This window comes from Phascolarctos cinereus, unplaced genomic scaffold (genome assembly GCF_003287225.1).
Source record: "Phascolarctos cinereus isolate Bilbo 61053 unplaced genomic scaffold, phaCin_HiC Scaffold_726;HRSCAF=1367, whole genome shotgun sequence".
NCBI classification, from domain to species: domain Eukaryota; kingdom Metazoa; phylum Chordata; class Mammalia; order Diprotodontia; family Phascolarctidae; genus Phascolarctos; species Phascolarctos cinereus.
This window is the reverse complement of record NW_027556098.1, coordinates 416,700,579-416,753,243: the sequence shown is the minus strand read 5'-3', so window position 1 is coordinate 416,753,243 and position 52,665 is coordinate 416,700,579. Positions and strand designations below refer to the sequence as shown.

The 52,665-nt window shown below is 42.7% G+C and overlaps 1 protein-coding gene across 1 annotated transcript; it reads right to left on the bottom strand.

The window, feature by feature from the left end:
- Positions 1 to 337: 337 nt before the first annotated feature.
- Positions 338 to 52,165, bottom strand: LOC110219997 (uncharacterized). The gene is given in 11 exon segments (XM_021003837.2): positions 338 to 2,671; positions 2,674 to 3,618; positions 7,766 to 7,861; positions 9,536 to 9,662; positions 15,292 to 15,381; positions 20,470 to 20,876; positions 32,315 to 33,868; positions 46,071 to 46,166; positions 46,749 to 46,875; positions 51,031 to 51,122; positions 52,091 to 52,165. Coding segments are annotated over 10 exon segments (4,221 nt in total). The 5' UTR covers positions 51,064 to 51,122; positions 52,091 to 52,165; the 3' UTR covers positions 338 to 1,925.
- Between the last annotated feature and the right edge of the window lie 500 nt (positions 52,166 to 52,665).

The window sequence follows — 52,665 nt, the reverse complement described above, 5'->3', positions numbered from 1 at the left end:
AGTGTGCATTCAGCCTCTGCATGAAAACCTCAAAAGAAGGGAAGGCCACTAACTCTCACTGAAGTCCATTCCAGTTGGGATTGTTCTAATTGTCAGTAAATTTTTCCTCACACAACTCAGAAGCACACGAAGAGCTGATGTCATTCTCCTTCCTTCTCTGGTGATTTTCCTCCTTTCCTCCAGCCAAAGACCCATTTACTTAAGAGTTTTAGAGTTTAAAGGGACCTCAGCTTCATCTACTCCAATCCATACCTGAAGGAAACCCTTACTGTCACATAACAAATGGTCATTCTGCCTCTACCTGAAATACTCTAAGGAAGAACTCACAACTACTGAGGCAATTCATTACAGTTTATTCTGTTTTAGGACAGCTCTAATGATTCAGAAGTGTTTCCTGCATCTTTACAACTTCTACCCATTCCTGTTGTTTCTGGCCTCTGGGGTTGGCAAAACAGGTGATGTTTAGCTTAGGGAAAATAAGACAATGGGAGGCAGGAGTGAGGGGTGGTGCAATGGATAAATTGCAGAGGCAGATTTCGACTGAATGTAAAGTAAAATATCTTCTTAATTACCACAAAAAGGTGGAATTATTGCCTCAAGAGATACTGGGCTCTCCCTCACCAAAGGTCTTCAAGCAAAGGTTGGTAAGGTGTCACAGAAGGGACTCATGATCAGGTATTTGGTCACTAAGCTGAAACTAACTCAGATTCTATGACAGAGTAAATTCCCCAATATTCCTTAAGGGATGATCTGTTGCTGAAGTCATTCTCTATTTCATTATACTTATAGGGTTCCCCTCCAACATTAATTTTCTGGTGGTCTAAGGATTGAGTTGTTTGTAAATGCTTTCCCATATTCATTCTATCGATACTGATTTTACCCAGTATTTCCTATACTTTTCTATTCCATTCAGTAGAATGTAAGCTCCTAGAAGTCTGAGACTGTTTCCTTTTTTAGCATTGTATTTCCAATGCCTAGCAGTGCCCTGAACACAGAAGCTTTATAAATATATGTTGAATGAACCCTTAAGGATGAACAGTTACTGAAGATTTTCCAAAATTTCTTTATAATGAAAGAATTTTTCTCCAGCAGGAGTTATCTTACTTGCACTGGAGTTTCTCTTAATTTATGGAGGTTTTCCCACATTCATTGTGTTCGAAGGGTTTTCTTCAGTGTGGAGTCTCCAATGCTAAGATCCAATACAATAAGCATTTATTAATCACCTACTATGTACAAGGATACAATGACAAAGTAAAAGATAGTTCCTGCCCTCAGAGCTCACATGCTATTGGGGGGAATCACAGTATATTAAGAGAAAAATACACAGATAGATAAATCCACCCATCCACCCACCCACCCATCCATCCAATTATCTGAGAGAGAGAATTTGAGGCAATCTCTACCAACTATGGAGAGCAGAAAAGGTTTTACATAGACATACACTAAGCCTTGAAGGACACCAAGGATTTTAAGAGGGAGAAAAGCAAATGTGTTTCAAGAATTGGTGATGGCCTGTGAAAAGGCAAGGTAGGGGTGTGTGTGTGTGTGTGTGTATACAGGAGGGATGGGTGCTGAAATTCAGAATTTAGGAAGCAGCAAGCAGGCTAGTTTGGAAGGTAGGTAGAAGCCAGATTCTTTTTTTTTCCCCTTTTTGGTGAGGCGATCGGGGTTAAGTAACTTGCCCAAGGTCACACAGCTAGTAAGTGTTAAGTGTCTGAGGCTGGATTTGAACTCAGGTCCTCCTGACTCCAAGGCCAGAGCTCTATTCATTGTGCCACCTAGCTGCCCCTTGGAAGCTAGATTCTTAAGAATGAAAAGCTGGTGCTTTGGGCCTTTGCACATTTATTACATTCCATGGGATCCTCTGCTGTATCATGTCTTCAAATAAATTATAAGGCTTATGGCATAGGTTAAGGCTATTCCCATTAATCATGATTTTCTATTTTCTCTCCAGCATGAACTCTTTCATGTTTCCTTAGAGAAGAGCTGGTTCGAAAGGTCTTCCCACATTCGTTACATTCAAAGGGCTTCTCTCCCGTATGAATTCTTTTATGTACACTAAGGTTTCCTTTTTGTATGAAGGCTTTTCCACACTCAAGACATGTAAAGGGTTTTTCTCCAGTATGAAGTCTTTGATGCTTCCTAAGGGATGAGCTTTGGTTGAAGGCTTTCCCACATTCACTGCATTCAAAGGGTTTCTCTCCAGTATGAATTCTCTTATGTTCAGTAAGTCTTCCTTTTTCTATGAAGGCTTTCCCACATTCATTGCACACAAAAGGTTTCTCTCCAGTATGAGTTCTGTGATGTTTCCTAAGAGATGAGCTTTTGCAGAAGGTCTTCCCACATTCATTACATTCAAAAGGTTTCTCTCCAGTATGTATTCTTTTATGTACACTAAGGTTTCCTTTTTCTATGAAGGCTTTCCCACACTCATTGCAAGTAAAGGGTTTCTCTCCAGTATGAATTCTCTGATGCCCCCTAAGCGATGAGCTTTTGCTGAAGGCTTTCCCACATTCATCACAAGCAAAAGGTTTCTCTCCAGTGTGAATTCTCTTATGTTCAGTAAGTCTTCCTCTCTCTACAAAGGCTTTGCCACATTCATTGCAAACAAAGGGTTTCTCTCCAGTATGAATTTTCTCGTGTCCTTTAAGTGATGAGCTATTGCTAAAGAATTCCCACATTCATTACATTTGAATTGTTTCTCTTCGGTATAAAGTTTCCATTGCTCTTTAAGGGATGCACTGAAGGCCTTTCCACAATCTTTACATTCAAAGGGCTTCTCTCCTGCATGAATTATCTGATATTCAGTAAGTTTTCCTTTCTCTATGAAGAGTTTCCCACACTCATTACATGCAAAGGGTTTCCTTCTAGCATGAATTTTCTGATGTCTGCTCAATGATGAGTTTTGCCTGAAGGTTTTCCCACATTCATCACATGCAAAGGGTTTCTCTCCTGTATGAATTCTCTGATGTCTCTTCAATGATGAGCTTTTGCTGAAGTATTTCCCACATGCATTACATTCAAAGGATTTCTCTCCTTTGCGAATTCTCTTAAGAACAGGTTTTCCCCACTGTATGCAGTCTTTTCTAAACTCATTGTGTACAAAAGGTTTTGCCCCACTGTAAGTTTTCTGATGTCCTCTGACGGATGGCTTTTTGCTCAAGGCTTTTCCACTTTCATTCCATTCACATGTTTTTTCTCCTATAAGTTTTTTATGATATTGAATAAGGTCAGAGTGGAAGCTAAAAGACTTCTTAGGTTTGCCGAACTTCCAATGTTTCTTACCTGAGGAGGTTTTAGGACATTTAAGAATGCTTGAATACTGTTTAGAGCTTTTTCCATGGACACCAGATTTAAAGAGACCATTTTCTGTTGTAGTTCTCTCTTGTGAAACAAGGACTGACCCCAGGCTGAACTTTTGCCCAAACACATTACATTCATGGATGACTGTCACTGGTTTGGATTTCCTCTCCTGCTTGTCTTTCTCCTTTCTGACATCATATTTCCAGCCTTCTCCCAAATTGCAATTCCAAGGATCATCCTTTGTAAGTCTCAAAAAACTATCCTTGTCTGGAAGAGCCTCCTTGGATTCACTCTTCATCTCCTGATTAACAGAACCTGAAGAAAACAAACCAAAAAAAAAAAGCTCAATATTTACTGTTTCCTGTTGGGAAGAAAAAAAAATCTGCTTTTTGTAATTTTTGGCCTGTCTCCTCCATAAAGGACTAATGAGCAAAAATATATATAGAAAATTGTTAAGGGTTTGGAAACCACATCATGCTAAGACATAGCAAATCTGTTCCTCACAGAGAAGTGATTGGGTAAAAGTGCAGAATGACACATACACTTTCTGACATGGCCAATGAGCAAATTTATTTTCTTGACTATACGTATTTCTCATAAGAATTTTGGTTTTCTTTTTTCATTTTGGGTCTAGGAGAGGTACATAGGTTGGAGGAAGTATTTATTCCAAAAACAGAAAGAAAAAAGAAAACAGGGTCATTGAAGCAATTTTTAAATGAACAGAAGAGAACAGAAAGAAGGCCAGAAGGAAACACAGACAAGTGGGACAGCTTTGAAAATTACAAGTTAAATGTGTTAAATACATTATATGTAAACATAAAAGGACAATTTCATGCACAGTCCTCTTCTTTTATTCTATCTTGTATATGGAAATGCTCATTTTATTTGGTTTGCCAAGTTCCGAATAAAAAGAATAAAGTAAAAATAAAAAACCTGGAAACTGTAAGGTTGAAGAAGAGGGGACTTGGGCAGAAGCATAGCAGCCATCCACAACAATCTAAAATTCTGTCTTGGGGATTAAATATTCAGTGCTACTCTAGTGGACAAGTCTGGAACCAACCCATTAGAAGCTGCAGGTAGTTGGATGTTTAACTCATGACCCCAGAAGAATATGTGAATAATTAGCTTCAAAAAATGAACTGTCCTTTTTACAAAATAGTGATAATTTCATCTGTGGAAGTATATGAGAAGAAAATGGGTAACTCCATGATAGGGATAATGTAAGGCAGATCTCTGTAGAACCTTTCGGGTCCTTTTTAACATCGAGATCTTGTTATTAATTCTTCTTATTCATTAGAAAGTCACTTGTGAAATGTAAAAGAACGAAACAAAACATTTAAGAGATGTGTATGGGGAAAGAGGAGACACAGCTTAGAAGAAAGGAATATGGCATGTATAGAGGATATTAGGAAAGAGCAAAACAGGAGTAGAGTTTTGGAATGTCATTTTGGAGGGGTTTCATTGGAAGCCTTGAAAATAAAGTTTACTAGGGGCAGCTAGGTGGAGCAGTAGATAGGGCACCGGCCCTGGATTCAGGAGGACTGGAGTTCAAATCCGGCTTCAGATACATAACACTAGCTGTGTGACCCTAAGCAAGTCACTTAACCCCATTGCCTAGCCAAAAAAAAAAAGTTTACTCATTTAGACTTGATACATGGAGCAATAATAATAATTTATTATACCCTTTCAAGGAAGGTTCTTAAGGGAAAAGATCTTTTATGTACAGCAGTCTAGCATTTCAGAGACTGAAGTGCGAGACACCAAGAATCTGTTCAAGTCACCCAAGTATGACATGATAAGGACATAGACTGGGTTAACACAGGAACAGAGAATAAGTGAATCTAAGAGACATTAAAGAAAAAACCAAAAGGACTTAGTCACAGTTGTAATCTAGAAAAAAAAACTTTAAAAAAATTTTTAAAGAAAAAAGTAAAACCTCTTTTTTTGGACTAGTCTTTATTCAAGAAGCTGTCCGTTCCCTAGCCATGCCCCTTCTGCTCAGTGGCCTATTTTTGCACTAATCTTTCTCTGGATGTCTATCTCCTCCTGCCCCACTAATAACAAAGCAGCCTGTGCACACCCCACTTTAAAACACCCGAGCTGCTCTAATCATGAAGCTGTCATGGCCTAAGGAGCTGTCCTGAAGCACAAACCAAGCAGTCCCCGTGAGAACCTGAGGTAGCCATGCACCAAGTTCTAGGAGCATCTTCCCTCAAAAGCGTCATAAACTCCCACCTTCTGCCACAGCCCAAAGCCTCTGGTGATGTCCCTAACTGTAACCCTTTGCAGGCCCACTTTTAGGATGTCAGTCCAGCCCAGGTCGGGGTAGGAGAAGGGTCAGTAAGGCTGCCTCCTTGTTACCCTTTCTCTCTCAAGTTCACCTGGATGTCTTCAGGTTAGCCACGTGGCTTTCTCTTAAAGATGCCAAACAAAAGGCATATTTGTATTGTTTGTTACCTCAGCCATTTCTTCTCCAAAATCCATTTACCCCTAGAAATAGACCCTGACACAGTAGCAGGTGCTACTACTTTCAGCTTTTGCTTCCTCTTCTGCAAATTTCGTTTATTCCTGGTACCCAAAAGATGATGACACTAACTAATGGGATACAGCTGTGAGAGCTGGCCTAACATGCAGTTCCCTCAGACCTAAGTTTCACTTTTCTAAAAATCCCTGAGTTGAGTTTCCCCTTTCTCAAAAAAAATCCACGTCAGCACCAGCAGTTACTGGTCGCTCCACTTCCTGGCACACGCACACATCCAGTTCCCAAATATGGGTATGTTTGCTTCTACTGGGTATTAATTGCCGCGCGTTTAGATTGTATGCCTTGAGTACCCAGCCAATGGGGAGAAGAGGTAAGACAGCTGGAGGGGGCATGCGTTAGGGCTATAAAACTTCGCTTCTCACGGCCAGCCGGCGCACTCCCTGGCTGCTGCTGCCTGAGCGACAAGCGCTGTGCCCTTTCTCATGAGAAAGAATAAAGACCTTTTCTGATCTCTGATTCAAACTCCAAACTCTTGATTTCGGTGGTTGCTGTCCCACACACAGGGAACAAAGGAAGTTACTGCCTTGGAAAAATCCTGGATCAAATGTCAGAAATGAGAGAGTTGGTGAGGATGGATTTTGGGGAGAGAGACAATTAATCTGTTTTAGATAATGCCATATTTGGGGTAAACCTTGATCATCCAAGTGGACATTTTGAAGGCAGACCTAAATGTAGAACTGGAAGGCCAGTGAGAGGTCAAGTGGTCAAATTCATACATATCGATGTGAATTTGGAAAATAACACTACAGAAGGAATAGTTAAGGGCTTGAGAATGATCTATCTAAAGGAACGTGTGAGTGAGTGTGGGGGGGAGGAGAACAAGCATTTATTAAGCCCCTACTATGTGACTCTAGGTAAGTCATTTAACCTCTGTCTGCCTTAGCTTCCTCATCTCTAAAATAAGAATAATAATAGTAGCTGCCTCCCAGGGTTGTTGTGAGGATCAAATGGGATAATAATTGTAAAGCGCTTAGCAGGGTGCCTGGCTCATAGTAGGGGCTTTATAAATACTTGTTCTCTTCCCCTTAGCCCCTTGAATTTCAGGAGAAGAAAGACAGACAACACAATGTCATGGGAAAAAATCCCAAGATCTGGACTCAGAAAATCTGTGTTCAAGTCTCACTTCTGCCAACCAAAAGTGTTTCTTTGTAAAAATACACATCGGGGGCAGCGAGGTGGTACAGTGCATAGAGCTCTGGCCTTGGAATCAGGAGGGCCTGAGTTCAAATCCAACCTCAGACATTTGACACTTATTAGCTGTGTGACCCTGAGCAAGTCACTTAAGCCCAATTGCCTCACCAACAAAAAAAAGACAAAAAAAGAAAAAAAGAAAAATATACATCAGACATTAGAAAAAAAAGTAAAGAAGCCTGCAACTGGAAAGAGATTAAAAACAATGCCCTGAAAACAACAGGCATTTAATAAATGACCATTAAACTGCATTAAACAGGAAAAAATTATAAGAGTGGGCAGGCAAGGATGGGAAGCAGAGTCCAGATGAAAGTGCTAATTAATTGGAGAGAAGAGACAGTTATTCTGAGACTGCAGTGAAATATGAGGGAGGTAGGGGGAGGAGACAGAGACAGAGAGATAGAGAGAAAGAGAGTGGGAGAGAAGTAGACGCCTGTGGTAACTTTCTCAAAACTATATCTTTAACTGCAAAAGGCAAAATACAGAGATTCCAAAGGAAACCAATTATATTAAAATACGATTATCAAGATTTTAAAAAACAAAAAACAAGTACACAGGCCCCAGGTTAAGAACTCCTGCACTGTACTATTGAAAAGCTTGTTCAAGGTTTGGGGGCTTTCAGAAGGACAGCTCCTTGGCCAGCACTTCAAAGGGGCTGTCCCATGACTAAGGAGGGGGGCTGCTGCTCAAAATGAATCCTGTCTGCCTGGCCGTCACTCACTCGCTCACCTGGACGAGTGCCTCTTGGGACTTCTCCCCCTGGCACCAGTGGCACTTCACCATTCTCCAACTGGGAGATCACATCGGATTGGAAAACCAGCAGACCTGGTCCCGGGGAAAGGAGAGAGACAGATATCACTAGGCAGTTTTCAGCGAATAACAGCCAGAACTTCTCCCACTTGTACAGTACTTCAAGGTTTGCCGAAGCCATCTGCTTTGCTGCTGCCCTAAGGAGCACAGAACCTTGCCATATGACTTGCAGCTGAAGCCTCCCATGTTCATCACCAGTCCCTTGAAAGGTCCTGTCTTGCTTTTCTGTTTGTAACCCCAAGTTTTGCACAGTGCTTTGCATGTAGTAACTGCTTCATAAAGACTTCAATGACTCATTCAGTACCTCACTCGACCCTCACAACCCTGTGAGCTAAGTACTATTAGGATCCTATTTTACAGATGGGGATACTGAGGCTTACAGAGATGAAGGGCCTTCCCAAGACCATATAGCTCGTAAACATGTGAGATGGAGTTAGAACCCAAGTCTTCTCTCAGAACAATAAGTACTTTATCTGCTATGCCACCCTAAGAAGCCACAGGACAGGTATAAAAGTTCTTTGAAAATCAGTTCATTTGCCCCACTCCCTGTATGAAAGGCTCCTTTTCTCCTTCTTCTTCACCAGCCTTTGATTTCATTGGTGCAGAGAGTTCCTAGTGAGGAACCTTTTTCACCAGTGCAGACTAACCTCTTCCCTACAACTCAGAGGCTTAGACCGAGGCCCAAGTCACTGAAGGATAAGTGACTTGCTCAGGGTCTCGCAGCCCAGGGGCAGCAAAGGGGCACTTGAAAAGCCAGGCCTTGTTGTCTCTGTCACATGGCCTCAAGGGTCCCTTCTTAATCTTGGAGTGTACCACCGAGGCCGTGGAGGGCACAGAAGGCATCGCCATCAAGGTGGTACAGAGAAGCTGGAGACTCACAGTTTAGAAAACAAAGACCTGTCACCTGGGAATGACTGGGGAGCTTAAACATTATTTCTCTTGATGCTAAAGCAAGGGTTTTTCACCCTGTTGAGGTGTCCTGGGCCCCTCTGTCTGGTGAAGCCTATGGATCCCCTGTCTAGAATCATGTTTTGAAATGCACTGAACAAAATACATAAGGAAACCAATTATATAGAAATACAATTATCTATCTCTCTAGCTATGTATACATGGGTTTTACAAATAAAGATAACTTCATGGTTAAGAATCGCAGCTTTAGACGATTTAGAAACCTCTCTCCTTCACTACTGGTGTTCTTAAATATTCCTGGAAACCGAGCCAGGCCCCATTGGAGGCAGGAGCAGTACTAATTTTTCCTTAAAAGGCTCTGAAGCCTTCCTTAAGACTGCTGGCCCAGGGCACTAAAGGTTCAAGCTGTGGCATCACTGCCTGGGTACAGCGCAGCCACAAGGAGCTCCACGGACCCTGGCGTCTGGCTGGCTGGTGGGTCACCATGGGTGAGTCAGACAATGGAGATTCTCTCTGCTGAATCAACCTGAAGCATCCTCAATGCCGCGCCTAGCTGAATACTGTGAATACCCTCGTCCTGCTATAGCTCGGTACGTGTCCTTTTGTTAACGGCAGAATGACCCAAACTACCTACCTGTCTACCACCTACCTGCCTAGCCCGAGTCAGGCCCAGCCCAGAACACCAGGCGATCACTTCAGAAACCCCGCAGCCTTTTATGAGTAACAACGCACACTGCCGCCACGGACAGCTGGAGATTCCCAGAGAAAAGCTGTCCTTACCCAAGGACACGAGGTTCTGATAGTTCTCCAGCATCACATCTCGGTACAGGTCTCTCTGAGCCGAGTCCAGACGCTTCCACTCCTCCCTTGTGAAGTCCACGGCCACATCTTGGAAAGTCACTGATTCCTGAAACAGCAAACACATTCCTGCTCACCACAGGAAACTCCTCCCACGGGCCACGGGGGACGAATGAAGCAGGCAGGACATAGAGGGATCTCATGGCACTGAGGGTATGAAGAGCCCATGTCCGTATTTACTGGCACTTACTTAGCATCACCTTGTGGCTGAAACCTCAGCACACAGGGTGCTTTAGTTATAAACCATCACCCAAAGCAAGCCCCAAGGGAATCACAAACTTCACTGTTAAACCACAGAGTTAGCAGAATCAATATATGGATCTCATACATACATAACCCTGACATCAATTATCTCACCAGAGATGTGATTTTCTAAACAGCTACAGGACAACAAACGCTCCCTGTGACTGCACCAAAGAGTCACTCAGCAGACAAGGAACAAACGGCGCACTAAGGAAGGGCGGCTCTCCCCAGTTCCTGTCACTAATGTGACCCTGATTTCTGGGCCACACCACTGCTTCCCTTCTTCAGGAATGCCCTCCCACTCTGCCTGCTGACTTCCCAGCTAAAACGCCAGCTTTTACAGGAAGCCTTTCCCAACCCCTTTTAATTCTAGTGCCTTCCCTCTGCTAATTATTTTTTATGTATAGCTATGTGTGTATATATGTGTATATATATATAAAACACACACATACACATATATGTACATATATGTATATGCACATACATGTACGCATATCTGTTTGCTTATTGTCTCCTTCATTAGTTTGTGAGCTCCGTAAAGGCAGGAATGGTCTTTTGCCTCTTTCAGTATCTCCTGCACTTAACACAATGCTTGCAGTAAAGTCAAAGAAAAGAACAATCTTACTCCATTAAAGGAGATTAAGAAAAATACTTCTTTTTTCAATAGACATGGAAGGCTGAGGGGGCAGAACTCTGGATAACATCCAAGGCAGAGAGGTATCAAACTTGTGGCCTCCTAAGCTGCTCCAATTGGGAAATGTTTAACAAAAGTGCAACATGGATGACGTTAATTTATGGTTTTCTAAGTCAAGACTCAGCATACAGTCATTTCTATTTGAGATTGACACCACTGGTCTAAGGTCATTATTTCAGCTGGACTTACTTAACCATTTCACTGGGTTACAAGGGAGTGTTTCACGCCTTGGGGCTGGATGAGAAGGTATTTATAAATGATTCATGCACATCAAAAGGCATCAGTAAGAGGGTATTTTTTTTTTAAATTGCATAAGCAGAGCCCCACAGGTAGGACAGTGTGGGGCACCTCTGAAGATAATGAGTCTAGTCTGGCTGAAGCATGTCAATGTGGAAGTAAGTGAAGTAAGTGCAGAAAGTTAAGATACTGCCAGAATGTGAAAGGAATGCCCCACTTAGTTTGAGCTTCACATAATGGGAAAGGGAGTCACTGGAGCAGAGGAGTGATGCGATCCGGTCAGTGCATCAAGAGGAAGGACAGACTGGAAGGAGGAATGGTGGGGAGGAGGAAGAGCCACAAGGACAGCTCAGCAATGGTGGATGAAGGCTGGCACCAGTGTGACCGCAGTGAGAATCTGCCCCATAGCCTGTAGAAGCCCCAGTGCCCTAAGGGAACACTTGCCTTTATCCTCAAACTTTCTCATCACTTCCTTCTACCTCTCTGCTGGGACAAAAAGATGTCCCTTAAATGCCCGGCCTCACATCCCCTACCTCTGAGGCCTCACTTCTCTTCCTTGCCCTATACCAGTAGAAGGGAAGGGGTTCTCCTGCCCCTTGCTCTCCATGACCATTTCCAGACCAGTGATCCACCGCTCTCTCCATTTCTTTCCATTTGAAAAGCATGCCAATCACTGAGCATGTGCTGTCTTCAGCCCAAGTACTGCCCTCTATCCTTTGCTATCATCTACCATTTCTACCTCCCCACATGAATTCAGCTTCTGATTCCTATTTCCACTGCCATCCTCACTGATGTGAACATCTCCACTGCAGGTACATGACTTGAAAATTCACTGGCATCTCTGACCATCACCTTCACCCCACAGCCAGTCGTCCATTGCCCGGCCATGGCCTGGGCCATGCCATCACATGACACCGCTTTGCCCTGCAATGTCTCAAACTTGAGAGCTGGGGCTCCCTCCTTGAAGTCCACTCTCTTGCTCTCCATCATTATCTGAAGATGCTCTCTGAAGCCTGACCCAGTACCTCTGATGACTCAACCCAAGCCGAAGCCCCAAAGGGATTCCAGAACTTTAAACAAAAACATGCCCTGCACGATTAAGAGCATGAAACATTTGAATTTGGTTGAGGGCAAAGTCCATTGTACTGAAAAAAGAATAAACACTGTATCCCCTTTTTAAACACTATGATTAACTAAGAAAGACTAGTAGAGGAAAGGTTAATTGAAAATATATATATAATGCTAGTGGTAGGGGGTCCATAGACGCAAAATATAGCATATAATGTCAGATTTTTTTCAATATATTTATCAATTCTGCTGAATTTTTTTCTCTCTTTATTTAAAAAAAATTATTTGTTATAGGAGCTGACTGTCTGGAAGGGACAAGAGAGTAGGATACAGGTCTGGAAATCCAGACAATGTACAAAGAAAACAGATCAATAAAATGTATTTTAAAATATTGCTGAATTTAAATGGAATCACTGCCACCATTTTAAAAACAGGATTTTATGGAACAGATTTAATGGCAGATCCCAATAATATGTTGCCAGGAAAACTCAATATTGAATACAGAATGGAAACATAATTAATGCAGAGATTTAAGCTGAAAGCTTGGTACACAGCCAATTAAAGCCGAGTGGTAATGGCAAGGGTGGCCGTGGCATCGGCCAAAGGTAAAATTCAAAGAGATCTGGAACAAACACTTTTAGTTAATCCACCTAATGTGTGGGGCCTCCAAGGACTCACACCTACAGAAGTAATTCTCACCAAAGCAAAAAGTTAAACAGGCAGCACAGTGTAAGGGGCCCTGCCGTGGAGAGATCACGGCAGGTGGAGGCAGCAGGCCTGGGTTTGAATGTGCTACTTAGGACCTGTGTGAGCCCATAGATCTCCAGACAGCGATCAGAGTGGTTAAGTGACCAGCTTCAGTTTCATCTGAAAATAAGCCCTGGGCTAAATGATTTTTTTTCTCACTCTTTCAATTTTACTTTAATTCCCATGAACAAATTCAAGAATTCAAAAGTAGTAGCAAGAAAGAAAACCGAAAGGAAAACCTAAACCACCCATCTAATTGTGGCTTAGACATAAAGGGTCATGAGTCTTGACAATCCCCACTCTAGCCAGGCCAGTCTCCACCCAAGTCCTCCTGGGGACACGTCAATCAGACGGTCAACAAGCATTTACTGAAGGCCCACTGCATGCCTGGCACTGTGTGAACCACTGGGGTTACAATGAAAGGCAAGAACCAGCTCCTGACTGCAAGGACCTCAGAAGGGAGAGAAGCTCTAAATAACTAGCTATGTACAAGACACATGCAGAGCTGCTGTCCGCTCATTTCAGTCATGTCCAACCCTTCATGGCCCCACTTGGGGTTTTCTTGGCAATTGGCCATTTCCTTCTGTAGCTCATTTCATAGATGAGAAACCGAGGCAAACAGGGTGAAGTGACCGGCTGAAAGTCACACAGCTAGGAAGTGTCTGAGGCCAGATTTCAACTCAGGAAGATGAGTCTTCCTGACTTCAGACCCAATGTTCCAGCCATGAAAAGGGAGAGAGGGAGACCAGAAGACGGAAAGAAGGACAAGTAATAGGAGGATGACTGCAGCAGCATGGCATGGCCCTATATGCATGCCCTCAGGAGTGCTTTAAAAAAAAACCACAGAATCAACTGAGGAGGGCAAGGACTACCCTGGACTCTAACAAGTGGGGCATTCTTTTGATACTCCCCCCGTCTGGGGTGGCGGGACAATAACGGATACGGAGAGAGGGCAGAACTATGCCACTTTCATTCTCTTTGGGGGGGGTGACTTAGAGTTTTCTTGGAATTAGAAAGAGTAGAACAACAATAGCTACTATAGTGCTGGAACCCAAAGCATTACGACACAAATCTGTTTTGCTTGACTATACTTTTGCTGTAAGAAAGAGCTTTTATTTGGGGGGAGAAGGGGAAGGGAAAGGAATAAGCATTTATATAGTGCCTAAGCATATTAACAGACATTATCTCATTTGATCCAACCCTGTGAGGTAGGTGATAAAATTATCCCCATTTTACAGTTGAGGAAACTGAGGCAAACATAAGTTAAATAATTTGCCCAGGACCACACAGCTAGTATCTGAGGCTGAATTTGAACTCAGCTCTTCCTGACTGCAGGTCCAGGCCTCTATCCAGTGTGCCACAAGAACACGGCCTACCAGAATCATCTCACTTCCTTTTTCAACAATTACAGGGCTGGTGATCAGGAGAGCAGGGTAGGTGTTCACCCACAGTGACATCTGCCATTCTACTAAGATACAAGCTCAGCATTTGATAACATCATCCATGCTATTCATTTGCAATCTCAGAGCACACAGTAACAGCGATATTGTAACAATAACCAGCTGTGGAAGACTTGGCTACTCTGATCAATACAATGATCGATGACAATTCCAAAGGGCTCATGATGAAAAATGCTGTCCATCTCCAGAGACAGACCTGATGGACTCTGAGAGAAGATGGAAGCAAATTTTTTTCACTTTTTTTCATTCTCCACATTTTTCTTACCTATTTTTTCCCTGACAACATGGCTAATCTTGACACATGTTTTGCATGACTTCACATGATAATGAGTTTCTTATTGCTTGCCTTTTCACTGGGTGGGATTGGCATTGGAAGGAGGGAGATGATTTTGGAACTCAAAATTTTAAAATGAACATAAAAAACAATAACAATAACAAAGAAATTGGGGCACGGCAAAAAACAAAAGCGTAATTTACTCTCTGACCTTTCTAGAGAGCCTGGGATTCCCTCAGCCTTCCTAGCCAGCATAGTACGCATGTGTATCTGCAGAGTTGGTTTGGGACTTCCAAAAGATATACACTTTTTGCTGAATATGAGTGGCTATCAGTACCACTTGGGGGGTCACAGTTATTTGTATCTGTTTTCTTTTATCTTTTTGTTTCTTTATTTTGTTCTTGTTTATCTATTTTTGTATTTGTAAGTGATATATAAGCAACGCATTAATAAACTATTATAAGAAAATAAAAGGAATAGCTGGAGCAACGTGGGCCATAATACATTTACATAGGACACTTAGAGAGATTTGGAACCGATTAAGTGTCTAGACCCAAAGAGAGGTCACTAACTAAGGGTTAGATGTCAGCTCAGAAAGAGGCCTCCACGACGGCACCTCAGAGATCTATGCCTAGGGCCCCGTGCTGTACAAAAACAGCCCCGGTGCCTGTGGGGCATTGGAAATGTTCCACAATTCACCCGCTTAAGTCTTGGTTTCTTCATGCGTTCGATAAAGGGACTGCACTACATAAGGCTTGAGACCATACCAGCTCTACTGTTCCCAAGACTGCCTGACCTCTAAATCCTCCATGAGAAGAGAACAGTCAGTCTTCTGGGGGTCAGGATCCCTGACTGGGCCACGGCTGACCAGAAAAGATCCAGGACAAAGGAAAGCAAAGTGTTCTCACTCTGAGAAAGAAGACGGCATCTTAGGAGAGAAGAAACCCTAACTCACCTGGGACCTGGCTGGCAGCAGAGAGGACGCCATTCCTTCCTCCTTTCTCTGTGCTCCTTTCTTGAAGGGCAGAGTCTTGAGAAAGCAGAGCTGTGGAATAAGAAAGAGGCCATAAAGGACAATTCTGCCTCAAAGCCCCCACACTGCTCAAGGCAGAATTCCCCGATGCCAGCAGAGCAGGAGCCCCCGGCTGCTGTGGAAGCAGTGGTGAAAGGGAGCCTTGTGAGCAGCCCCAAATCTGAGAAAGTGGTACCTAGTGCCGAAAAGACCGACTCCCGGCAGGCGCCGCGGGACACAGCTGTGGTCTGGGAACAAGGAAACACAGCCCGGCTCTCGTCACAGCCCTGCCTCCTATGCTGTGCAGCACTCCATACACAGCTCCCCCTTTCTGTGACTCAGTTCCATCTTCACTTAACAAAGAAAAAAGTGTTCATTCCTTCCCCAAATTCCCAGCATTCATAAGGAATCCATCTCCTGCTTTCTCTGGAGAAAGCCATGTCCCAGTCTAATCCACCACCTTTCCTATCACAGAGATCGTGTGGACTCACTGGTTCGTTCAACAAATGTCTATGAAATGCCGACTACGCCCCAGTTACCGAGCTAAGCTCTGGGCACACAGAGGTAAGGAGACGCTCCCTGCTCTTCTCACACTCTTCAGTGACGCTTCCACAGACAATTCAACACAAAACAAAGTAATTCCCAGGTGGAGTGCCCTGGCAACCTCGCGGCTCCAGTGGAGCCGGGGGCCCTGGCTTCTACTCTCCCTTGGCTTCCAAGCTGCCCCGGCTCCCTTTGCTTCCTGGAGCCTCAGTTTCTCCATCTGCTCTGCTAGTCCCACATACTTGTGAGGACAAAATGAAATCATGGAACTGAAAGCATTTTGGCAAGTGAAACCCCAAAAGGCACACATTTCAGATGGATGGCGAAGGCAGGCTGGAGGCCGTCTCTAGGAGACACAGGCCACAGCAATTTTCAACCCAAGATCTGGACTTTGGCTCAGTCAATCAACTAATACTACTTTGGTGCCAAATCCATGGGTGACATGAAGCCAATGATGAGTATGTACCAGGAGGTGCAAGAGGAAGGGCCTCTGTCTGCTCCGGAATCCTCTCTTCTCCTTTCCCACGGTCACCAGGTAGACTCCTCCTGCCTCCCACACTGTCACCCATACCGATAGTTTTCCCTTCTTTCCTTAAGCACTGAGGCCACGGCTTCCACATTTATACAGCCACCCCCTCCTCATTATTTCTTTGATGCTCTACCTTTACCCAAGTCCTGTCCTCAAGACTGGAGGATCAGAAGTCGCTCTAGCACCAACAGCCCCAGGATCTGCTCCTTTCCAGAAATTTCTGCCCTGAAATTCCAAGGAAAGGTCTCAGGATAGGAAGGTCATCATCTTGGATTGGCCCCTGCATCCCAGGCTTTAACAACTTCTCAATCCTGGAATCTGGGGGATCAAAGACACAGCCACTTTAGTTGGAACCTTCGCTCTGACTTTCACCTAGTGCCTAGGCAGGAGGCCAGCAGCTTCCTGGCAGCTCGGTGGCACAGCGCATAGAGCACCAAGCCTGGAGTCAGGAAGACCTGAGTTCAAATCTGGCCTCACTAGCTGGGTGAAACTAGGCAAGTCACTTCACCCTGTTTGCCTCAGTGTTCTCATCTATGAAATGAGGTGGAAAAGGAAATGACAAATCACTCTAGTATCTTTGCCAAGAAAACCCCAAATGGGGTCACGAAGAGTCGGACACGAGTCAACAGCAGCAGCAGCTTCCAACACATTCTGATCCAGGGCCCTGCTTACACAGCCAGGGTCCTGCCCACTCTAACAGCCCCTGATGAGTATCCTCAATTCACCAAGCACATAATGCAAACTTGCTGTGGGTTCAGCCTCGCAGTAGATACAAGAAGGATCAGAAAGAGCTCCAAAGCCATGTGTGTGTATATATGCACACACATACATACTTAATAATACATAATAAATAATACATATTTATATATTATATATTTACATAGATAATAAATAATAATAACTAGCATTATATAGCACTTTAAGACTTTCAAAGTGCTTTATAAACTTTTATAACCCCCTGGGAAGTAGATGCTATTATTATCCCCATTTTACATATGGAGAAACTGAGATAATCAGTGTCGGAGGCCACATTTGAACTCAGATCTGGTGCTCTCTGCAGTGCTCCACCTAGCTGTCTGAATGAGAAACACAGAGGTACTTCAATACTACAAGGAGATGTGACTCCTTTCAGTGGGAACAGTCCTTTCACAGATCCAGGTTACACGTCCCACTGGGGAGCCTCTGCATGAGTTGCAGTGGGCGAGAAGAAGCCACCTGGTGATGAGGCTTCTGAGACTGAGCTCTCCAAAATAACAGAGACCAGATGGAGGATCCCAGATGAGAAGCCGCTCCACCAATGCAGCTCGTATGTAGTCTCAGAGATCTGGCCGGGTGCGTGGCCAGGGTCACAGAGCCCACAGGCGTCAGACGCCAGGTGCAAAGCCAGGCCTTTTGGCTCCACGGCCAGCTCTGGAGCCACTGGGTCATGCTGCATGTCTACACAACCCATTTCTCCTAAAGCCCCACTACGGGGAAGGGGAGGGGAAGAGATTACACAGCCAATGGCCTGCAAAGCAGGACTGGAACTTCCCTGTTCTGAGGCCATCACGCTGCTTTTTCATCCTCTTTTTAAAATGAGGAAAATGAGGCCCAGAAATGTTAAGTGATTTGTCCAAGGTCACACAGATGCTATAAACAGGATCTTTCCTGACCTAGGTTCAGTACCCAGAATAATTCTGTGGACAGAGGTTTGGTTTTGGAGTCACAAAGTCCTGAGTTCAAATCAAACCTTGGACGTGTACTAGCTGTGTGACCCTGGGTGAGTCTACCTTTGCCTCTGTTTCCTCAACTGTAAAATGGGGATAATAATACCACCCACCTCACAGGGTTGTTTTAAGGCTCAAATAAGACAATATGTGTAAAGGGCTTTACAAACCTTTAAGCTACATAAATGCCAGGTGTTAGAGGCTATGGGATTGCATGAGTATGGCTACACTTTCTGCCTCTGTAAATCTGCTCTAAATCAGTGCTTGGCTTCAGAAAGAACAGTTCTCAAAAGAGGCAAACACCAACAACCAGAGAGGTCAGGGGAGGCTTCCTGTACGACGGAGTAACTGAGCTGTGACTTAAAGAAGGCTAGGGATCATAAGAGCATAAGATGAGGGAGGCATGCAAGGGCACAGCCTGTGCAAATGCATGGAGGCTGGAGCTGGAAATCACCCTTAGGTGAATCGTAAACAGTCCTAAAAAGGGAATAATGTGAAAGACTGTGGGGAAGGTCAGCTAGAGTGACAGCAGCTCTGGGGGAGGAGAGGGCTGAGATGGCAGAGGAAAAGAGAGGAGGGGAAGAAGGGACACAGGGAGGAAGGAGCGAGGGAGAGGGGGGGGAGTGAGGGAAGGGAAGGGAGGGAAGGGGGAGAGAGGGAAAGAGGGAGCAGGTAGGAAGGAGCGAGAGGGAGGAAGAAAGGGTGGAGGGAGGGAAGGAAGAGAGGGAGGGAAGGAAGGACACAGGGAGGAAGGAGCAAGAAGGAGGAAGGGAGGAGGAAAGGGGGAAGGGAGGGAAGGGAAGAGAGGGAAGGAGGAGAGGGGGAAAGAGGGAAGAGAGAAGAAGGAAGAAAAGAAAGAAGAGAGGGAGGGAAGGAGGGACACAGGGAGGAAGGGGGGGGGGAGGGAAGGGAGAGAGGGAAGGAAGGAAAGAAGGGAGGAAGCAAGGGAGGAAAGAAGGGAGGAAGGAAGTAAAGAAGGAAAAAAGGGATGGGAGAAGGAAGGAAGGAAGGAAAAAAGGAAGGAAGGTACAGGAAGAGGAAGGAAGGAAGGGGGAGGGGGAGAAGGGAAGGAAGGAAGGAAAGGAAAGAGAAGGAAGGAAGGAAGGAAAAGAGGGAGGAAGGGAGGGAGGGAGGAAGGGAGGGAGGGAGGAAGGAGGAAGAAAAGGAGGAAGGAAGGAAGGAAAGAAGGAAGGAAGGAAGGAAGGGAAAGGAAGGAGAGAAGGGAGGGAGCAAGGGAAGAGAGAAGAAAGGAAGAAAGGGAGGAAGGAAAGAGGGAGGGAAGAAGGAAGGGAGGGAGGGAGGAAGGAGGGAAGGAAGAAAAGAACAGGAGGAGGAAGGAAGGAAGGGACAGGAAGAGGAAAGAAGGAAAGACAAAAAGGATGGGAGGAGGAAAAAAGGAAGGAAGGAAAGGAAAGAGAAGGAAGGGAGAGAGGGAGGAAGGAAGAAAGTGAGGGAGGGAGGGAAGGAGGAAGAAAAGGAGGGAGGAAGGAAAGGAAAGGAAGGAGAGAAGGGAGGGAGCAAGGGAGGAGAGAAGAAAGGAAGGAAGGGAGGAAGGAAAGGAAAGAAGGGAGGAGGAAAGGAGGGAGGAGGGAAGAAAGAAGGGAGGAAGGGAGGGAGGGAGAAAGGAGGGAAGAAAGGAAAGAAGGAAGGAAGGAAGGAAGGAAAGAAAGGAAGGAAAGAACAGGAGGAGGAAGGAAGAAAGGGACAGGACGAGGAAGGAAGGAAGGAAAAAAGGGATGGGAGGAGGAAAAAAGGAAGGAAGGAAAGGAAAGAGAAGGAAGTAAGGATGGAAGGAAGGGAGAGAGGGAGGAAGGGAGGGAGGAAGGAAGGAAGAAGGAAGGAAAGAAAGGAAGGAAAGAACAGGAGGAGGAAGGAAGAAAGGAACAGGACGAGAAAGGAAGGAAGGAAAAAAGGGATGGGAGGAGGAAAAAAGGAAGGAAGGAAAGGAAAGAGAAGGAAGGAAGGGAGAGAGGGAGGAAGGGAGGGAGGAAGGAAAGGGGAGAGGGGAGAAGGAGGAGGGAGGGCAGGAGGAAGGAAGGAAGGAAGGAAGGAGGAAGGAAGGAAGGAAGGAAGGAAGGAAGGAAGGAAGGAAGGGAGGGAGGGTGAGAGGAAAGAGGGAGGAGGGAGGGAGCATCGCACCCGACCTGGACACCCTCCCCCGCCCGCGCAGAGGCCCCCCTCCGCACCTCTGACACACTCACGCGTGCACCCTCGGCGCGAGTCAGTGGGTGTCGCTGATGCTCTCGCAGAGGCCCCGCACCGTTAGCCGCGCGTGCGCACTGACTCCCTTCCCTCCCCCCTCCCTCCCCCTTCGAAATGCCCCACGAACAATAACCCCCAAACCCCCGACCCCACAAAGAGCGGCACCGAGGGCCCACAGAACCTCCGAACTACCACTCCCAGAATCCCTCGGATTCCCAGGCGAGCTAGGCCAGACGCGCCCTCGGGAGCCGAAGGGGCCGTGCGCACAACCTTGCGGCACACCAAGGAACTCTGGGAAATGGAGGCGCGCGGCTCGAAAGATTCCGGAACGGTCCTCGGCTGGGTAAAACTGCGCAGGCGCATTGCGCAGTCCTCAGGCACCCTGGGCTGAGTACCAGCCCGCAAACCTCCCGGTCTGAGGCGCTCAGAGAGCATGCGCGGGTGGAGCCTTGTATGCTCCTGGTGCCTCCTTCGGTCATAGGGGTCTGACCCCTGAGCCGTGCTCGGGCTGCCAAGCTTTGAGGAAATCCTTGCTGTGCCCTTGTGACCTAGGTTATTGATAATGCACGTAAATGGCCTGGTGAACCTTAAAGAATCGGTCTAAATCAGTGGTCAGCGGTGTTCTTTCCCCGCTCGGTGGGATCCCACCTTTTCTGCTGTCACTCACGGTGCCCTTAAGCGCCTGCTACTCGGCGGACCCTGCGCTGAGCCGAGGCTGCAAGGACACAGAGCGCCTGGCCCCGGCCCCCTTTTCTGGAGGGCTCTCCCCCCCCCTCTTCTGCATCTCTTAGCTTCCAGACTGGCCTCCTGCAAGACTCAGCTAAAATCCACAGAAAGCCTTTAAGGAGCCCTCTTTAAAAAAAACATTAAAATGTATTTTACTTTCGGGTCTCAATTCTCTCTTTCCCATCCCCTCCTCCCCACTTATTGAGAAAGCACAAAAACAAAACTTACAAATATGTATGCAGTACTCTTAATCCTAGTGCCTTCTATTGCTTATTTCCAATTTATTCTGCACTGATCTTGTTTGCACAGCTATGCTCATGATGTCTCCCTGATTAGACTGAGCTCCTTCAGAGCAGGGACTTTTGCCTTTGTATCCTGCTTTGTATAGTGATTGGCACATAGTAGGAGCTTAATAATGTTTGATTCACCGACAAAAAGGAATCCCAGTTAATAAATGCCGGTAGGATAACTGATTAACAATAGAGAGAAAAGTTTAGATCCACAACGATATTGTTGAATGTATTTGCTTATCTGTTGGACTAGCTTACTGCCAATTAAGCCTGTAAAGATTAAAACACGTTTTATTGCCCGAAAAGTGTCATGCACCCTCCCAGCAGTTAATAGGGGATGTGCATTCACATTCAGCTAGGGGCATTATACATTACGTGAAACAAAGGAATGAACAAATAATGCGGTTGCTCATTACAGTGCATGTGGTTGTACAAAGGAAATAAAATATGCTTGTTAAAAAGTATATATCATTGGCTACAGAAGGTAAATAAAGGATGTGTTCTTGTTGTCATAGTAGTATACTTAGTTTCACTAAATCAAAGGGAGCTATCTATCTAGATAAGGAAGGTATTCCAGAGAGTAAAGTTCTCCTTTCATGTTTTTAATTTCGTTTTGTTTTGGTAGCAGTTAGAGGGAAGGATGAATACATTGAAGCAAATCAACTGTTGTAGATGGGCCTACAGTTTGTGTAAGGGTCATACACAGCAAATCACTACAGAACAAAGTAGAGTCAGTTATGTTCCCCGAAAAAGCTGCTTTCAACAATACCATATATGATACCTTCTAGATAGTGAGAGCCCAGTTTAAGCCCCTCATCACCCAAAGAAGGCCAAAACCTGGCCCAGCCAGTGGAAGAGGATGATTTGAGCCGTTCTGGACTGACATACCAATAAGCCTTTGCAATGCTCTCTGAGTAAACCCTCCTGCTGTGTCAGCAATCACAAGATCGGATTAAACTTGCACAGACATCCTGAGTCAGGGGCACTTCCTTGCTTCATGGCTTTGTAGTCTGTGCAGCCTAACCCAAAAGAGAGCTCAGTTCTGACTGACGCTCCGCGTGCATGCATGCATGCCTGCTTGACAAAAATAAACACACATACAGCCTAATTCTGTTTGTCTTTCTTACACCAAACTCTGGAGGCTGACAATAGAGAAATGAATTCTACATAACGAATTTACGTGTGCATCATGTAGTTATACTTTAGGTTATGCATGTATCTCTTGGGTTCTAAATATAGACTGTAAGGTCCCTTGCCTCAACCAATGAGGATAAAGAGATTGAGGTAAACAAGTGGGGAGGGGGGTTTCTTGGAGTGGTCTGTCTATGGGAATATAACTGGCTGCTTGCTGTTGTATCTTGCCTCACTACTCCAGTCTGCCCTGGTTAGATGATGCCCAACTCTCACGTGAGACTTGCTAGAATAAAACTTCTGTTTCTACTGAGAGAAACCTCTGAATTTTTATTTGGGTAGGTGGTCTCTATCCCACTCATTTGCTAACATCAATAAAGCATTACAAAGCAACACAACTATGAGGTCCCATCTCCTGCTCATTAAAGTTGTTTTTTGGGCTTTTTTGTTTGTTTGTATGTTTATTGCAGTGTTGATAAGGCTGTGGGGGAAACCTAAATTCATTATCTACTGGTTTACTGTGGTCTTCATGGTTAGCATTCTGGAAATATTCAAATTACATGATACAAAACTGGTCATACATGTAGAACCAGTAATCCTACTACTAAGAATATATCCTTAGAAAATAATTTAAATTAGTGAGGAGAGGTGAGGAAGAGACATTTAGTAAAAGATCTATCAACTTATAAATTGCTAGAGCTGGAAACAAATTAATTTTATTTTATTAAACCAGCAAACAACACATAAGAAAACATGATATCTCAACTATCTAGTATTTAAAGTGATAAGAATGAATAAAATTTACTCTACATGAATATACCCCAAAAGTTCATCAATAACATGAATTCTATGATGTCTGATGAAAAACAAATTACCTCTGAAAAATTTTTCAGTGATCATTACATTCAAAGGGCTTTTTTCCATTTAAAAATTTTAATTTGTATTCCAAACTTTAATGCCAAAAAGAACATTTTCCTATTTATACACAGCACACAGAAAAGAATTATATAAGATACCATGAGTTTCCATTTCATCCTAATTTCCCTTTTTAAAAAAGTATATACTAGATGGGAATGTAAACCTGTCCCCAAACCCATTTCTTCGGGACTCTCTTATTTGTGGAGATGAATGCTGTGTCCTGTGGGAGTAGTGGGCAGAGCTGGCCAGGCAGAGAGTTCGAGCCTTCCCAAGTCCTGCTTTGGGACTGTCAGGGCACATACCAGTTCATCACGTTTCCAGTGGAGTCACTTCTGGCTTCCAACTTCAAGAGAAAAGATAGAACAGGCCAACTACACTTCAGGTTGCTGAAGAAAAGACTCTGGGAAGACATGAGAGGAACTGGCAGTCTCCATTACATCCTTGTTCCCAGCTTACTGCACCAGAGACTACAGGGAATCTCCCCTTAGGTGACATCTAGGTCTTTCTCTCTAGAGTGGGTGCGCTCTCTCTCTCTCTCCCAGTGAAAGAGAGCCTTCGTTCTGTATTGTTCAGTACATTCTCCTATGCATATCTTCTCTGATTTCTGTTTTGCTACTAATTTGGAGAAATGGGTTTCTTTGCTATGTGTATTTTTTAAATTTTTCTTTATACATATCCTTTCTCTCTCTCTCTCTCTCTCTCTCTCTCTCTCTCTCTCTCTCTCTCTCTCTCTCTCTCTCTCTCTCTCTCTCTCGGCTAGCCAATGGAGTTAACTGACTTGCCCAGGGTCACACAGTTAGTAAGTGTCAAGTGTCTGAGGCCAGATTTGAACTCAGGTCTTCCTGACTCCAGGGCCTTTTCTTTCATACATATATATATATATATATATATATATATATATATATATATATATATATATATATTATATATATATATATGCTATGTGTATTCTTTGTGGAAGTGGGATTTGATGGGAAAGGGGTCAAGCCTTGGATATAAATCTTGAAGTCTCCCTCCTCTCCAGAAATGACAAAACAATCAGATGTAAAAATGAACCCCATCTTGTCTCCTAGACTAACAGTATTTAAGGGAACAGTTCAATATGTGTCTAGCCAAATGCCCACCTCTCCAAGGACAGCAGTGAAGCTTCTGGTTCTAACTTCTTGCTTCCCCTCCTGGAACAAATTAGAGAAGGATGAGGGGAGAAGAGACTAGAAATGTCTATTTTGCTTCTCTTTGAGTCCCATGAAGGCTGCTCTTCATCATATATGGGGCCTTTCCCCCTCTATACCGTATTAATTCCAAAACTGTCCTGCTCATCTGTGCTTCCTTCTGAATTTCTTTCTATTCTCTTCTGTACATTTAAAAAGTTTTAGGATTAAAAAAAAAATCACTTGCTAACTCCTGCTTCCCCAATTAAGAGAGAGAAATCCTTGTAATAAATAAACATAGTCAAGCAAAATAAATCTAACCAGTGGCCACGTCCAAAAACTGTATGTCTCTTTCTGCACTTTGTGTCCATCACTTCTTTGTTAGGAAGTGGGTAACTTGCTTCATCATAGGTCCTCTGGAGAGAGATATGATCGTTGTTTTGATCAGAGTTTTTAAGTCTGTAAAAGTTGTTTTTCATTGCAATTGATATCTTTTGCTTTTTGGAAGATTGTATTCCATGATCTCCTCTCATTTTTAGTAGAAGCTGCTGCCTTTTCTGGGATCGTAGTGGTTTTTTCTTGGTGCTTGAACTGTTTTTCAATGCTTACAGTATGTTTTCTTTGATAGGAATGCTCTGGGTTTTGACTAGAATATTCCTGGGACCTTTCCTTTAATTGATTCTTTCTTTTAGGAAGTGATTGGTGGAGTTTCTCTTCGATTTGTCCTGTAGTTGTAGTGTATCTGGGCATTTTCATTTATGATTTAATGAAATATACTGTTTAGGCCTTTTTTTTAAAAAAAAAAAGTATGTTTTTCAGGGAGTTTAATGATTCTTAAATTATTTCTCCTCAACTTGTCAGATATTTTGCATTTTCTTCTAGTTTTTTAATCTTTTTCTTTTGTCCTAATATTTCTTGCTATCTCACAAAGTCATTGATTTCTGTTTAATCTAGTTTGGATTTCAAGTACTCTGATACTGAGTAAGTTTTAATACTTTTTGTTCTTAGCTATTTATTCTCCTTCCAACTCTTTCCTTTAGAGTTTTTATTCCATTTATTTTATCTCATTTCATTTCATTTAGGTATTCATGTAGTCTTTGTGAAAAATCCATTTTTTTCCCTTTAAGTTAATGCTTTTAGTTGTCATAGAGTTGTTGTGTAGTCAATTAATTGTGTCCACTTCTTTATGAGCCCATTTGGGATTTTCTTGGCAAAATTCTGGAGTGGTTTGCCATTTCCTTCTCCAACTCGTTTTGCTGATAAGGAAATGGGGTTAAATGACTTGCCCAGGGTCACACTGCTAGTGTCTGAGGCTGAAATTAAACTCAGGTCTTTCTGACTCCAGGCCTACTGCTCTATCTACTGCATCACCTCGCTGCCCTGCTAAACTAATGTAGGGATTAGATATTTAAAGCCCTGAAAGGGCTGACCCATTTTTCGTTCATCTAGTGAAACTGCTCCCTTTAATTTTGTCAGGGAAAGGTATTTGTATTTCATAATGGGATCATTCAGTATTAACTTCTTGTTAATACTTTAATACTTTGTTACCTTTGCTTTCTACTTTTTGTTTTCTATGCTATCCATCTATAGAGTAGATTTGGGGAACCAAATCCCCCCCTACCTTACAGGGAGATTGATGGACAGATACTTAACACACTACTATTGGCAAACCAGGGCAGCTAGGTGCTACAATGGATAGAACTCTTGGCTTAGAATCATGAAGACTCCTTTTCTCGAGTTCAAATCCGGCCTCAGACACAAACACTCACTAGCTGTGTGACCCTGGGTAAGTCACTTAACCCCAATTGCCTCACTAAAAAAAAGAAAAGAAGGAAAAAAAAAGGAAATGAAGGACAAACATTTATCAAACCAAACTTATCTACCCCAAACATATCTCCCTCCTGAATCTCCTCCTTTCTAGCCACAGCTAGTTAGTGTCAAGTGTCTGAGGTCGGACATTGCTCTGAAGAGAGTAAATCTCCCAGCTGCAAATCTGTCAGAAATGAACTTTGAACAATCCACTTGCCAATTGCCTTTGGACTTCTCCATCAGCCCCCCAGGCTGGGTACCTTCCCCTCCTCCCATCTGGAAAGCCTCCCCAGCCTTTTCAGCCACTCCCTTCAGATTGTAAGCTTCTTGAGACAGAGGCTGTCTTTCTTTTTATTTGCATTGCATCCCCAGCACTGAGCTCAGTGACTGGCATACAGTAGGTACTTAATAAATGTTTATTGACTTTATTATCTTTAAACCAGCGTGGTCTTGTTTATGCCACAACAGAGAGAAGGTTCTCCTTATAGACATAATGCCACCATATCCTTTTCTTCATTCCAGTGGCTATCACTTGGGAGTAGACACTCAGCAGCCCCTCTGGATGGAAGCATTTCTTCACAAGCCACACCAGAATTCACTTCCATTGGAAAATCTCATTGCCATCAGGATGGTTTGGGCCAATCCAGTCCTGGTCAGACCTGCCATGCTAAGGGGGTATTTGTGGTGAGGAAATAGATCCCAACTATGTAGAGGAAGGGAAATTTGCTATATAACCAAAGTGCTGATGGATTTAAGATGGAAGAAGGGGATAGACCAGCCCAGCAGACTCTTCTGGCAAGTCTGTGAGTGGGAGTGAAGAGGTGGGTTGATGCTTGAAGCAATGAACTGGGGGGACGAGGGACTAGAAAATACTGGTCCTACCCCCAGGAAGTCTACAGAGGAGCTGGGGGAAGCAAGAGGTCCAGTTAACACAGAACAGGTGACTGAGAAGTCACCTAGCTGAGTTCCAGATTCAACTTCATCTCTATGACAATCCTGTGAACAACACACATAGGTGATATGGAGCTGTAGTAGCAAGTATGGACCACAGGAATACTTGTGAACATGGTACTCCTTCTGCAAGATGACAGTACTAGCAATTGACTTCTATAGCCCGAGGATGTGTTTCCTGTGTTCTGAGTTCAAATCCTGCCCCAGACAGACACTGTGTGACCCTGGTAATCATTTAACCTCTTTCAACCTGTTTCTTCATCTATAAAGTGGATTATTGTGAAGAGAAAAAGAGATTACTTAAACCTTAAAGGACTATAAGTTAGCTATTATTATTAGCTATTATTGTACTATCATCATCACCATCATCATCATTATTCCTGTGCTTAAGGTGGGGCACACAATGCTGTAGCTGGGACCATAGTAATGGTCTGACTCTGAGGTGGGATGGGATGTCGTAGGTTTTGGCCAGACCCTGCTTCAAAACCTTCCCACCTCTACCCTCACAAACCCTGGTTGCTTACACAGAATCAGGTCAAGGAAGGAATTACCTGTGACAAATAAAATTGTAAAATACAGAGGGACAGAGTTGAGACATACTGTTTCAAGTCACAGATCGTGTCTGGACAACTACCCAAGCGATCCGGGACTTATATGGCATCCAGCATCTGGAAGCAAAGCAGTTTACAGGAAGCCTACTCTTCCATTCTGCCGAAGCATCACCTTTGAGTAGGCGACTGTGGCTAACAGGTGTGAGGGCATGCCTCTGAGAGGAGCAGGAGGGGCTGGAGGGCTCACTGGCCTCCGCTTTCACCTTGTAGCCTTGATTCATTATTGTTCCCATATCCACTGATATCTCAGCAAAGAACAAATAAACACTTGGAGCTGAGCCCGAGAGCTTTCAAGGCGATTCCATTTGTGCTCATGTCTAGGGACGGGACATGTAGATTTCCCACTCTCCAATGCAGGTTGGCATCTTCTCTACAACTTAAGTCTTCAAGAGTGACTTAGAACACTGAAGGGTAATTTGGCCAGGTTTCTGCCAGAGGTGGGATGGAAACCCAAGACATCCTAGCTCTGAGCCCAGCTCTAGCGACACCATCTCTTACCATCTATTACCTTCACCAAGTTCTCTGCCTCTGTTTTCTGGATGACTACACATTCTTTTATTTTTAGGCAATTGGAGTTAAGTGACTTGCCCAGGGCCACACAGCTAGTACGTGTCAAGTGTTTGGTCTGAGGCCAGATTTGAACTCAGGTCCTCCTGACTTCAGGGCTGGTGCTCTATCCACTGCACCACTTAGCTGCCCCTATGACTACACATTCTTAATAGCCATTGCTGCATGGCCTTTACTTATCCTCTTCTTAAATAAATTGTAGCAGATTGGCGGCCCATCATGAGTGTTAGCCTACCAAATCTCATATCTATGGGCTAATTTGCCCTCTTACATTACGAACTCTAGCTCATCCTGCCTGTTACAGAATCTTAGGATTGAAAAGGTTCTCAGAGACCATTTAGTCTAAACTGCACTGGAATAAGTCATTCTTCCAGGCTTTAATAGTAGTGAGTGTTAATAGACAAATACACACAAGAATAAACATACTAATGCACTATACATGCATATGCAAAACAGCTAGAAAAATATGGACCATTGTCCCTGTGAGTTGTTATTCATTCATGTCTGACTCTTCATGACCCAGTTTGAGGTTTTCTTGGCAAAGATGCTAGAGTGGTTTGCTATTTCCTCCTCCAGCTCATTTTACAGATGAGGAAACTGAGGCAAATGGAATTAAGTGACTTTCCCAGGGTCACACAACTAGTAAGTCTGAGGCCATATTTGAAATCAAGTCTTCCTAATTCTAGGCCTACCACTCTATCCACTGGGCCCTCCTGCATTAGTGAGGAGTGGTGAGATACAATTTCTCTAACTTGAAAATTCATGAATTTCAAGAAGATTTGATGGATTCAATAACAGAAAAATATTCATTAGAACAGTTTTAAAAAGCTTGATTTGTAGAATTTATTGGGAATGGACAAATCTATGAGGATAATGCCCAGGACTCCATGGATAAGCGCTCAAAGGATACAAGAGTTCACACAAGAGGGAAATATAACCAAACCTTTGAGAGGCAGCATGATGCAGAGAAGAGAATTCTAGCTACAAAATCAGAGGATCTGGGTTTGAATCCTGCTTGCTCCTGATGTGACCTCTAGCATGTCATTTCAGTTTTCTAAACAGGCTTTTTCATCTTTAAAATGTATGTGTGTGTGTATCAGATAATCCCTAAAGCTCCTTCTGGTTTTAAATCTTTGACCCTTTGGGGAAATGCCCTACATCCTCAAAGAAGAGGAGTAAAAGTAATACATATATAAGGTACCACCTCACCCATTAAATTGGCAAAATATAATAAAAATGATCAAACAGTGTCAGCAGGGGTGTGGGTATTTGTAATCGCACTTGGCCTTATGGACAGCCATCCAGCAATGTGCTCCAAAGAGGCATAAATCTAGTTATTAGATGGAACACACCAATGGAAACAGAGAAGGAAATAAATGGGGATCATCATTTATATAAAACTTAGACTCACAAAAAGTTAAGAGCTGGAAATAAGATGACTTTTTTGCTTGTACACCAGAAACAATAATGTATCAAATAAATATTGGACAGTCACAGTATCAAAATTTAGCAAGTGACAAGTCTAAATAAAGTTCCTTTCACATCATTAGCTTCCCACAGTTAGACTTCAGCATGGATGACATCAGATGTCTGATGAACAATAAATAGTTCTGCAAGGATTTTCCATGATCGTTATATTCTTAAATACCTCTCTCCAGCATGAATTGTCCGATATAGAATATGACATTGCCGAGTTTCCCACACTTGGTACATTGAAAGCACCTTTCTGTTACTTCTGTCCTTTGGTCATTAAGAATTTCCCCTATAGCTGAAGTTTTTCTCATCTTTATTATTACACTTTCTGCCTTGTATGAATTCCATTTAGTAATGAGTTCCAGATGACTGAAGGTTTTCATATCTCCATCACATTCAAAAGCTTCTCCTCATGCCATGAGGCTTGGTTGATAGGAAAGGTTATTTCTGGCCTGGAGAATATTTAGAGGGAGGGAGTAAAACAGTTGTCTTCAAGCACTTGAAGGATTAAACCTGTTCTGCATTGTCTTAGGAGCAATCCAGCCCTCCATCAAAAAGCAATAAAGTGTCTTCTTTGTACACGGAGATACAAAGGCAAAAAGGAATCGGTCCCAAAGGGCTTACATTCTACTGGGGGAGACACATACACATGTAAGCATATGAAACATAACATGATAGCAGTGGGGTGGACTGGGGAAGGGAACAGCAGCTGTAGGAATCTGTAAAGATTCATCTGAGAGGTGACTTTTGAACTGAGCTTTGAAGGAAACTAGAGATCCTAAAAGGCGAGGACAGAATCCATTCCAGGCAGGAAACAGCGTGAAAATGGCAGATGGACTGTTGTGTATGAAGAAGAGCCAAAAGTTTGGTTTAGCTGATGCGCTGAACATATAGAATGGCCGTTATATAAAATAAGCTTGGAAAGGTAAGTTGAGGTCAGTCTGTAAAGGACTTTAAATGATAAACAGGAATTCTTATTCGATCCTAGTGGTAAGAAAGGGCCACTGGGAGTAGAATGATCTAAAGCCTGTGCCTTAGGAATATCACTCTCAGTTGGGTAAAAAACGCAGGTGGTCATGGAAAGAAGTTGTACCTAGTGAAATTTTGGTTTGATGTCCAACCAGTTAGAGCTATCCAAAAGTGGAACGGGCTGCTTCAGGAGGTAGTGAGATATCTCTCATGAGAAGGTCTTTAGTCACCGTCATTTCCCAATGACCATCTTTCCCCCAGTAGAACCTTTGGTAACAAAGAGATTCATTAATCATGTGCGACAGCATGACAGTGCCTGGCACACAGTAGGAACTTAAAATGTTTTCTGATTGACTGATTCACACCTGTCATTGACCCCATTCTAATGAGGAGAGAGGTACATTTCTGCATCAATACTTCAGTTGCCTACTGCACTGAACTGAGTTCTGATATCTTTTAAGGGTTGTTTTCCTTTACATGATGGTGGTCATTGTTCATATTGTTCTTAGGTCTACTTCCTTTAGTCTTCCTAGGTTTATACAAGCTTCTCAATGTTCACCAAATTCTTCATATTCATCACTTCTTATGCCACAATATTCCATTACATCCATAGATCAAAAGTTCAGTCAACAACATTTACTCAGCATTAGTTGCTATGCACTGAGCTAGTTAGTTAATTAGTTGTTGTTCTTCGTTTTCAAGGAACAAAATGACAGCACTATGCTAGAGGTGAGCTAAGCATAAAGGCAAAAACACAATTCCTGTCTATAAGGAGCTCTCACATTATAATATAGGAGACAACATACATGTAACTGTACAAACAAGATAAATATGGCATAAATGAAAGGTAATCTAAGTTATTCCCGACCTGATGGACACCCATTCGTTTCTAGTTTTTTGCTATCACAGAAAAAGCAAGACAGTCTTCCCTCCAGGAGTTTACACTCTAAAGACAACATAGATAGGGCAATAACAGCCAGGGAGGGTGCTGTGTTCTAGGAAGTCACTTGGCCTTTTCTGGAACAGTGGTGTGCAAATGATGAATATTCAGAGTTAGAGGTGGAAAGTGGAAGAGAGGAGAAGAGATGCCCAGAGAACAGTGTGGTGCTGGATTAAGTGAATTCTCACAAACCAGGAGCACAGTGCTCTAGGGTGGAAGCTGGAGTAGACCAAGGCAGTTGGTGGAGTGATTGGCAGTAGCATGGCAGCAGGTGGTCAGGAATTAGCACTGTGGAAAGTTCTCCCACATTTATTGCATTCAAAGGTTACTCTCCATTGTGAATTCTAATGGTTCCCAGGGGGGTAGCTGGTGCTACATGCCTTCCCAGAGTCCTTACATTCAAAGGGTTTCCCTGATGTATGAAGTTGCCACTGCTTTCCCACACTCATTGACATAATACAGTTTCTTTAGTATGAAGTCTCTGATGCCTCCTAAGCAATGAACGTCGCCGGAAGCCTCTCCCACATTCACTACATTCAAAGGGCTTCTCTCCAGTATGAATTAACTTGTGTTCAACAAGATTTGCTTTGTGTTTGAAGGCCTTCTCACACTCATTACATTCAAAGGGCTTCTCTCCAGTATGAAACATCTTATGTAGGGTGACTCCAGTGTGAAGTTTCCGATGCTTTCTAAGTGCTGAGCTTTGCCTGAAGTTTCTTCCACACTCCTTACATTTAAAGGGCTTCTCTCCAGTATGAATTAACTTGTGTTTAGTAAGACTTGCTTTGCAATTGAAGGCCTTCCCACACTCATTACATTCAAAAGGTTTCTCTCCAGTGTGAATTCTCATATGGAGAGTAAGTTTTGATGGGTAGGAGAAAGCCTTCCCACACTCGTTACATTCAAAGGGTTTTTCTCCTATGTGAATTTTCTTATGTTTAGTAAGTCTTCCTTTGTCTATAAAGGCTTTCCCACACTCATTACATTCAAAGGGTTTTTCTCCAGTATGAATTCTCTTATGGAAAATAAGCTTTGATGGGTAGCAGAAAGCTTTCCCACACTCATTACATTCAAAAAGTTTCTCTCTAGTGTGAATTCTCTTATGGAGAGTAAGACTTGATGGGTAGCAGAAGGCTTTTCCACACTCACTACATTCAAAGGGTTTCTCTCCAGTGTGAATTCTCTTGTGTCCGATAAGACTTGATCGGTAACAGAAAGCCTTCCCACACTCATTACATTCAAAGGGTTTCTCTCCTGTGTGGATTTTCTTATGTCCAGTAAGTCTTCCTTTGTCTATAAAGGCTTTCCCACACTCATTACATTTAAAAGGTTTCTCTCCAGTATGAATCCTCTTATGGAGAGTAAGTTTTGATGGGTAGCAGAAGGTCTTCCCACACTCATTGCATTCAAAGGGCTTCTCTCCTATGTGAATTTTCTTATGTTCTGTAAGTCTTCCTTTTTCTATAAAGGCCTTTCCACAATCACTGCATACAAAGGGTTTCTCTTGAGAAAGGATGTTGTCATACCTCCAAAGTGAGGTTTTCCTGAAAAATTTCCCATGTGGTTTTTCTCCAGTGACTGGTCGATGATACTGACCAAGGTCTGAGTGGAAACTGAAGGACTTCTTGCATGTATTATATCTACAATAGCTCTTATTTGAGGAGATTTTATAACATTTAAGGAGACTGGAAAACTGCTTGGAGTTCTTGGCATAGACACCATGTTTACAAATGCTTTTTCCTTTTGAAATTCTCTGTTGTGGAAGGTTTAAACTCAGACTGAAATTTCTCTCAAGTCTATTACCACCATGATTGGTGGTGAGTTTTCTGGATCTTCTCTCCTTGTTTCCCTTCTGCCTTTGTAACCTGATATCACATTCCCAGTCTCCTGTCAACTTGCAATCCCTAGGATTATCCTTTGCAAGTCCTTCCTTAGATGGCTCTCCCATAGAAATGCCTTGTTTTGGAACTGACTCCGTTTTACACATCTCCTGAATGAAAGAATCTGAAGGAAACAAAAAAGTATTAACCTACTATTCTTGGGAGCAGGGGGCAAGGAGAAAAGAAACTATTTGTTACTACTTTCTGGACAGTCTCCTGCATGAAGGGAATTCCTGATCTTGCAAATACAGAGCTAACAATGTTAAAAGTGAAGTGAAGCATAACTTGGGCAGGAGTAAGTTAGGTAGGAATGCTAACAAACTACCACTCTGCCTTAAATAACAGCCTCCAGGACTAACTTGTTAATTGTCATTCGTGGACATTCTCTAAGCTGGCTGTCTTCCTCTAACCCGATAGCATTATATTCCCAGTACTCTGCCCTCCTGGAATCATTGTAATGGGCAAAATATCTAAATTTTCAGAAGGGGGGAGAATGAATTTTACAGACTACAAATGAGATGTCTTAAGCCTGATGCCAATTATTGGCAAAATTCTTGAATTTATCGTCAATCAGACAGTTTATAAGCATGAAACAGTGCTCATAAAGACGCAGAATGGATGCAAGAAGAATAAGTTCTGCAAAGCAAAACTTGTTTCTCTTCATTGATAACATTTTTGACTGGTTAATCAGGGGATGCTGGACAAATCAGGTACTGAGATTTCAACAACATATTTGTTCAGGTCTCTCAAGATAATACTGGTAATAAGACCCATGGCTTTGGATGTTTACCTATAAATACACAAAGCAGTAAGTAATAAGCAAGGTGAAACTGAAGATTTTAACTAAAGGGGATAAATTTGACCAATTAAAGATCACAAAAACTTACTGGGAAGATAGTCATAACCAGATCCTCTCTGGGCCTCACTTTCCTTTTCTGTAAAATGAGATAAGCTTTGAGGTCCTATTAAGCTCTATATCTGTGAAACTATAGACAATGACTATTTGAGGATATGCCTCACTTAAATTAAACAGGATAGATAAAAGAGGAAAGAGAGTGGCAATATATATTAAGAAGATATGCAAACAGAAATGGTGGGAAGCATGGAAGAAATCCCTTAGGTAAAGATCCGTGGAGGCAGAAACAGAAGCAACATTGTCATCAGAGTACACTACCGACCACCTAGAGATAACAATGAAATAGATGAAGACTTTGGGAAACAGATCCGAAGAATGATGCAGAGACAGGCAGGATACGGTGACAGGAGACACCATCATCTGGACATCTTAGATGCTGGAGCCTCCTTTCTCTACTACTAAAAACAGAGAAGCTAATACAATCATTTCTTGATGTGGCTTAGTGATAATTTTGAAAAAATGGAGGAACTAACAAGGGTAATTCTATTCTGGATCTGATTCTCAACAATAAGGAGAAACTTGTTGCTAGGGTGGGAATGACAGGAATCTCAGGGGTAAGCAATTACTCCAATCAAAAGAGAGGAAGAATACCAAAAGTCTGACATGCACACCAGATTTTGGAAAAGCATAATTCAAAGAGTTCAAAGTAAAGATAGGTAGGATCCCTTGATTTGAAATTCTACAAGGGAAAGCAAGCCACGAGGGATGGAAACTATCAAGAATTAAATTCCAAAGGCACAAGAAGTAATTCCAATAAGGAAGTAAAAGGGAAGTTATCTAAAGGGGCTGTTTTGGGTGCCTAGGGAACTCACCAACTAATTAAGATTTTAAAACAACTAGTATAGGAGACAGAACTAAGGGCAGGTAACAAGGAACAAACATAATACCCTGGCATGGTCCAGTGAGAACAGTTCTCAGAATGCTAATGATTGGAATAAACTGTGCTGAAAGGGACAGAAAAGGATGACTCCAAAGGTATTCAAGTCAGGTATGGAAGCACATGCTACTGGAGAAACTGAGGCTGGTGTCTTGCTTCAGCCTGCAAGTTCTTAATAGCTGTGCAGATCAGGTGTCTGCACCAAGTTCAGCAACAATATGGTGAGCCCCCAGAAGGGGCCACCAGGCTGCCTAAGGAGGGGTGAACTGGTCCACGTCTGAAGCTGAGCAGGTCAAGCTCCAGTACCAATAAGTAGTGGGATGGGGCCTGTGAAAAGCCCCTGTACTTTCTGTGTAGACAAGACAGGGAAACCCGGGCTTTAAAATTTTTTAAGTTATATATTGGACAAAAATGAGGAAGATGACAAAAAGAAAATGACCCGTTCTTGGCGTAGATGGGCTGATCACTAATGAGAGGGAAAAGGATCGCTTGTATTCTGCTTGTTTTCTCTGCCACTGAGAAATGGCTCACATTCTCCTGAGAAAGGAAAAAGAGGGAACTGACAGAGCTGAGCTTTATCATGTATCCAAAGGAAACAAGAAACTTACATCGTGAGACATTTCAGCATTTCATGTTGCAGTGCTCATAATAATCTATTTGCAAAAAATGTAAATAAACCAAAACAAAATAACACATGCAAATAATTGTGTGACCATGTTGCAGAGGTTAAAGAAAGAAAGAAATTCTCTGAAAACCAAGAAGCCCCTCCAAATTAAATCCACAAGTACTTCTCTACCCAACTTCAGTGCAATGGTGGACACAGGGGAAGATGGTGAAATCATGTGTAAAAATATGGTTCTAGGTGGTGCGGGGATAGATCACCAGCCCTGGAGTTAGGAGGACTTGAGTTAAAAATCTGGCCTGAGACACTTGACACTTACTAGCTGTGTGACCGTGGGCAAGTCACTTAACCCTAACTGCCTCACAAAATAAAATAAAAAATAAAAATATGGTCCAGGAATAAAGTGTAAAGAAAAAAAGCAGTCTCTGCCCTCAAGGAGTTTATGTTCTATTGGGGAGAAACCACGTAAACCTATGTAAAGTATACTATAAGGGAATAAAGGAAGTAAAGGAGAGATCCATTCACTCAGCAAGTAACTGTTAACTCCCTTCTCTATGCCAGGACCTGAGAACGTGAATATAAAAACAAAAGGTTCCTGTACCTCTAGGAACATTACAGGAGGTAAAGATCACTAATATCTGGGGTCTCTCATTCGACTGTAAGCTCCTTGAGGGCAGGGGCTGTCTTTTGTCTGTTTTTGCATTCCCAGCACTTAGTACTGTGCCCAGTACATAGTAGATGCTTATGTTTATTGACTGACTTTCTAAAGCATCAAGTGAAGCTAAGCCTCAAAAAAAAAAAAAGAGGCTACCAAATAGCAAAGATGAAAAGAATACATTCCAAGTGTACCAGGGGGTGGAAGGGAGAGTCTCTTACAATGTGCTGTAACATAGGCTGGCAAGAGATGATTTAACCTAACACTTCCTATCTTCAAAATCTTCTGTGTAATCCTTAATATCCTAAGGTGACAGTTGTCACACCTCAAGGTCTTCTTTTATAGAATCAGTGAATCCCGATCTTTTCCAACCTCTTGACTTCCCTAAGTTCTCCACATTTCTCAAACAGGTTACAGAACTCATGCGAGGACCTGACCAATGCTAAAAAATAGGGAGCAGATTAACAAGATGACCATATAGCTTGTTCTCATCATTTCTGCTTGCATCAAAAAGGCCTCACTGGCAAGGCTCACTTCTAATCATGCTAATCACTCTAGTATCTACAAGTTCTAGTAGGACCAAATGTTAGGAGTGAAAGAGAAAGAGATTTTTGTCCCAATATGAAGCAAGAACATTCTAATGTTTAGGAGTAGTTTAAAAAGTAAATTAGTTATTTCACAAAATAGGGATGGCTCCAGAACTGAAAGCATTCAAACAGTGCCAGGGTAGCCAATACTATTCAATACTATGCAGATTCTTGTACAGATTGGACTAGACAGGCCCAAGGCTCTAGAGGGCTTTTCAACTTATTTTTTCTAACAATAAATCCTTCTTATTCAACATGGAATCATTCCTGAAAATTATGAGAAAATTAAATTAATCCAGAGATCACATGGATAGGCATAAACCCCAAGGTGGCCAATGATAGAAAGCAAATACTACATACAGCAAAACACTCACAGCAGCACTTCTTGTTATCACCAAAAAAAATGTAAAAAGGGTAGATTCCCACTGCCTGGAGATTGGCTAAACAAATCATATATGGATGAAACAGAGTATTACGATGCCATACAATGATGAATACAGAGAACCGTGGGAAGATTTACATGAATGGATGCAAACTGAAGTAAGCAGAATGAGGAAAACAATATAGAAGATGGCAACAATGTAGACGGAAAGAACATCAGAACCACTGAAACTGAATACTGTAAAATGATAAGAATCAAGGATGGACTTCCTGCCAAGATGGCTATTTGAATGGGAGGCAGATAGCGTAGTTCCCACATACCTACTCCAGCAAAACCCTGAATTTTACACTAGACTGAATAATGATCAAGAAATCTAGTGGAAACACTACAGTAGTCACCGTCTTCCACGCCAGAACTGCACGAGGTCAGCAAGAAACTGGAAGGTAATAAGGGGGTGCTTTAGATTGCCTCTTGGACAACTGAGGAATGGCTAAACAAGTCATGGTATATGGATGTCACAGAAATTATTGCACCTTTAGAAATGACAAAAGAGACAATATCAGAGAATACCAGGTAGTATGAACAGATATAGAGTAGGTAAGTCAAACCAGAAAAATAATCTATACAAAGACAACACTGTGAAGATGTTGCTGACTGCAATCAGTTCATTGACCAGCTGCATCTCCAGAGGATCCATGATGAAACATGTTGCCCACCTCCAGACAGAGAAGTGATAAATACAAGGTGTGGAAAGACACATTTTTGGACATGGACAGCACACAGATTTGTTTTACTTGACTATGTTTAGACATTACAAGGCATTCTTTGTTTCCTTTCGGTTTCCAATTGCGAGAAGGAAAGAAAAGAATTGGTAACAGTGATGCCAAAAAAAAAAAAAGACTACTGAAACACAGACAAGCAGGACAGTTTTGAAAGTAATATAGACTTTATTAAGTACTTTCTGAAAAACAAAAGGTTTGAGATAGAGATTCACAGTTTTATAGAAAAATTCTCTTGTGTTCTGCTTTGTATATGAAAATGATCTTTTGGGGGGAGCATTTAAGTTCAGAATAAAAACAATTTAAATTTGAAAAAAAGCTTATAATTATCTAGCTTGCACATTCTCTTAGAGGCAGTTAAGTGGCTCACTGGATAGGGCCAGGAAGGCCTATGTTCAAATCCCACCTCAGACACTTACTAGATGTATGCCTAGGCAAGTCATTTAACTTGTCTGCCTCAGTTTCTTTAAATGGGGAAAATAATAGCACCTAGCTCTCAGAGTTGTTGTAAGGATCAAAAGAGGTAATACTTCTAAAGTGCTTAGCACAGTACTTAACACACAGTGAGTATTCAATAAATGCTTGTTTTCTTCCTTCCCTCCCTTCTTTGCAAAAATGGGGGATGATGGAAATGGAGCACAGATTACAATGCATGGAATGTGGGAAAACAAGCACATTAACACATAGCTGGATGAGCTATAAATTGGTGTGGTCATTCTGGAAAGCAATTTGGAATTATGCCCCCAGAGTCACCAAGCCATGCATACCCGTTGACGTAAGGAGATCACTTCCGGCCTATAATCCAAGGAGATTGAAGAAACAGGAAATGATCCTGTAAGTACAAAAGTATTTATAGCAGGGTTTTTTGTTTTTTGTTTTTGTTTTTGTAGTGGCAAAGAACTGGAAACCAATGGAGTTCAGCCACTCCCTATAAATGAAAGAATGTCTAAACAAATAACAGCATACAAATGGAATAGAATAAAACATACAAATACATTTTTAAAGAGAAAAACAAATTAAACAAAGAAGTTGGCATAGGTGAACCAGTACTGATCATCATGTCACAAAGTCTGGATCTAAGCTCCAATTTACTAGATGTGTGACCATGATAAATCATTGCACTCAGATTAAGCCTTAATTTCACCATCAAGAAAACGGGGAGAAAGAAGATTCATATTATGGTATTCATGTGGCTGTTGTGAGGAGACTGCTTTACATACCTTAGTCACCATGTAAATATGGATAACTTCTATTAATAAGTACAATAATCAAGTAATTAAAGTGAATTGTAAATGAAATTATTTTAATTAAAATTAAATAGTTTAATAAAATTAATTAATAATAGTTTGATAAAATTAATTGAAATTAATTGATATCATAATTAATAAAGACAGTAGCAATAAACTGGACTAATCCTACATCTTTCCTTCTCACAAAGAAGTACATTTACTTCAGCTACTGGGAGCCTTGCAGTTCAGTACATTTTTTTTTGCCTGTATTGGGACAAGGAAAAGGCTGAGTTTCCAAGGTATTAATAGAAGGAAGTATAGTTGCTAATGCTGCTTTTGGAGCGTAGCTACAGGATCTTTGTCAAGCACTACTACAAAATCAAGGGACAGAGTAGAAAGGATGAGCCCAGAAAACGAGCAGATGTCATTTCAAAGGGGGAGGGGCAAAGCATGGAAAGAAAAAAAATGTAGTATGTATGGGTGGGCATACAAAGCAAGAACAGGGCTGGAGCAGAATTCAGAATGTTGGGAAGAAAAGTATGGAGAGGCAGTCTGAGACAGACTAAGGACCATGAAAGTGAAACAGACTCATTTCGACCAGACACAGTAGACAAAAAGAGGTCACTGTAGATTTCTGAGTAAGGCTCTTGAAGAAAAAATTTTGGAAGGTGCTGAAAACAATTTAAAATTATACTAAAAAGGTCACTAAACTGTTGATACTCTTTTTTTCAAAACCATATAAAAATACACACACACACACACACACACAGATAGATATATATATATATATATATATATTTTTTTTTTTTTTTGGTGAGGCAATTGGGGCTAAATGACTTGCCCAGATTCACACAGCTAGTGAGTGTGATATGTCTGAGGCCAGATTTGAACTCAGGTCCCCTGACTACAGGGCCAGTGCTCTATCCACTGCGTCACTTAGCTACCCCTAACTGTTCATCCTCTTTAATCCTTCCATAGTACTTACTGCAGGGCCTGGCACACAGTACGTGCTTAATAAATGTTTATTGATTGACAGCCCTACTAATATCTCAAGAAGGTCAGAGGGGAAGATCCTGCATAAACAAAATACTCGTGGCAATATTTTTTTTGTAGTAACAAAGAACTGGAAGGAAAGTGGGTTCTTATTTTTTAGAGAACACCTGAACAAACTGCATTATATGAATGTAATGGAATACTATATACTGTAAAAAAATGACAGCTATGAAGAATTCAGAGATATTTCATTATGTCTTCTCTTTCAGAACAAAGCAAGTGGAACCAAAAAACAGTTTCTGAAATTATTATTATTTAGATATCATAATGTAAAGCGAAACAACACTGAGAGAATTCAGAAGTCTGATCCTGCAGTGACCAGCGGTGACTTCCAAGAACTTTAGTGGGGAACCATACTACCCTCCTATTGGTAAACTGATAATGAGCCAGAGGTACAGAAGACAGATGCTTTTCAGATATGACCAATGTGTTGGTTTGTTACATGATAATACTTGTCACAAGGGAAGGTGCTATTGAGCACTGAGGGTAAAGGGAATTCATTGGGACATGACAATGATGCTTAAAAAAGAAAATCTAAATAAAACTTTTTTTAAAGAAAGGAATGCTTGTTTTGTTTTGTTTTTTTCTTTCTGATCTGTCTTCTTTCATAACATGACTAATATGGAAATATGTCTTGCATGACTGCACATGTATAACCTATATCAAATTGCTAATCACCTTGGGAGGAAGGGAAGGGAGGGAAGGAAAAAATTCAGAACACAAAAAAATTTTAAATGAATGTTAAAAGTTATCTTTACATGTAATTGAGAAAACAAAATATTATGAAAAATAAAGAAAAGAGTAGCAAAGGGCTAGACTCAGAGACAGACTTGGGTTTGAATCCTGCCTTAAGCACTTCACTGAGTGACCATGAATAAGTCAATTAACCTGTGTCCACCTCAGTTTTCTCATCTGTAAATTGGGAATAATACTGGCACTTATTTCATAGTACTGTTGTAAAGAAAGAATATTTGTTAAGCACCTTTCAGATCTTAAAGTGCTACATAAATCTCAGCAGCTATTATCATCAGGGAGAATAGCCTGGCAGAGTATTACAGAATCTCTAAACTGAAAGAGATCTTACAGTCCAAATAGTTCAACTCATACCTAATTAAGAATCCCTTTTGCAACATATTCAACAAATGGCTGGGGGCATTTAGGTGTCAAATCAGACAGAGTTCAGGGCCTGGAGTTAGGAACACTCCTCTTCCTGAGTTCAGATCTGGCCTCAGACACTTACTAGCTGTGTGACCCTGGGCAAGTCACTTCACCCTGTTTGCCTCAGTTTCCTCAATTGTAAAATGAGCTGCAGAAGGAATGGTAAGCACTCCAGTATCTCTGCCAAGAAAACCCCAAGTGGGGTCACAAATAGTTGCATACAACTGAACAACAACAACAAATAGTCATCCCATTTTTGCTCTAGGACCTCCGGTGATAAAGAAGTCACTTTCTCCAGAGGGAACCTTTTTCACTTTGGGAGAAGCTCTGTTAAGAACATTTTCCTTACATCAAACCTAAACGTGCCTCAGTTTCCCCACCTTCTTATTTTTGTCCTTTACCAACAAGGAAAAGAAGGTACTGGAAACCAGTTATCATGTCCTGTCTCTCTCAAAATGAATCTGTTTAGTGGTGACTAAACACCCCTTCTTCCTCCATCTGATCTTTCTATGACATGCATGGGAGGCCCTTTACCATTCTAGTCGGCTTCCTCTGGACACGCCCTAGCTTATCAGTGTTCCTCCTAAAATCTGATGCCCAGAACAGAGCACAATACTACACAGAAGAGCCTGAAGGAAGAGATACCACGTTTTTATATAGCTAGCACAGTGCCTGGCACACAGTAGGTGCTTGTTGCATGGATGAATGACTCATCTGAGCATGTAAAATGTTACCTTTTGCTGAGTGGGCAACAAAACTGTGTACAATAGTAGCTAGAGTGGGAACGTGACTTATGACTCCACAAAAAAGAACATAAACTACCTGCAGTAAATGTAAACAGCAGAAGAAGCTCCAACCATCTCATGGGACACTTGCACGGGACCCTGGACCACCCCTGGCTATACGCCTTCGTTGTTCAGTTTCTGTTTCTATATAATACCTGGCCTGATGTGGGATTGGTGTGGGAATCCATCACACCATTCTGTCCTCCTACTGCCAAGGGCTGTGCCTCATGAGTAAATGCCCTTAAACAACCTAATTAATTATAGTAAAATATACATATATTTACTACCAAGCTGGCTTGGGCCCCTCTTTCTTCAGTATCTCAATATTGTCTTGGAGGGTCTATATCCCTATAATTGTCATACTGGGGCAAAACAGATCAGCCCCCCTTACATCTGGTTTTAGAATTGGTGCAGCTGGCAAAATAGTCTGTTCCCTACTAATCTTGTGTCCTTACAAAATGCTGCATGAGAAACATGGAAAAAGCAGCCCATAGAGAAAGACACTCATTCGGAGTAAAGATGGCTGAAATATCCTTTTTCCTAACAACTAATTTATATATATACAACTGGTGGGGACTCTAACACTGAAAGTAGGAAAAACTTGGATTACTAGAACGATTTCTCTGATGACTACTTTGTTTCTCTGTGACTTGGCTGACAAAAATGATGATTTTGATTCCTCACCGTAAGATAGAGGGGGCCATTTCACATGAGACCCTGCTTTGGAGTAGGGTTGGTCAAGGGCAGACCTCCTGCACTGTCACTGGAGGCTTAGAAGAGCTGACTGGTGGGGAAATTTTTGCTGTGTAGAAGATCAAGGTTCTACCTTTCCCTGCTCCTCCATCCACATGTCTTACATGTAGAAATGCCTCAGAGCCTAGGCAAGGGAGTGGACCAGGAAAGGTTGTGCAGATCCCAAGTTTAGGGTTTCTGTTTAGCTGAGAGAGTTCAACATTGCTCTGGCAGAAGAAGAGCCCTAACCAGCAGGAGAGCCGAGAGGCCCCAAAGAGGAACAGTTCTACCCATAAGCAGACTGCAGAGCTGAGAATCCGAAAGAGAAAAAGGACAACGTGGCCCATGGTTCAGAGTCATGAGTTGCTCTGGACACAGGCATCCCTTACTCATACGCAACTACCTCTGATTCTGTAAGTTTGTGCCTACTTGTCCCCACAGTCGCTAAGGGCATCGTTGTGAGAGTGTCGCCCGGGTTTATGGCTGGAAGGTTATGTTTAATTTTCCTGATTTACCTTTCATCTAGTAAATGCTTCTGGTAAAGAATTAACTGTGTCCTCTTGGCTGATTTGTTGAATAGAAAGCACGGTATTGGGGGGCATATTCCCTATAGTTATGTGTAGGAGGAGTCTATTACCCCCATCAGCATTACCCCCTAGGATCCTGAGAGTGAATTTTAACAGCAGGCCTGCCTTCATCTGGGAAAATATTGATTTGCCAGAGGGAGTGCAAGTTGGATGATCTGAGCTAGCTGAATGAAGGAAAAACAGGGGTTTGGTGCCATACCGCATATGGGCTACAAGAAGATGGGGGTTTGGAGAGCGCTGATGCCATAGGAATAGATAATAAGTGAGTTCAGAGGGCATAGCAGGGGATCAAACAAATGGATGCAATAACTAATGAGAAAAGGGGGGTGAATAAGTTTTGTAGCTTGGAAAAATAATAGTCCTTTGGCTAGAAATGAGGAAATTCAGGAGGGAGACATGTTTGCGGTAGACAAGTTTGGTTTGAGAAATGTTTGTCTTTCATTTTCAAAGAGGACCAATGATATCATGGGGTGATGTCTTGACTTGGGAGTGAATTGGATTTAAGTGAGGCAGAGGTGCACAAAGTCATCCACCTCACTTTCTCTTCCAGAGTCATGGAAGTCCAGTGGCAAGACAGAAGTCAAGATGACTAATTATGGCTCAGGATGAAGTGGATAATCTTGGTGTCTTTGATGTCTGACCAAGCTCTAGGTGCCCCACAGCCTCTGCTTCAGTTGCCTTCAGGGCTACTAGAACAAACATCCTGCCGATCCTGAAGGGGAAGTCTTCTCATGCTTGGGGTAGATACCTCTCTAATGGGTGTGAGGCCTCAGGGGTGACCTTTGGGAAATACTGTGTTTGCAGAGAAAGGAAGTCATCCAAATAGACATGCCTTGTAGGCAAACACAAAGAACTAAATGCCAATGAATGAAGTCCAGGCTAAAGATATGAATTTGGGAATCCTGAGTATAGAAGGAATAATAAAAGACTTGAGGATAGATAACTTGTCTGAAGAAGCATAAAGATAAGAACAGAGGGGCAAAGACAGTCACAGAAATGGGCAGAACTTCGGAGTGAAGATTTGGGAGACTGGGAAGCCAATTTTAAAAAGTAAGAATGAAACAATTCAAGAGGTAAGATCAAAAGGACAATGTCTCAAATGGAAAGGAGACAATGTCATGAAGGATAAAAATTTGCCAAATACTATGAAAAGGTTATAGAAGATCATGAGGTCAGAAGACCTGGGTTCAAATCTCAGCTCTTCCACTTACTTTTGGTGTGACTTTGGGGAAAGTCCCTAAGCTAGAAGTCAGAACAGCTGGGTAGGATTCTTGATTCTGGCACTTACTAACCATGTGAGAAAAGGGTCAAGCAAAGGTGTTTCTTTTTCTTTTCTTTTGGAAAACAAACAAAGCAGGTTACACCTATGTATTTGAAAGGAAAAGGAAAGGAGCCTGAGAGGAGGAAGAGATAGAAAACAATACCTTACACAGAGAAGGAATATAATAAATGCTGGTAAATTCAAATGAATGAAAGACTAAAGAAAAGAAGGAAATCAAAGAAGGAAATAACTATGCAAAAGGGAAGGCTGGAGAATGGAGGAAAATGTGGGGAGACATATCGGGAAAGAGTTTTACTAAAGAGAAATATGAGTGTATATTAATGAAGTCACACATTAGAGGTCACACTTGCCTAGTCCCTTCTCCAAAGTCCCCAGGGAAACACTGGGCCAACAGGATCCTCTATAACAGAGGTGTCAGCCCTCAACAATCCCAAGTGTGGCCTGAACCAGATTAAAATGTAATTGAGAAATAGTTAACCAAGTAAGTAAAGATAAAGATAGCATACATCTTAAAGTTGAGTCAATATGTGGTCTGCAGCGATCTTTAGGAAGGGATTGGTGGTCTCCCCTTCTATTTGGGTGACATTGCTGCTCTCCAGTCTCTAGAAGGGACTCTCCCATGACTGAAGAGCGGGGCTGTTTCCTTCAACATCTCTCGTCAGCTTGGCTGCCACTCACTCACCTGAACAAGAGCTTTTTGAGCCCTCTCCCTCTGGCGTCCATGGTACTTCGCCATTCTCCAAATGATGGATCACATCTGGTTGAAAAACAAGGAGGCCTGCTCATGGGGAAAGAAATGGGAAAGGGTTGAGGATTGAGCTGTCTCACCATACAATCCTAGGGTCTTTTCTTCTGCAATAAAAAAAAGTATTTTAGGAAAAGACCAAATGAACTTCTAAGGACCTCTGAGATATGTTCTCAATCGCACTTCACAGAAAGCATGGCAGGAGGGGAGTGGGGGTCAAAGTTGACTTGGCCCCAGAAGAAACATGCTGCTTGACCTGTGAAGAAGATGGGAACTTTCTTATCTTCAGGGTATAAGCACTGGGACATTGCAGAGTAAGCTTTAGCCTGGGGCAAATGGAAAGTGGGGAAAGTGCTGACTCAGGATTGGTAGAATAAAGCTCTAAGTTTCAAATTTAGGAAAGAAAAGACTTGCCACTTGGGGCCAGGAAGCAGAAACATCCTGCCTCTTGACCCCAAAGATCTAGGAATCCCCTGATGTTACCCATAACTGAACATCTTTAAAAATCAAGCCAAGTCTCTTGTAAATGATTCAGATACACCATAGGCTTTAGCAAATAAGAATGGAGACACCCCAATGGACAGAACCTGATTTGCAAGGAGAAGGCTTCCTCACCAAGTAAAGCCAGGTTCCTATAGTTCTCCAGCATCACATCCCTGTACAGGTCCCTCTGGGCAGGGTTCAGCTGCTTCCACTCCTCCTGGGTGAAGTCAACAGCCACATCCTTGAATGTCAATGATTTCTGAAACAAATGCATTTCTTTTCAACCAAAGACCACCCAATATATAGACTGTCAAGGAGAAGTGAAGTTGACAATAGGTACTGGCTCTGGACTTCGTGGTGACGAGTATTTTGAATATTCTACACTAAATATTTACTGAGAACTCATTCACTTTGTGCTTCAGCAACACGTAAAGTTTTACCTGACTGTTCAATTTCACCCTTACAAACCATTTCTCAAAGTGTGCCCCAAGGCAGCCATTACTCCCTACTCAAGCACAAATATAATCAACATTGTTGTTCAGTCAATCACAGTTGAGTCCGAATATTCATAAGCCCATTTGAGGTTTTCTTGGTAAAGATACTGGAGTGGTTTGCCACTCCCTTCTCCAGCTCATTTTACAGATGAGGAAACTGAGGCAAACAAGGTTAAGTGACTTGCCCAGGGTCACACAGCTAGTAAATGTCTGAGACCAGATTTGAACTCAGCGGAGAAGTCTTCCTGACTCCAGACCTGGCACTATGGCACCACCTAGCTGCTGTATAATCAACATACCTCATTTTATTAGAAATTATATTTAATTCTTCTTTACAACATGACTAATGTGAAAATATGTTTAATAGGAATGTATATGTAGAATTTATACCAGATTGCATGTCACCTTGGGGAAGGAGGCGGGGAGGAAAAGGAAGAAAATTTAAAACTCAAAAGCTTATAAAAGTGATTGTTGGAAACTAAAAATTAATTAATTAAAAAAAAAAGAAATCAGAATTTAGAAAACAGCTCTGACATCAACAATCATATTATACACATTAATTTTTAAATGGATCAACAGAGAGAGCCACAATGCTCCATTCCTGGTCACTGAGTTAGGAGCAGAATTCAACAGGAAAAAAGTCATGTATTTAAGGTGGTGGTTTTCTCCAACTCCTGCCACTAATGTGACCCAGATCTCTCACCCAAACCATTGTTTTCCCAAGTCAGACTCCCCCAGCACAGAATTCTCTGGCTGCTAATTACACAAACATCTTAAAGTACCTATACTACATACTATATACAAAGAGCAATGAGACAGATCCTTGATGGGGTAAAAAGATAAAGTGTCATCCCTGCCCTCATATACTTCACCATATATTACATGGAATGACATCTGCACAAATAACTAACATATAAAATGAAACACAAGACGAATACAAGAGAGGTACAAAGCAAATACTTTATAATGTCCAAGGGAGGAAGTGTTGTTGCTAACTAGGGCATGAAGGGAGGGGATCAGTGGGATCAGGGACGGCTTTAGGTCAGAGATAATGAGTGCTTTGCCTCTAACATCTTCATACTTGGATGCAAAGCCAAGGGGATGGAGTAGCTAGAAGTAGTGCAGCTGAGCTACCCTCCACAAAAATCCAAAGAGACTTAGAAAATGCACTAGGCCGAGTTCCAATGGGAAAATGCAAAAAAAGTCACAATGAGTCACTTATCCAGCACCGGTTGGCATAGGGAGAGAGACAGAGTGGTCTAGGGATAGTGGGGGTGGAGTCAGGCCAGGGGTGTCCTGTGCTCAGGACACTCCCGTACCCAGGGACAGGCTGAACATCAGGGAAGAGGAGGACCCAGCTCCGTACCAGGGCACTGAAAAGGGGACAGATGCTAGCTGGGAGCTCTGTCACTCACTATCCAGATCTTATCATGGATCCAGGGAGGACTATGAAGGGGACCTGCACTTAGAGGCGGCATTCCTGGGTTGGGAAGCCCTGGGCAGTGTACAGAGAAGGGCGAAGTTCAGAAGTAAGCAGCACTGGTTTGGCTCAGACCCCAGGAGTGGAGGTCTCAGTTCCCGCACCTAGCTCTGTATGCTGAGGTATTAATAACTAAGACAGAAATCTAAGACCAAAGGGGGACCTACAGTTCTTTCATTCTAAACCAAACAGAGCTTTCCAGCTGGCTGAAGTGGCTGAGTCCAGCCTCAGTCCACTCTTGGTCAGACCCAGACCCAGATCAGGACCTTGTAGAGCTCAGATCAAGGGGCCGCAATCAGTCTTTGCCCCAGATCAGACTACTTTTGGAGTGCTGGAAACTTGCAGGTGCCCAAGTTATCCCTGAGATCCTAGAATAACATGAGATTGAATACCCCAAGAAAGCAACAATTTCTCTCCAGAAATGAGCAGAGCCCAGCCCTGACACCAAATCCAAAGTCAGGAAGCTGTCTGGAAGAATGAGCAAACCAAAGAAGAATCCCACCATAAAAAGCTATTAAGCGAGGAAGCTCAAGGCACAAACACAGAAGAAGAGGATGATTCCAAAACATCTACATCTTGACACAGCTAAGTGATGCAGCAGACGGAGCACTGGGTCCAGAGTCAGGAAAATCTGAGTTAAAATTCAGCCTTGGATATTTACTACCTATGTGACCCTGCACAAGTCATTTAATCTCAGTTTGCCTCAGTTTCCTCAAATGTAAAATGAGGATAACAATAGCATCTACCTCTCAGGGTTATGGTGAGGATAAAAATGAGATATTTGTGAAGCACTTACCACAGTGCCTAGCATATGGTAGTTGCTAAATAAATACTATTGTTATTATTATCACTATTATTACAAGTATAGCCTTGGAGAGAAATAATGTCAGCTAGAACTCCTACAAGAGATGAAAAAAAAGTTTAAAAATATTTTTAGAAATGAGATGAGAGCATTGGAGGGGGAAAAATGGAAAATAAATAAGAGTCATGGAAGAAAGTATTAAAAAGGGAATTAAAAACTTGGCACAGGAGGTATAAAACTTCACCCAAACAACGAACTCCCTAAAAATTAGAATGAACAAAATAGGAGTCAATAACTTCATGAGACAACAAGAGATATTAAAACGAAGTCAAAAGACTGAAGAAATAGAAGAAAATCTAAGAAGAAACTGTATCTTATAGCAAAAACAACTGACCTGGAAAACAGATCTAGAGGAAAAAATTAATAATCATCAGACTGTTTGAATGCCATGACAAAAAAAAAAGAACTTAGACATTTTATTTCAATAAATTTTAAAAGAAAACTACTTGAATCTAATAGAACCAAGGGGCAAAATGGAAAGAGAAAGGAGCCATCTGTCATCTTCTGAAAGAAACTCCAAAATGAAAACTCCCAGGAATATCATAGCCAAAATCCAGGGTTTTCAAGTCAAGGAAAAAATACTGTAAGCAACCAGAAAGAAAGAATTCAAGTGGCCACAGCTTCTCCCCATAATCTTTAAGCCGGGCACTCTATCTACTGCGTTACCTAGTTGCCCTCCCCCTAAATTTATTTAGCACCTATTATGTGCCAAGCACTGGGCATATAAAGACAAAAATCAAATGGTGTTTACCCTAATGGAACTTGTAATCTACTGAGGTGAAACAGTACATATACACGTATGTGTAGATAGATAGATATATATGGAGAAGATGGAGACAGAGATACATAGAACATACTGAGTAAATATGAGGATATTTGTGGGAGGAAAGCACCAAACAATGTGGCTGGCTCCATGCTATGCTCTGAAGGCAGCCAGGGATATGGAAGTGAAGGAGAGCATATTATGGGAAAGGTGGACAATCTGTGCAGAGGCAGAGAGACAAGAGAGACTGTTGAATACAAAGAATATTAAGTAGGCAAGTGATTGACCATAGAAGGCATGAGGAAAAGCAATATTCAAAGGAGGTGGTGAGAGATAGAGATAATAATGCTTGTAAAAAAAAAATAAATAAATGAGAACATTTTAAAAAGCACTGGTCATCCCAAACTCCAGAATGCCATGTTATCGATGGAATTCTAGTTTGCATACTATGTGAACTAGGTCGCTCTGACATCCCACTGAATATAAGAAATTCTGGGCTTCTTTCTATGAGGACATTAGGTCAAGAGAGAGGGCTTCCTTTAAAGATACTGGAAAAGTCCTGGAAAGAAATTCATTCTCAAGTGCATCGTCCTGTATTAAATAAAGGAGTTAGATTGCCGAACTCGTTTGAGTTCTGAGGACCTGTAAGATTTCTGAACTCCAACTCATTCACAGTCTTCTGAGGAGAGTAATCTATGCTCAGGTCCCTGAATAAGACATAGTTAACCAGGAAAGTCCAAGAGCAAAGAAAAGAAATACATCCGTCCTTGAGGAAAGACAGCATTTCAGGAGGGAGGGAAGAAACCATATCTCACCTGGCCCCTGGCCTTCCGAAACACAGAAGTCATTGCCTCCTCCTCTTCTATTCACCTTTCTTAATGAAGGGCCGAATCATGCCAACGTAGAGCTACGGGATGAGAAAGAAATCGTGAGGAACAATCACGGAAAGACTTCAGGTGACTTGGGACCAGTAAGGATGCCAAAGGGCTTAGCCATGCTCAAAGCCAACTAAGAAATGTGTTGGAACCTTGTGCACGGGAGTGCGAACACACGTACTTTAAAGCAGAAGGAAACAAAGAGAAAAATAACTGGAGGAGAAACAGTCCACCCAAGAGAAAGGGGGAACCTGTGACTCCCAGTCAAAAGCCCAAGCGTGGCATGGTTGGTGTGGAAAAAATAACAATAACGCATTTATGTGGCTGTTTAAAGATTGCAGAGACTTGACATCTGTTAACGCATTTCATCCCTGCAACATCCCCGCCGAGGGAGGTGCTACTATTATCTTCATTTGCTGATTGGCCCAGGGTCACACAGCTACTAAGCGTCCAAGAAAAAGGCTGGGAGAGGGTCGGTGACTGGCCCAGGGTCACACTGCTACTAAGCGTCCAAGAAGGGCTTTGAACGCCAGCTCGCAGATGCCGAAGGCTGTTGCTCCACGCCCGGAGCCTCCAGCTCTCTTGATGTAGACTTAAGGTGGGGCTCACACGGGCACCTCCATCTAGCGCCTGCCGGGTCACGTCCAGGCCGCTCACCTGTGCTCCAGGCCCACCAGGTTTGGGGGAACGGCCCAGAGAAGAGGGGTGTCCGCGGTACTGGAGCCCCAAGGAAGCCCCCACCTCCAGTGCAGTGAGGCAGGAGTGCGCAGGCGCCAGGAAGGGGATGGAGAGGAGGAAACGCGCACATTCACCCGTGGGGAAGTGGGGAGGGGGCGCAAGAGGTGCCGTGGCAACCCCGCCAGACCGTTACAGCCCCTCCCCCCTCTCATGCACGCAGACGTAGCTCAGACCCCAGGCCTATCGCAGTACATCAACACATCTAGGCCTGCCCCTGAGGCCCACATAAGGAGCAGGGACCCCTGAGAGCGCCCTCACTCACCTGTTCCACCACCTACTTCAAGCATAGCGAAACTCCCACTGCACCAAGCTGCGGAACTACGACTCCCAGAATCCTTCGAGCGCTCAAGGGCCGTGAGCGGCGCAGGCAGATTCCAAGGTCCTTCTGGGAAATGGAGTCTGGCTACCCATCTGGAAGGCTTGGGGAAACCGGAGTCCAGAGGTTTCTTCTGAGCAGGCGCACTGCCCAGTGGATTAGGTAATCGACGGAGGAGTCTCTGGCTGAGGAGTGGTGCGTCTTGAACCCTGTCTACTACGGCCGGCATTTGGATCTTTCCCGCACATACTTGGACGTGAGAGTAGAGCCGCTTCCCCCCCTTCCTGCAGTTTGTGTTGTATCTCTTTTTTTCTAAGACAGTTTCATGAATTTGCGGAATGAATGAAAAAACATTAAGTGCTTAGCTCTAAGGATAGAAGATAGGGACCTCTTGAATGAAGAACCCCCTTTACCAGGGTAGGTCAACTTGTAATCATGGGGAGTGGCCTAGAGACCAGAAAGGTTGTAACTAATCAATGGGGATACAAACCCAAAAGCAAGACAGTACCTGACTCCAGAGA